The 72,089-nt window shown below is 39.6% G+C and overlaps 2 protein-coding genes across 2 annotated transcripts; one reads left to right on the forward strand and one right to left on the reverse strand.

The window, feature by feature from the left end:
- Positions 1 to 3,718: 3,718 nt before the first annotated feature.
- On the reverse strand, positions 3,719 to 6,565 carry LOC113902700 (beta-defensin 118-like). Its single transcript, XM_027558104.1, has 2 exons — positions 6,514 to 6,565; positions 3,719 to 3,972 (listed from the first exon to the last, which is right to left on the reverse strand). The coding sequence occupies exons 1-2, from the start codon at positions 6,563 to 6,565 to the stop codon at positions 3,740 to 3,742; spliced, it is 285 nt and encodes a 94-aa protein (XP_027413905.1). The 3' UTR covers positions 3,719 to 3,739.
- A 30,713-nt stretch (positions 6,566 to 37,278) lies between these two features.
- Positions 37,279 to 42,590, forward strand: DEFB116 (defensin beta 116). Its single transcript, XM_027558105.1, has 3 exons — positions 37,279 to 37,316; positions 37,415 to 37,515; positions 42,346 to 42,590. Exons 1-3 carry the CDS (start codon positions 37,279 to 37,281, stop codon positions 42,588 to 42,590), a joined length of 384 nt encoding a protein of 127 aa, XP_027413906.1.
- Positions 42,591 to 72,089: the final 29,499 nt, after the last annotated feature.

Below are 72,089 nucleotides of genomic sequence, written 5' to 3' on the forward strand. Positions count from 1 at the left end.
TTTTTAGTGCTGCTATGTTTGAGTAGTGATTTGTTCTTAGAACTCAAATTTAATTGTTGTTAAATTCAAAAGGGAAATAGAGCTCCTTTAACATCTGAAGTTTAGAGAGAATCACATCAGCTGGGAGTTTATAATGATTTAACAAGGACTGGTTCAACGAGGGCTACTGGGCTAGGAAATGTCTGCGAGACTGTGGCCAGCACACCCGGGCTTAACCTCACGTGGAGCAGCCATAAATAAGCTCGTTTTATTCAGGATAAGATTTTCCTACAATTTCCCATAATGTGAGATCATCACATATTCAGACCATGAAGGGGAACTCAAGGCTTCTCACTTTGTTGAGTCTCTAAGAAAACAGACATGTGCAGAGATCAAAACCAATCCAGAATCCTTGAGGCATGGACCTGGGGAATGAACTTCTTAACAGAGGTAACAAAAAGTACACAATAAAACTGATATTGAGCCTTCTCCTCCCTTTGGTGCTTACGCTGGGACATAAATTAGAGCTTCTTTTGGTTCTTTTCTGAGTCCTCTTCCCCTAACGCCTATGTCTTCATGAAAGCAAGTGTCATACAGGGTTAGCTACTTCCCGTGTAGGTTCTTGGATCCACAAATATGGCTAGAGCTTGGCTCAAGAAATAAGGCCCTGGAGCCTGTAAACCAACAAGGCTGTTTTTGTTCTCTGGTCCTTAAGCAAAGGAGACAGAAGGATCACATACCCCTGGCTCACCTCTTTCTAGGGCAGGACATCATACAGAAGTTACTTATTTATTTAGGGAGGTTTTAACTTTATCTTTTAACTGAAATGTATTTGACATGTAAAACTGTGCACATTTAAGGTGTACATCAAATTGATTTGATCCATTTATATACTGTAATATGATTGCCATTATAGTGATAGTTAGCACCTCTGTCATGTTACATAATTATCATTTTTTTTTTTTTTTTGGTAATGGGGACATTTAAGATCTAGTCTTTCACCAAGTTTGATAATTATAATACACTCAGTTCAGTTCAGTTCAGTCGCTCAGTCGTGTCTGACTCTTTGCAACCCCATGAATCGAAGCACGCCAGGCCTCCCTGTCCATTACCAACTCCTGGAGTTCACTCAAACTCATGTCCATCGAGTCGGTGATGCCATCCAGCCATCTCATCCTCTGTTGTCCCCTTTTCTTCCTGCCTCCAATCCCTCCCAGCATCAGAGTCTTTTCCAATGAGTCAACCCTTCGCATGAGGTGGCCAAAGTACTGGAGTTTCAGCTTTAGCATCATTCCCTCCAAAGAAATCCCAGGGCTGATCTCCTTCAGAATGGACTGATTGGATCTCCTTGCAGTCCAAGGGACTCTCAAGAGTCTTCTCCAAGATCACAGTTCAAAAGCATCAATTCTTTGGCACTCAGCTTTCTTCACAGTCCAACTCTCACATCCATACAAGACCACTGGAAAAACCATAGCCTTGACTAGACAGATCTTTGTTGGCAAAGTAATGTCTCTGCTTTTGAATATGCTATCTAGGTGGGTCATAACTTTCCTTCCAAGGAGTAAGCGTCACACTACTGTTATCTATATTAATTATACTATACATTAGGACTTATTTGTCTGCTACTGCTAAGTGCTAAGTTGCTTCAGTCGTGTCCAACTCTGTGCGACTCCAGAGATGGCAGCCTACCAGGCTCCCCCGTCCCTGGGATTCTCCAGGCAAGAACACTGGAGTGGGTTGCCATTTCTTTCTCCAACTTATTTGTCTACTAGTTGCAAATTTGCACCCTTAAACAACATCTCTCCTATTCTCCCAACCCCCAGCCCCTGGTAACCTCCAATTTATTCTCTGTTTTTATGAGTCTGACTTTTTTTAGTTTCCACACATAGGTGATATCCTCCTATCTCTATATGTCTTATTTGAGGGTTCCCCTGGTGGCTGAGATGGTAAAGAAGCTACCCGCAATGAGGGAGACCTGGGTTTGATCCCTGGGTCAGGAAGATTCCCTGGAGAAGGGAATGGCAACCCACTCCAGTATTCTTGTCTGGAGAATCCCATAGGCAGAGGAGCCTGGTGTGGTACAGTCTATGGGATCACAAAGAGTTGGATATGACTGAGTGACTAACACATTCTTTCTATATAACTTATCTACTTAGCATGATGTCCTTAAGGTCCATCCATGAGGTCATAAGTGACAGGACTTTTTTTCTTTTTCATTATATATGTATACCACATCTTCTTTATCCATTTATCCTTGAGGGACACTTAGGTTGTTTCTGTATCTTGGCTATTGTGACTAACGCTGGAATAAACTTGGGAGAGCAAATAGCTCTTAGATACCTTGTTTTCATTTCCTTTAGGTATATATCCATAGTGGTTGAACCAGTTTGCACTCCCACTCTGCTAAGTCACTTCAGTCGTGTCTGACTCTGTGTGACCCCATAGACAGTAGCCCACCAGGCTCCCCCGTCCCTGGGATTCTCCAGGCAAGAACACTGGAGTGGGTTGCCATTTCCTTCTCCAATGCATGAAAGTGAAATTTGAAAGTGAAGTTGCTCAGTCGTGTCCGACTCTGAGCGACCTCATGGACTGCAGCCTACCAGGCTCCTCCGTCCATGGGATTTTCCAGGCAAGAGTACTGGAGTGGGGTGCCATTGCCTTCTCCGAAAGTTTCATCTCTTACATTTAAATCTTCAATCAATTTTGAGTTAATTTTTGTGAGTGGTGTAAGAGAGGGGTCCAATTTCATTCTTTTGCATGTGGTTATCCAGTTTTCCCAATACCATTCTTTTATTGAAGAGACTTATCCTTTCCGCATATACTATTCTTGGCCCCATTGTGGAATTATTAGTTAATCATATGTGAGGGGTTTTAATTCTTGGCTCTGTATTCTTCTCTGTTAGCCTGTGTCAGAGAGAAGTTTACAACCAAAGTTGAGTGATAAACAGGATGCATTTATCTGAGGTGTCTTTTAACTTATGAAAAAAACTCTTAGTGTCCTGGTAGCTATTGGCAAAATAAAGTAAAACAAAGGAGGTATTAATGTTGAACCAGAAGGCAAGCATAAAACCAGGAATTTCCTTGAGGCTTCCCAAACTTGTTTTGGGAAGGCAAGGCCCAAATGGAGAGAACAGCGCCACTGACATGGGGCACTTTTGAAGCAGGTGCGAAAGAAATGGAATGTGTTTTTATTGGCTGAAGTAATTTGATGCTTGATCTTTTCAAAAGAATTCTTTGAAGAAATTTTCATGGGAAATATTGGAAGTTTTCTGAATTTCCTTCTAATTAATTTGTTTATCATTGTTTGGTTTAGAATTATTTATTAGTGGGAGTGGGACATCAGGGTATTTTCAGTGTTTTGGACACCTTCACATCTTTTTTTCTTTTGAATGATCAAAAACCTTTTATTAAATCCCAGGCATAGAATATAATTCATTTCAGACTTGAGCATAAACTGTTTGACATAAAACTGTATTGCTGCAGATGGATGGAAGTGACTGCTGAATGCTTCACCATCCTCATGCCGTTCTAGGAAAAGGTGATGACAATAACTATAAAGAAAAAGGTAAAAACCTCTCTACTCAATTTTACATATCATTTGCTGTACTTGCATTGATTCTTCCATTAAATTCAGCCGTGTGAGGACAGAGACGAATGATAGCAGGGAGTTTTTCATGTGCTTTAATGGACTCATGTAAAAGAGACTGAAGTTAACAATCCCTGGTCTGAGAAGTCCCCAGTTTATTCTACTTTCTGCTTTCTATTGGAAGATTACTGGTATTTGCTCCAAAAGAGCATTACTTTTCATCTTATCAGTAAAAGTTTGATACTTTCTGGCAGTTGCTTGAGTTGGTCTGTGTGGTTGAGAATCTGTTTTGCTTGGAACACAGCAATAGTCACCATTTCTACATGGCTTTTTAACCTGTTCACCAGATTTGCAGTCTTTTCTGCAGTGTCCTTTAATGATCCAACAAGATTTTCGGCCCCTGCAGACTAAAAAGAGTGAAAAAAGGGCAATTATCTCCAGATACTGAGGAAGATAGTCATAACAGTTAGAGCAACCATGTCTGTAAGCTTCATAATAACCCTATCTATTAAAGGAGATTCTGTAAGCAAAGCAAGGTACTGTACATGCTATATTTCTGGTTTTTTTCTTTTTAAAGACTTTTTATATTATATTGGAGTATAGTTGATTTACTATCTATTTTACACATGATAGTGTATATGTGTTGATGCTATTTTCTCAATTTGTCCACCCTCTCCTTCCCCCTCTTTGTCTACAAGACCATTCTCTACATCTGCGTCTCCATTTTGTCCCTGCAAATAGGTTTGTCAGTACTATTTTTCTGAATTCCACATGTACGTGTTAATATATGATATTTGCTTTAATCTTTCTGATTTACTTCACTCTGTATAAGAGGCTCTAGGTTCATCCACCTCACTACAACTGACTCAAATTTGTTACTTTTTATGGTTGAGTAATATTCCATTGTATAATATGTACCACATATTCTTTATCCATCCATCTGCTGATGGACATCGACATGTCCTAGCTACTGTAAATAGTGCTGCAATGAATATTGGGGGGTACATGTGTCTTTTTCAATTATGGTTTTCTCAGAGTATATGCCCAGTAGTGGGTTTACTGGATCATATGTTAGAGATTTATTCCTAGTTTTTTAAGGAATCTCCATACTGTTCTCAAAAAGACTGTATTTGTTTACATTCCCACCAACAGTGCAGGAGGGTTCCTTGTTCTCCACACCCTTTCCAGTATTTATTCTTTGTAGAGTTTTTGATGATGGTCATTTTGACTGATGTGAGGTGATATCTCATTGTAGTTTTGATTTACATTTATCTAATAATAAGCAATGTTGAGCATCTTTTCATGTGTTTATTGGCTCGAGCATCTTTTCTGACCACAACTGTGCAGGCATGCTCAGTCTCTCAGTCATGTCCAACTCTTTGAAACCCTATGGACTGTAGTATCCCAGGCTCCTCTGTCCATGAGATTTTCCAGGCAAGAATACTGGAGTCAGTTGCCATGCTCTCCTCCAGGGGATCTTCCCAACCCAGGGACTGAACCCACATCTCCTGTGCCTCCTGCATTGCAGGCAGATTCTTTACCACTGAGCCACCAGGGAAGTCTGACCACAATTGTATGAAACTAGAAATCAATCAGAGAAAGAAAAGCAGAAAAGAATGATCACATGGAGACTAACCAACATGCTATTAAAAAAACAATGGGTCAAAAATGAAATCAAAGAAGAAACCAGAAAATACGTGGAGACAAATGAAAATGAAAATAGAACCTTCCCTAAAAGGTTCCCTAAGAGGAAATTCCCTAAGAGGAAGTTCCTTCCTAATAGGGAAGTTCATAGTGGTGCAGGCTTAATAAGAATTAGGAAAAATCTCAAATAAACAACCTAAACTATTACCTAAAAAATTAGAAAAAGAAGAACAGACAAAAACATACCCCATCAAAGGAAGAACATAAAGATCAATGAGGAAGTAAAATGGAGATTAAAAGCAACAGACAAGATCAATTAAATTAAGAGCTTGTTTTTATTCTACCTAGCAAGTTAACCTCTAGGAACTTATTTAGAAACTTTTGTCTAAGTAAGTAAAAATATATGTGCAAGAAGTCAGTTGCAGTTTTGTTAGTCTTATCAAAGATTTGGGGGGAAAAAATCACATTTTACCCTTTGGAGGGGTTGGATGTACAAATTATGATTTCTTCATAAGATGGACTAAGAGACTTCTAGGAGCAATCAGGTCAATTTTTATGTGCTGACAAGAAAGACATTCACCTTATACTGTTGAAAAAAAATTTTTAGAGCAATATATAGCTACTTTTTTTGGCTAAGAAAGAACTATAGGTACATACATATTTATATAAATTTATAAATGTACAGAAAAAAGGTTACAAATATCAGACAGATGAAGTAAATGGTACCTTGCTTAAAAATTATTCAGACCTTCATAAACAGGAGTTTAAAGTTCTGGCCATGTGTTTGTGTAATCTCATTATAAATCATTAACAAAATTATAGACTTTAGTAGTTGGAAAGGAGCAGAAAGGACCTGTGCTCACTTCCACATGACTGCTCCATTATTATCATCCCAGGCTTTCACATGAAGGGATAATAGAACTTAATGTCTAAGATACGCTCCAGGACCCATGATCTGGCAGAGAATGTAAAGACAGCTGAAACCAGACAGCTGCTCAGTCGGGCCCTTGGGACATTGATTGGTGCAAAGTATCAAAGTCAATTTTGCCTGCGAAGGTTACACCTGAGTACCGAAGGACTATGTGGTACCACCCAACCCTTTTCCATGGCTCTGGGGATTCTGGCCAAACACATATTCTTAATATGGAACCTCAGGCTTGTCCTGGGAAAGGTAAATTCTGATAAGGTCAAGCAGATTTCAGAAGCCTCTGAAAACCCTGTCTGAATGGACAGAAAGATATTATCCTTTTCATGGGCAGTTCCCCACCCTAGTGCTCTTTTCCTTCTTTCCTGGTTCTGGTTACCTGGCAACATCTGGAACAGGATCAGAAAGACAGTAAGGAGCAAGAATTTCATGATCTTTGAAAAAGAAGTGTCAGATCCAAGAGTCCAGAACTTCTCGGATGGAGCTCTGGATTCAGATTTTTATTTGCCTCCATGGGGCGGGGCTCAGGGGGCTGGGGCACTGGCAGTGAAACAAGAGGCATAAAGGAACATGGATACTTTAGTCAGTAGCACTAACTGATTACTTACAACTCAGAACCTTATCCTAGGCACTCTGAGGGAAGGCAGAAGAACAGAAGAAAAAGCTAAAATATCATGGCAGTATATAACAAGAGGATTCACCCTTGCCCCCGTCTCACCCCGCTCATTGGAGTGTTATAGTCTCTGTTCCTAGACCCTCCTCCACTATCCAGGTCCTCATCACACTGCATTAAACCAACTGAAAAATGCATTGTGGGCAGAAACTGACTCTACTGCATTCCCAGGGCCAGGGTCTTAGATTAAGAGGGACACAGAAAACAATGGTTTAATGAAGTAAGTAAATACATTTTTAGTACAAATTATAACATCCTAAAGACTCTTACAATTAGGATCTTTGGAATCAAGTAGTCAGAATTATTTATTTTATCCATGGAACACTGAGGTCAAGACAGGAGTTGCAGAGAGGACTCTTCCAACTGTATATCGGGCCCCCTTCCAGAGGGCCCGATATGATCAGAAATTCACTGTTCTCAGGGTGGACGAGGGCTTCTCTGGTGGCTCAGATGGTAAAGAGTTTGCCTGCAATGCAGGAGACCCAGTTTGATCCCTGGGTCAGGAAGAAGGAAATGCCAACCCACTCCAGTATTCTTACCTGGAAAATCCCATGGACTGAGGAGCTTGGCAGGCTATACCTCATGGGGTTGCAAAGAGACAGACACGACTGAGGGACTAACACATACGGACACACAGAGTGGATGAAGTGTAATGACGACACTGCTTGTGACACGGGCATCCTGGGAAAGCACAGAAACTTCCCTGAATACTTTGACCTAAAGTTCTGGCTTTGGACCCAGCTGACATACTGGATCCAGCTCAATCGTGTCTTTCTTAGGCTTTATTTTTGCCCTGTGCCAGCCCTTGGAGAAACAGTCATATAACTTTATGACCACATGCCTGCTTGGCCACGGAAGTTCTAATAAATCTTCATAGGAAGTGTCTAATATTCTTGTTCTGAATGTTCCAGGTGGTTTATTTCTTTTGGTTATTATTATTATTATTTTTGTAGTTTATTGCTGGTCTCAATGGATCATGGTCAGAAACCAGAGCCTGCTATTCTTTAATTTGGGGACTGTTGTAAAGGTTTCCTTTTGCTAATGAACTGGGGGTTTAGGGGGTATAATCTAGGACCATGTTCCCTACTAAATTAAGTTTTTGCTCTCTTAATCAATTTCCAATATTCTTACTTATTTCTACTTACATGAACTGTGAAAGACTCAGATAATTGCAGTAAAATCCCCCAAGTATGATTAAGCATTTAATCAAATTCTTTTTATATTAAATTTAACACTAAAATTCATTTTGTTGCTTTATTTTATGGCATCAGTCATTACAGCTTCTCTGTAGAGTGTGACATTTCCCTTTCAGACTATTTTACTTCATCTTGCCCTTGAATTACACTTTAATTTTTGTGTTAACATAGAAATTGCACTCTGTCTGTGAATCTGATTCAAAGTTGAAGTTCCTTCAAAAGTTCATAAAAATTGTTGTACTCGCATGCTGCAGCTACTGAGCCTGTGGGCTGCAAATACTGAATCCTGCCTCCCTAGAGCCTAGGCTTCACAGCAAGAGAAGCCATAGCAATGAGAAGCCTGTGCACCATAATGCAGAGTAGCCCCGGCTCCCGCAACTAGAGAAAGCCATGTCAGAGCAACGAAGACTCAGCGCAGCAAAAGAAAAAAGTTATTGTATTGCATTCCCAGTTTCCAGAATTGCAGATATTAGTTTGATATTAAGATCAAATGTTAGTTTGAGAGTCTAATGTTAGCTTGATACTCTTTCGTTTGTTGGAACTTGTATCTTTTGCCTAGATCTCCTAATAATGCCTTTCTGTCCTGGGAATTTTTTGTTGTTCTACCATTTTGTATCTAGATAAATGTTTTCTCTCATGGATATGCCTGGGATTTGGTGAATCCATTCAATGTAAAAATTCATATTTCTCTTCAGTTTTGAGAAATTTCTAATTATAACAATTATAACTTGTACGTGTCCTCCTTCTAATTCTTGAGCTCATTATTTGGAGAGGTACTTTTCCCTTTTGGAGTGTGTAGCAGAAGTCTTTTCATGAAAGCGTGAGGAAAGTGCAGGAAGCATCCCCCAGCTAACAATGTTCATTTCAGCGTATTTTGTTTTGCACTGTGAAATATTTCTTCTATTTCATCATACAGATCACCAATTCAGTTCTTGTGACCATTCTTGACTTACTTTAATACAATTTTAAATCAATCATATTGCTTTGAGTTCTAGAGGGTTCTTTTTGTGTTCCATTTTTATTTCCTTGAAAGTCTTCATTATGTCAAAAAATCAAAATTTCACCTGATTCTTCTATTAGTTTCACTTCAAAGAGAATGTTGTAGAAGTAAACTGTTTTTTGTCTGTACAGCATGTCCCTCTGACGAACTGCCTCCCTTGGACTCGCTAACCACAAAACCATAACCCAATAACTGGTGAATTGATCTTCTGAGTGGAACTAGGATCTTAAGCAAAGAGAACACTGGCGCTAGAGATCACATGCCCTTACCCTAGCGGGACTACGAAACAAAACTGTGATCTTCCCAGCTGCAGAGAGAGAGAGGTATTTTCTCACCTTGTCTCATATGGTAGGAAATTACTCGAATATAAGTCAATGCAGATTTCAGGCATCTAAAACAGATGAATGACCATACTGCCCCTCATGTAATAAATGTCAGAGTCAGATTCAGACCCAGGTCTGTTTGGTTTCGGTCTTAATCCCTACAGTATTCTTGCTGTGAAACACTCGTTCTTTTAAAAAGAGAATATCCTCTGTGCTGTGCAGAAACCTTTTAGTTTAGTCCCATTTCCTTATTTTTGCTTTTGTTGCCTATATCTTTGGGGTCAATTCCAAAAAATCTTTCTCAACACCAATGTCAAGGAGTTTCCCCCACCCCATGTTCTTTTTTTAGGAGTTTTATGTTTTCAGATTATACGTTTGAGTCTTTAATCCATTTTGAGTTAATTTTTTGAGTGGTGTAAGATAGGGTGTAGTTGCATTCTTTTGCAAGTGAATATCCAAATTTCCCAGCACCATTTATTGAAGAGTCTGTATTTTCACCATTGGCTCTTCTTGCCTCCCTGTTCAATATTAGTTGACTGTATATGCAAAGGTTTATTTCTGGACTTTTGATTCTGTTCCGTTGGTTTATGCATCTGTTTTTATGCCAATGCAAGTAGATGTAAGAGACACAGATTCGATCTCTGGGTCAGGAAGGAGGGCATGGCAACGCACTCCACTCCAGTATTCTTCTCTGGAGAATCCCATGGACAGAGGAGCCTGGCAGGCTACAGTCCACAGGGTCGCACAGAGTCAGACATGACTGAAATGACAGCACGCACACATGCATGCACGTCACATTGATTGATTTGTGTATATTGAAGAATCCTTGTATCCCTGGAACAAACCCGAGTTGATCATGGTGTGTGATCTTTTTAATGTGTTGTTGAATTCAGCTTGCTAGAATTTTGTTGAGGATTTTTGTATCTATATTCATCCAAGATTGGAGAAGGGAATGGCTACCCACTTCAGTATTCCTTCCTGGAGAATTCCATGGACAGAGGAGCCTGGTTGGCCTCAGTCCTCGGGGTTGCAACGAGTCAGACATGACTGAGTGACTAAGCTTCACTTTCATAAGCTGTCTAAAGAGAGGTAAGATTTATTTCCACTTGGGTCTTACAAACACTGTAAAGAACCATTTCCCAAGAATCTATAAAGTCACTGGAAAGTTTTTTAAAATGTTGTAATTGTTGCTGATTGCGGGTTTATGACTTTTGCCCCACGTTTGTTTGTGGCATATCGGTAGAGTTTTACGTGAGAAGCCATCAACAATGGCCTTAGAGAAGGATTCCCTGTTTCTGTTCTCCTGCAGTGAATGTTTGTAAGTTTGAGCACGGATTAGTGTTGCATTTTATTTTCCTCCAAGCAAATAAGTTTTCTTACTTTGTGAGAATACCCCTCTACTGTTGGGAAACAAAGTTTGGAGTACGGACCATCCCAGCAATGAAGCCCTCAACCTGAAATGTCGCCTGTCCTCAGTATTAGGGAACTGCTGCCCCCTAGAGGCCACGTTTTAATTCACAGGAAGCTCAAAGCAGAAAGTGAAGAACTAAAGAGCCTCTTGATGAAAGTGAAAGAGGAGAGTAAAAAAGTTGGCTTAAAACTCAGCATTCAGAAAACTAAGATCATGCATCTGGTCCCATCACTTTATGGCAAATAGATGGGGAAACAATGGAAACAGTGACAGATTTAATTTTGGGGGGCTCCAAAATCACTGCAGATAGTGACTGCTGCTGCTTCTAAGTCACTTCAGTCGTGTCCGACTCTGTGCAACCCCATAGACGGCAGCCCACCGGGATTCTCCAGGCAAGAACACTGGAGTGGGTTGCCATTTCCTTCTCCAATGCATGAAAGGGAAAAGTGAAAGTGAAAGTGAAGTCGATCAGTTGTGTCCGACTCTTAGTGACCCCATGGACTGCAGCCTACCAGGCTCCTCCATCCACAGGATTCTCCAGGCAAGAGTACTGGAGTGGGGTGCCATTGACTACAGCCATGAAATTAAAAGATGCTTGCTCCTTGGAAGAAAAGTTATGACCAACCTAGACAGCATATTAAAAAGCAGAGACATTACTTTATCAACAAAGGTCCGTCTACTCAAGGCTATAATTTTTCCAGTAGTCATGTATGGATGTGAAAGTTGGACTGTAAAGAAAGCTGAGCACCGAAGAGTTGATGCTTTTGAACTGTGGTGTTGGAGAAGACTCTTGAGAGTCCCTTGGACTGCAAGGAGATCCAACCAGTCCATCCTAAAGGAGATCAGTCCTGAATGTTCATTGGAAGGACTGATGTTGAAGCTGAAACTCCAATACTCTGGCCACCTGATGCGAAGAACTGACTCATTTGAAAAGACCCTGATGCTGGGAAAGATTGAGGGCGGGAGGAGAAGGGGATGACAGAAGATGAGATGGTTGGATGACATCACCAACTCAATGGACATGAGTTTGAGTAAACTCCGGGAGTTGGTGATGGACAGGGAGGCCTGATGTGCTGCAGTCCATGGGGTCGCAAAGAGTTGGACATGACTGAGCGACTGAACTGAACTGAACTGAACTGAAGCTCAAAGCAGCTTTGTGTGTTTTTTCTTCTGAATAGATGTTCATTTTTTCCCCTTTTCCTTGAAAAATAGGAGTTGCTCTACAACATCCAGCTTGCCAATAATTTATATCTTCTTCTGTTGTTCGTGAGATTTTTTTTTCCCCCATATGTGAGATGATGTGAATTGAGAGACCAGGAGTGGAGAATCCAATAAGATTCTTTAATTTTAGAGTCTTTCTGATACTTTCTGACGCTACCTCAGTATGCACAGTTGTAGAAGCCACATATATTTAAATGCTGACGTAGATATGACATGACTGAGAAAAGAAGGAAGTTTCCTTTAAGATGTTAGACATTAGACAGGTGAGGTTGCCCAAGGAAGTTATTGGAAAGGGTATAAAGGTTTTTGTTAACACTGGGGAGGAAAAATCTATTGTGTTAAATCTGCTAGCACTTCAAGATAAAGCTCTCCAGCCTAGGAGAAAGTGGCAAGTGCTTGAGGAACTGAGACATCAGTTAAACCTGTAACATGTGGGTATACATTAAGTACATTAAATACTTACGAAATCTATCTTTGAGGACTGAATCTCATAATGGATTTCTTCTTGAAAATGTTCTTTGCAAGTGAAGAAATTAAATCATTGAGTTGTTTAAAATATTTTGGCCAAGAAGGATAATATACTGTTTCAGGAATAAATTAAAAAAAAAAAAAACAAATAAAAATGTATGAAGAAATGTGCAAAATCACAAAGTTCTTAAAAATGATTTAAATGGTTTTCTTGTGTTCTAATATAAATACTTTCACTTAACTATGTTTTTGGATGAGAAAAGGGGAAATCTAATTTTAGTTAAATGATCTAAGTGTTCCTGCTGAGTACAATATTCGGAACAAAAGATATGCAAATTGACTTTAGCCTAATAATGAGTAACCATAAAAAGGCATTATGAAACCTTCTGTAAAGTTTTTTTTTTTAGTTTAGCTAAAGAGTCTTTTTTCCAAGAGATTCTAATCTCATTCAAAGCAAAAAATTACGTCAATTCAAAATAACATTGGGAATACTTTGAATTATCCACAAAGTACAGTAGTATAATATCTTGCAATAAATCCAACACAGCGAAGGATATTTTGTAACGTGGAAGAGTTTGCTGTTTTCAGCTGAAATCAGTTGAAGTAGCTTGCCTATGTTTAGGAACTATGCTGTGAGAAAAATATCTATTATATTTGTATAAAGAAATCATAAACAATTTGCTTCCCTCCTCCCTCAGCATTACAAGATTCACCACCTGTAAAGTTTTTAACACTGCTTAGTTAAGAGAGAGATTTTTATAGTTACATCCAGTTCCCATCAATACTCCCAAGCCAGGAAAATATTTTTATTTTTTGATAAGTTTTGGTTTAAAAGAACTCAATACTTATTCTCTCTGAATTGTTTCAGTGGGAAATGAAAATACAAAAATGAAATTTTTAGTTTATCTAAGACTTTTTATTATTTTACTAAATACCTAAATTCCTTATACTTTGTAGATCAGTTTTTATTAATTATAATAACATTTAAAGATATGAAATGTAAACCTAGGTCTTCAATTAAATAAGTCATAGACAGTAAAGAATCTGCCCAAAATGTGGGAGACCTGGGTTTGATCCCTGGATGAAGAAGATCCCCTGGAGAAGGAAATGGCTACCCACTCCAGTATTCTCACCTTGAGAAGTCCCTGGACAGAGGAACCTGTGGGCTACAGTCCATTGGATCGCAAAGAGTCGGACATGACTGAGTGACTAATACTTACTTACTCATTTAAGCATATAGTGTTTATAAATTTGTCTTTTGTAAACTTAAGATAACATTCCATTTATGTGGATTGATAGTTTCACCACTTACAGCATCTGGGTATAGTTTATGATGTCCTTATTCCTTTGTCAAATTATGAACTATGATTTAAAGTTAACTTAAATATGTTTCCTGAAATCTGTTATTGAATTAGGATCTTTAGAATTATGGCAATTGGGTAGGTACCCTTGTTTATCTTGATACTTAAAAAAAAGTTAACATTTGGAGAGAGAGGAAATAGAGTCTATAGTTACCACACAGTTCTAATCTTTTAAAACTTATGTATTTTTACTGATATAAATAAATTTGTTCTTCAAACCATTCAAGTTGGGGTGGATATCATAATCAAAGTATTATATACATTGTTGTAAAATATACTTGATAAGATAGTTTGTTTTAACATTAGAGTACACATTGTCATGCAATGCATTGTTTGGTTAGGTATATACTGTATATCTACACATAAGTATATATTAACGTATATTAAAACTAATGAAAAAAGACATTTGAATTCAATAAAGGAGGAAGACTGGTAGACTTGAGAAGAGAAAGTTGAACTCCACATCCATAGTCTATTCTGAATATGAGTTAGCAAATTTTGCTACCTGGGTGTTTTGTATAGGTGACAGCCTTTCTCCCTTCATCAAATGTGTTTTCTCTGATTTCAAAAGAGCAATGACTCATTATGATTCAGAGCATCTTATGACTTAGACAATTGTAAAAATAATAAAGTGTCCCTCACTTCTGGTGAAGTTGAAATTTCCAAAGATCCTTCTCTTAAAAACCTATGCTTTTACGTTCAACTAACAAACCTCCTGTGACGGTGCTCACAGGTATTACCCTCGCCCAAATCAGGACTCAATTCAGACCTTCAGAAACTGACAGGCATCTTTTGTATGCACATCAGCTTTGGTATTTATAAGTAACTAACTGCTTGTTTGCACCAAAGATTTACTCTCTCACTTTGCTTATGTAATCTATAACATGATACACACAGAGAAAGAATATCTTAGCATTTAGTCTTGATTAGTATGTTTCAGATTTCTTTCAGAATTGCTCAACCGTATTGTATATTTATTTTATTTAAAACGTGGTTAATTTTATAGTTTTCAGGTAAAGAAAGCAGTTCATACTTACATTTGAAGTGAAAGTCTCTCAGTCATGTCTGACTCAGTGACCCCATGGACTGTAGTCTACCAGGCTCCTCTGTTCCATGGAATTCTCCAGGCCAGAATACTGGAGTGGGTAGCCGTTCCCTTCTCCAGGGGATCTTCCAAACCCGGGGATCAAACCTATGTCTTCTGCATTGCAGGTGGATTCTTTACCGTCTGCAGCACCAGGGGAGCCCCTACATTTGAAGGCCTATTGTTAATATTTAGACAGATTTTTAAAAATATATACATGAAGTATGGCCCAGATAAACATTTTTTTTTAATTGTACAAAAGCCTCTTTATTAGAATAGCTTTCTATTTTCCCTTTAATCAATCAATCAATCAATCAATTTTATTGAGGTATAATTGACATATAACCTTACCTTGTGTATGGCAGCTTCTTTCCATAGCGGATAAGGCCAGAGAGAGACTCAGCTGTTGGCAGCCAACACTCTTGGAAGCTAGGGGAATTATGGCTTCAGTCTTGATGGGGATTCTAGATGGTGCAACAGAGTATACACCAAGAGATGTATGCTTTGAGATCTTTCTGGACACCTCTGCATGTTGACCAGTTAAATCAAAAAAGCTGTGGGTAACCAGAGTTGCTAGACTTGTGCTGTCCAGGAGCCTGAAAGAAGACTAAGAGGAGAAATTGATTCTCAAAGATTAAACTCTATTTTCTTTTCAAAGGCAAACAGTAATTTATTAGGTAACAATTTATTGGCTGGACTGAGGTATCAGTCTTGCAGGTAAGAGTTAGCTTTGAAGCCTTAATTTATAAATTCTTACTCAAAATGGGTTTCTTGAAGGGGAATTGAGGCTTGCCATTCATTGATTTCTTGTACAAATTCATGTATAAATGATAGATAGCAATGACTCTTATCATTTGGTTAAGAGACAATTAAGACATTTTCAGAAACGTTTGAGTGTATAAAAGGGAAAGTGGAGGAGGAAAAGAAGTGTAAGGGAGCCTGAGTGAGGATATCTGGAAGTCTGGTAAAAGGAAAGTATATACAGAGGGTAATCCCTTAAAAAAACAAACAAAAAAAAGACCCAATACTTGAAGGATGGTAATGGTGCTGAAAGAAACACTTTCTATTAAGCAACGACATTTATGGAATGTTGCATTATTTGCAACCTTAACTAATAGGTAACAAATGTTTTCACATGGATTCCAATACATTCTAGAAAAAGAAGGCCTGTAAAAAGATGCTAAGGCATTTACTGCAAATTCAAGGCTAGGGTAAATTTTGTGGCAACAGAGAATGGAATTGTGAATGTAAAACATTATATGCTCCATATTTTACTTATTAAAAAACTTCTTTTGTCTCTGTCTGTAAGTTTTAAACTTGCTTTTCCCTCCCTTCCTCAGTAATCACTGAGGTTCCAGCACTTGTCCTGGCAACCGTAAATCCTACTCACTGTTGGTGAAATAAATTTCAACAAAATAAGAAGAAAATGTTCCTTCCTCCCTCACAGTCTACTAGGAAAGCAGATAATATCCAGTTTGATAAAGCTATTCTTATGAGGATTAATGCTAACAAAGAAGTTTTGTAAACCACCCGGACTTCTAAGTTTGTTGCTATGTCCTGTGAAATTAACCGTAACCTCCATGAGGTCTGTAGTTCCAATTGGTTACATTTATGATAGAATTCCAGTTGAGCTATTTCAAATCCTAAAAGATGATGCTGTGAAAGTGCTGCACTCAATATGCCAGAAAATTTGGAAAACTCAGCAGTGGCGACAGGACTGGAAAAGATCAGTTTTCATTCCAATCCCAAAGAAAGGCAATGCCAAAGAATGCTCAAATTACTGCACAATTGCACTCATCTCACACGCTAGTAAAGTAATACTCAAAATTCTCCAAGGCAGGCTTCAGCAATACATGAACTGTGAACTTCCAGATGTTCAAGCTGGCTTTAGAAAACGCAGAGGAACCAGAGATCAAATTGCCAACATCCGCTGGATCATGGAAAAAGCAAAAGAGTTCCAGAAAAGCATCTATTTCTGCTTTATTGACTATGCCAAAGCTTTTGAGTGTGTGGATCACAATAAACTGTGGAAAATTCTGAAAGAGATGGGAATCCCAGACCACCTGACCTGCCTCTTGAGAAATCTATATGTAGGTCAGGCAGCAACAGTTAGAACTGGACATGGAACAACAGACTGGTTCCAAATAGGAAAAGGAGTATGTCAAGGCTGTATATTGTCACCCTGCTTATTTAACTTATATGTAGATTACATCATGAGAAATGCTGGACTGGAAGAAGCACAAGCTGGAATCAAGATTTCCGAGAGAAATATCAATAACCTCAGATATGCAGATGACACCACCCTTATGGCAGAAAGTGAAGAGGAACTAAAAAACCTCTTGATGAAAGTGAAAGAGGAGAGTGAAAAAGTTGGCTTAAAGCTCAACATTCAGAAAACGAAGATCGTGGCATCCGGTCCCATCACTTCATGGGAAATAGATGGGGAAACAGTGTCAGACTTAATTTTGGGGGGCTCCAAAATCACTGCAGATGGTGATTGCAGCCATGAAATTAAAAGATGCTTACTCCTTGGAAGGAAAGTTATGACCAACCTAGATAGCATATTAAAAAGCAGAGACATTACTTTGCCAACAAAGGTCTGTCTAGTCAAGGCTATGGTTTTTCCTGTGGTCATGTATGGATGTGAGAGTTGGACTGTGAAGAAAGCTGAGCGCTGAAGAATTGATGCTTTTGAACTGTGGTGTTGGAGAAGACTTTTGCGAGTCCCTTGGACTGCAAGGAGATCCAACCAGTCCATTCTAAAGGAGATCAGTCCTGGGTGTTCATTGGAAGGACTGATGCTAAAGCTGAAACTCCAATACTTTGGCCACCTCATGCGAAGAGTTGACTCATTAGAAAAGACTCTGATGCTGGGAGGGATTGGTAACAGGAGGAGAAGGAGACGACAGAGGATGAGATGGCTGGATGGCATCACCAACTCGATGGACATGAGTTTGAGTGAACTCTGGGAGTTGGTGATGATCAGGGAGGCCTGGCGTGCTGCGATTCATGGGGTCTCAAAGAGTTGGACACAACTGAGCAACTGAACTGAACTGATGATACTTGTCATAGCTTCCCTGGTGGCTCAGTTGGTAAAGAATCCACCTGCAATGCAGGAGACCCTGGTTTGATATCTGGGTTGGGAAGATCCTCTGGAGAAGGGATAGGCTGCTCCAGTATTCTTGGGCTTCCCTGTGGCTCAGCTGGTAAAGAATCCACCTGCAATTTGGGAGACCTGGGTAGCTCAGTGGTATAGAATCCACCTGCAATGTAGGAAATGCAGGTTTGATCCCTGGGTTGGGGACTATCCCCTGGAAAAGGAAATGGCAACCCACTCTTGCCTGGGAAATCTCATGGACAGAAGAGCCTGGTGGGCTACAGTCCATGGGGTCACAAAAGAGTTCTATTTTATATTTTCTTAAAGATAAAAAGTCAGAAGGGGATCACTGGATCTTCCAACTCCTCTCATACAATGAAACAAAAAAAATAAAATGACCCCACTGGTTTCTTACTAAACCCAAAGTTGGATATATTTGGATTAATGATGGCTATTAATAAAAATTGGCTTAGACGGTAAAGAATCTGCCTGCAAGGTGGAATATCTGGGTTTGATCCTTGGGTCAGGAAGGTACCCTGGAGAGGGAAATGGGTACCTACTCCAGTATTCTTGCCTGGAGAATCCCATGGACAGAGGAGCCTGGTGGGCTATATAGTCTATGGGATCACAAAGGGTCAGACATGACTGAGCTACTAACACACACATTAATAATTGATTCAGCAGTATCATTTTATAAATATCTCTTTCACTCTATCTCTATGAAGAAAATATACTTTGTTTAAGACTTCAGAAATATCTGCATTCTCATTCTTATTCTCAGGAGCTGATGACCTTGGGAAAGTTAATACCCGTCTCTGAACATCCCCTCCCTTATCTGTATCTACTGCACATGTTGTTTAGAACAAAACCTGACAAAAAATAACTGCTTGATAAATATTAATTGACCTTCTCACTTTCCCCCTTTCCTTTTTTTCCTTTTTCCCACAGTTTTAATTCCCGCCTCTCTGTCTTCTTGGCTCCTACGTGCCTAGCACGAGCCTGAGTACATATGAAGTCCTTTATAGCTCTCTCCTTTCAGGTGGACAAAGACAATTTATTATTAATACTTAAAATTCTTTTCTTTAAAAAATACTTCCATTATTATTTGTGTCTCACATAAAGGACAGATGGTTTCCATTTCTCAGTTTGCTTTAATAAGAGGGAGAGCCTCCTTTTGTTAGGGATGTTGGCCAATGTCCAGCTCTTTCCAAATGGGATCTAGCAAGGACATATATTAAATGTTGTCTGTCTGCTAGTCAGCCTCAGATAAGTTTTCTCCCTCTCTGTACTTCACTGACACAAACCCAGCTTGCTTCAGCAGTTAATAATGCCAGAGTTCAGCTTTTCCACAGAAACAATTTTCCATCCTTCATGAATCAGCCAACTACTTCTGGGGTCCTGCAGTCATGGAATTTCATATCCTGATTTTTGTCATGGAAAAGTCATGGAAAGTCATTTTTGTCATGGAAAATTGCCCATGAAACTCAAATAATATGGGACTGTCTCAGTAGTGCTGTAGTCCTGATCTGTTTTAAGATACTAGTCTTATATTAGGATGGCAAGCAACTGAAGCCTGGTTTCAGGCATCTTGATGAATTTCCCCCCATATTCATTACATGTTAGCATCTCTTTCTGATTCTTTCCTGCCAAATTAGATTTATTGGTGCAGCTGCAGTGGTGGAATGGTTGAAGGTTTGAGCATGTGTCAGAGTCAAGGCTAGCACTGGTGTGTCTGCTCTGCATTGCGGAGGGTAGCACGCTGCAAAACATTTTTCTCCTTTGCTAGTCACTTCTTTAAGCTCTGCCAGGAGGGGTTGCTAGAGGGACACTACCAGGTGGGAGAAGGAAGAAGGACTTGCTCCATCCTCTTTGCTTCCTCAGGGCTTCCTATGTATTTCCTGTTGCCACTGGCATTACCCTAGCCTTGCTTCTTCACCCCAACACTGGCAGGGCATTCCCTCAGCAGCAGCTGGACTCAGTTTGTAATTTCCAACATTTACAAAGCCAGTCTTATTATGCCTCACAGAGATATCAGCTCTAGCTAAGCAGAGCTCTTGCCTTAGAGGTTTGAGTTTCAGCTCTGCTCCAAGTTTCAATTTCTCCTCCAAGTTTCAAAGCTTTAATGCTTCCAATCTCCTTTCTTGTTATCTCATCCCTGGGAGTGGTAACGGATTCCTGCAGTTGCCGTCTCTGCAAAATTTTATCTTTTTAATGTTTTTCAATTTTTAAATGCTTAGTTAGCAATTCTGTATATTACATTTAAAATTAAATTAGCTAATATTAATGTTCTATTTAAGTATTACATTTTCTCTGTCAAAATAACAGATAGGACTTTGACTGATTTAAAATTTAATTAGATTTATGGTTCAGTTCATTCGCTCAGTCGTGTCTGACTCTTAGTGACCCTATGAATCGCAGCATGCCAGTCCTCCCTGTCCATCACCAACTCCTGGAGTTCACTCAGACTCACATCCATCGAGTCAGTGATGCCATCCAGCCATTTCATCCTCCATCGTCCCCTTCTCCTCCTGCCCCCAATCCCTCCCAGCATCAGAGTCTTTTCCAATGAGTCAATTCTTCACATGAGGTGGCCAAAGTACTGGAGTTTAAGCCTCAGCATCATTCCTTCCAAAGAAATCCCAGGGCTGATCTCCTTCAGAATGGACTGGTTGGATCTCCTTGCAGTCCAAGGGACTCTCAAGAGTCTTCTCCAACACCACAGTTCAAAGGCATCAATTCTTCGGCACTCAGCTTTCTTCACAGTCCAACTCTCACGTCCATATATGACCACTGGAAAAACCATAGCCTTGACTAGATGGACCTTTGTTGGCAAAATAATGTCTCTGCTTTTCAGTATGCTATCTAGGTTGGTCATAACTTTTCTTCCAAGGAGTAAGCGTCGTTTAATTTCATGGCTGCAGTCACCATCTGCAGTGATTTTGGAGCCCCAAAAAATAAAGTCTGACACTGTTTCCACTGTTTCCCCATCTATTTCCCATGAAGTGATGGGACCAGATGCCATGATCTTCGTTTTCTGATTGTTGAGTTGAGATTTATGGTTAGGGGCAAGAAATTGAGTCCAGGTTTCAAAGGGGAGGGATCTCTGAGAGATGATATTGTATATTAAGGGATGAATTGAGGTGGACAGTGGGTGGAAGAGCTTACAGTTAAGGGAGATAGAGTCAGGATGATTCTTAGGTGGGGAGCTGTATTAGGGAAGATAGGATTGGGTGGGGTGGTCTGGAGAAAGGATGGAATTTTAGGACAAATGAATCTGGGTGTAGGTGTAACAGGAGGGAAAGGGGCGGGGCACAACTTTGGAAAGAATGACATAGCCCAAGGACACAACATAAAACCCATTAGAATCAAATGGGACCAAGATGGCAGACAAGACAAGACCTTGATCCTCAATCAGCAAGTGAAATGACACACCCAGAGGTGCCAGGACAGTTCCAAGGAGTGGGTGGTGGCCCAAATCCTGGAAATCTCCACCCCTTCTCCAAAATAGTTGGAATAATCCTCCCACTCATTAGCATATGAAATTACACAGCCTATTAAAACTAACCATGCCAAACTTCAGGGCCGCACTCACTCTCTGTGATGGCCCACACTCTGTCTGTGGAGTGTGCTTCTCTCTGTATCTGAATAAATCCACTCCTTACCTATCACTGTGTCTCTCACTGAATTCTTTCTGCGATGAGACATCAAGAACCTGAGCTTCATTAGGTCCTGAAACCAGGCACTGTGTGTTCAAGTCCCAATCTGTGGTAAACGGTTTCATAAGGATTAGGCAGGGTAGTGGGTTGAATTTGGGCTAGATTGAAGGCAGGAGAAGGGGGTGACAGAGGATGAGATGGTTGGATGGCATCACTGACTCAATGAACATGAGTTTGAGCAAACTCCGAAAGTTGGTGATGGACAGGGAAGCCTGGGGTCAGACACAATTTAGCGTCTGAATGACAAGGGGATCTTCCCAACTCAGGAATTGAATCTATCTCCTATATTGGCAGGCGGATTCTTTATCCACGAGCCACCAGGGAAGCCTGCATTATGTTGAACACCTTAAACTAATGCAATGTTGTATGTCAATTGAATCTAAACAAAAATGGCGGGGTGGGGGGGTGGGGAGAGAGAATGTGCAGCACTAGATTGCCAAACTAAGTTTATTTTTTCACTCTGAGACCAAAGTTTTTCCCACTGGTACATTTTCATAAGTTGAGAGTTATGTACATGAATGGAGAAATGATGTCTTTATTATCACTAATCTCTAATTACAATATGAGCATTTCCTTGATTTATAAATATGGTCAACAATTTTTTTAGTTATTATTTATTCTCTTGACTCTATCACCAAAAGAAAAATAATTTTATATCATATTAAAAATATTGCATATACCTTGAGATATCATTTATGTTCACCACTATTTTGAAATTGCACTACTTATTAGACTTACTGTTTGGACTTATTTAAGACACTAATAAATATTTATAATTTTATTTCAATAAAAAAGTAAAGGGATCATTTAAGAGGACATAGGAGCCAGCTGGAAGAAATTTTACTTGTTAAAATTATGACGATTTGAGCTTCAAAAATAAAGCCAAATATAATGGGTTGAAATACATTTAATCAATGAAGAGACATGAATGCCTAGTGATGCCCAAAGATAAACCAGGAAAGCTCATATTTTATGATTTGAAGCAACCACGAAGCAAACTTCTTTGGAAACTGGTAACTAATTTGAATGAATTATGTGTTTATCCTGCCTCTCTAATAGGAGCTGTATTTCTAGTAAACAAATAGCTCTAGTTCGTAAGGGAAAGTTCTATTTTACTGAGTTTTATCTTGCAAATTCTAAAGAAACTATTGACTCCGTCAAGGACTAAAATTAGCGTTAAAACCACAAAGTGAATGATTGAGATGGAACCAGACATTTGTAAATACAAAAGTAGCACCATATTGATTATGTTGAATATAAAGGGAGAAACCAGCACTGTTCAATAAAAAAATTCGTTATCAATTTAATTTCATTGTGAATCTGAATATTAGATGATGTTCAGATGTCAAATCCTGATGAAGAACATAGCTTCATCTCTGATGCATTTTTGCCAAACATATTAACTTGACTTAATAAAGCCCCTAGAACTAGCCTCCAATTTACCTGATATATTGGTGAACAAGCTAAAGAAAAATAAATAAAACAGAAGGTGAGTCACTGTTAGGACAACTGGCCCAATGTTTTCAACAAATTAGTGTGTGACAAAATGTGCTAGCTTGAAAGAGATTGGAGGAATATGAAACTTACATACAGTGCTTTGGGCATGCCAACTTTACAGAACATCTTGCTCTATGATAAGCGAACATGCATAATAAGTATTAAAAAATACTTCAAAGAAAAGCGATCCATCAAGAGTAGTACTGAAAGAAACGCAAACCTGCATAGATCAACCAAGCATGAAGACATTGACGTGGTACGAAGAGGCCTCTTCTCCCACGAACTCCCATACCCATAAAGTATTAACATTGAGTTCTAGTTTGTTTTGCTTAGACTAGTCTTTGTTCACGCTCTTTTGCCCTGGCATAATTATTAATAATGGTCTCCTTTATTCTTGAATGTGTCCTGTTCACATTAATTATGGATGAATTTTACGGCCACCTCAGATCTTGCAAACCTGAAGGAACAGTCAATTCCTCTCTTACACAAGTTGTTCCAGAAAATAGAGGAAACATAAGAGTTGCTTGGATGATTTTAGGAGCTTAGTGTTATCTTGATTTCAAACCAGATAAGAATAACAAAGGACAGAAAATAGACCATATCTCTCTGTATCTCTGTATGTGCCAAAATTCCAAATAGAATTGTAGATAACCAAATTTAATAATGTGTTAAAATATAAAATGAACAATTCAGTTCAGTTCAGTCACTCAGTCGTGTCTCACTCTTTGCAGCCCCATGGACTGCAGCACGCCAGGCTTCCCTGTCCATCACCAACTCCCAGAATTTACCCAAACTCATGTCCATTGAGTTGGTGATGCCATCCAACCATTTCATCCTCTGTCCTCCCTTTCTTCTCTCACCTTCAATCTTTCCCAGCATCAGGGTCTTTTCAAATGAGTCAGTTCTTCACATCAGGTGGTCAAAGTTTTGGAGTTTAAGCTTCAACATCAGTCCTTCCAATGAACACCCAGGACTGATCTCCTTTAGGATGGACTGGTTGGATCTCCTTGCAGTCCAAGGGACTCGCAAAAGTCTTCTCCAACATCACAGTTCAAAAGCATCAATGCTTCAGCACTCAGATTTCTTTTATAGTCCAAATCTCACATCCATAGCTGGAAAAACCATAGCTTTGACTAGTCAGACCTTTGTTGGCAAAGTAATGTCTCTGCTTTTGAATATGCTATCTAGGTTAGTTATAGCTTTTCTTCCAAGGAGCAAGTGTCTTTTAATTTCATAGTTGCAGTCACCATCTGCAGTGATTTTGGAGCCCCCCAAAATAAATTCAGCCTCTGTTTCCATTGTTTCCCCATCTATTTGCCATGAAGTGATGGGACCAGATGCCATGATCTTCGTTTTCTGAATGTTGAGCTTTAAGCCAACTTTTTCCACTCTCCTCTTTCACTTTCATCAAGAAGCTCTTTAGTTCTTCTTCATTTTCTGCCATAAGGGTAGTGTCATCTGCATATCTGAGGTTATTGATATTTATCCAGGCAATCTTGATTCCAGCTTGTGCTTCATCCACCCCAGCGTTTCTCATGATGTACTCTGCATATAAGTTAAATAAGCAGGGTGACAATATACAGCCTTGACGTACTCCTTTTCCTATTTGGAACCAATCTGTTGTTTCATGTCCAGTTCTAACTGTTGCTTCATGAACAATTAGGGTATATCTAAAAATGTGAGGATGATATGTTAATCAGAAAGTCTAGCAATGTAATTCTTTATGTTAATAGATAAAAGCAGAAGGACTATATGATCACATTCAATGATCCAGAATAAAGTGTTTTATAAATTTCTAAAACCGATTGTAGTAGAATATCTTAAGAAATTGGGAGGAGAAGGGGACTTACTAAATGCATTAAAGATTATATGCCAAATTCTTGGGACAAATTGTTGTTATTTACTCAGGGAACTTTTAGATACTTTCTCTTTAAAATTGGAAGGAAACAAGGATTCCTACTAACATTGAAAACATTGTAACAGTGGAAGGTCTGGCTCATGCTGTTGGGGAAAAAAACCATCACAATATTGTAAACTAATTATCCTCCTATTAATATAAATTAATTAGTTAAAAAATAAGAAACATGTGCAAGGACTGAAAAGGTGGAGATAAAAATTGTCATTACTTGTGGATGATACAATCATTTAACCTGGAAAAACCATAGAATCAAAAGACAAACTAATAGAACTCAAAAAAGAGATTAGTAGGCTTGCTAGACATAAAATCAACTTACAAAAATCAACAGCATTTCTCCATGTTACCAATGATCAAGTGGAAAATACAATGTAAAATAGACATAATTTTCAATAGCAGCAAAAGTGTAAAGTCTATCAACTTTATTTTGATTATACATATGTAAGACTTGCATGGGGAAAACTTTAAAATACTAATACAGGAAACAGACGATGAGACACCTGTGTTCCTGGATAAGATGACACAAAATGTCCATCTCTCCCAAATATTCTATGAATTCAATACATTTCTAGTAAAAATTCGAGTTAGTTTTTCTGGGCAAGCTCAAGAAGTTTTCTCTAAGATTTGTTTTGGAATAGTACAGATTCATGATTAGCTAAGTCAAGTTTGAGAAAGACGAGGGAAGACGGGGATTTTTCCTTACGAATATTGTCTCTTCAGCACACATGGTTTACACATGTAACATATTTATGAGCTATATGATACACATATATCTATATTCTCCTTCTTTGCATTGTATCATAGGTATTATCAATATCTATACCAAGGTGTGATACTATAAATATTTAACAATAAGTACAGCAATATAAGGGGTTCCCAGGTGGTGCTAGTGTTAAAGAACCTGCCTGCCAATGCAGGAGATGTAAGAGACACAGGTTTGATCCCTGGCACAGGAAGATCCCCTGGAGGAGGGCATGGCAACCCACTCGAGTATTCTTGTCTGGAGTATTCCATGGACAGAGGATCTGGCTGGCCACACTCCATAGGGTCACAAAGAGTCAGACGCATCTGAAGCAACTTAGCTCACTCACTTTAAATATCAGATTAAAGAATTTGGATTTTAGGCATAAACAATACAAAGTCCCAACACTGAGGGGAAAAGCGGTTCAGTGGAAAGAGCATGGACTTTTTGTCCACGTCTCTTGTGTCTCCTGGATTGGCAGGCAGGTCTTTACCATTAGTGCCACCTGGGTTTAAAGTCTTCCACAATTCATGCTTCCAACTGCTTACCAACCTATATTTAATAGCACTTAGGCTCTATCTCTGTCTGGCCTTACCTATCCTGCTAGGCACACAGAGATGCTCAATACCCAAACTAGTTAATGAATCAAATGCAAAGTGAGTATGTAGCATTCACATATTCCTCATAGTAGTTTCTGCAATTCTCCTAATTTAATAGAGAAAACGAGTTTGCTTAAGCCAAACAAAACAGGAAAGAGGAGGAATAATGTTTCTCTTTGATCTTACCCACAGATGGATAATGAGTGCTTTTGTACCAGAGATCCTCTACTTACAAGTTTGGATGGACAAATCTCTAGAGTAACCCTGAAATGCAGCTTGCTCAGCTGCTGGCCTCCTGGTGACCCCCAGAAATAACTCATGATCAAAAAATGTTGATCATGCCTCTCTGTTTTAGTGCCACAATCTCACTGTATCTTTCTCCAAATCTCACCCAGGGGGAGATTTGATAACTACAATCTGTTATCAGTGTCCTTCTTCCTCTTCACTCCTCTTACTAACATAGAGAAGAGAGAGAGATGTCTGGTGGTTTCTACAGAGTGAAGATTGCATCTACTCTTTTTTAAGTAAGACCATTTTTTTCTTTTTCTAGGAATTTCCTTTTGAAGTATGTGACCCACAACCTTATGTTATTTCCTGTGACACAACATAGTGATTTGGTATTTACATATGGTTCAAAATGACCACCAAGAGAAGTCTAGTTGCACTGTCATCATACCACAGAGTTATTGACTAGATTCCCCACACTGTTAAGTAAGACAATTTTAAAAACTATTTTTATTTCTGGCTCTTCCCTGGTGGCTTGGTTGGTAAAGTATCTGCCTGCAATGCAGGAGACCCAGGTTTGACCCCTGGGTTGGGAGAAGGGAATGGCTATCCACTCCAGTATTCGTGCCTGGAGAATTCCACAGACAGTAGAGCCTGGCAGGCTACTATCCATGAGGTCACAAAGAGTCAAGACACGACTGGGCAACTAACACTTTCACTTCACTTTCATTTTTATTTCTAAGATTAAGCATCCTTATTAACAACGCAGAAACAATTCTTGCAGACTCTTTGGACACATATGCAAAAAAATTAAAAATAATTCTCCAATTCTAAATCACAAGGGAAGAAAAAATAATGATTTTATGACCAGAGCTGAATTTCCTTCTCTTCTTTTTCAAAAAGTCTTTCAACCAAGCCACTCATCAAATCATAAGGAAAGATAGTTTTTCAAAATGCCAACAAAACCCAGCAAAAGAGATCTAGATATAAAGCCAAAGTTATACCTCAAAACCCTCTGTTGCAAAAAACAATAGGAAACCAACCCCCATAGCTCATTAGAGAAGACCTTTAGAAAGAACTGAGAAAGTTAGAACTAGAACTACAATGGTGGGAATAGGTTCAAAAAACAAATAATTAAAGAATGTTCAGCTTATTCAGCTTGAGAATATATTAAGCTTTCTCTTATTCTAGTAGAGGAATTAAAAATATGAGTTGATAGAGTTAATATTAGAATTATTGTTACAGGAAATTCCTTGATGGTTCAGTGGCTAGGACTCCGTGCTTCCAATGCAAGGAGCTGGGGTTCAATCCCTGGTCTGGGTACTAGATCCTGCATGCCACAGCTGAAAGATCCGGCATACTGCAACTAAGATTGGCACAGACCAAAAAAAAAAAAAAAAAAATATATATATATATGTGTGTGTAAAATTTATATATCATTATCAACCCTACCTTCTTGTTGGTAATGATATATAAATTTTACATATATATATTTCCTGCTCAGGAAAGTTGAATAGGGTAAAATTCTTCCGAGTCAGTATCATTATATCCTAGACTCAAAACCAGTGGACTATACACCATTAATAAATATCAAGTAACCCACAATTTTTGTGGTAATAAAAAATTTTTAATTATCTATAAAATTCTATTCTGAAAAGCAGCAGGTCAAAATGACACCAAGTTATCCAATCAGTTATAGAGGGAACCCTCCAAAGAGAACTACCTTAGCGGAAATTTAGATTGGAAGAACTATAACATGGAGTAGACGACATCAGGCTCTCAGTACCATTCTAGTAAGGCTTCTACCTACCTCAGCTTTGAGGAGTAGTACTAGTGGGGATCCCACAGAATATCTTAGAGGGATGTTCTCAGAGATAAAATAGTCTGTAAATTTAGCTCTGAATTCTCCCTTTAATCAAAGCTTTGGGGAAAATATATAATTTTTAACTACTCAGAGCTTCAGACATGTTTTAATATTTAAGTATAACATCTAGTTTTCATTTTCTGAAATTTTTTTGTCTTATAAATTTCTCAATTATGTTACATTGAAAAATGTATGAATGTGTCAATTAGTAGTGATGCATGAAAATATAAACCTACTTCTTTCATATAATCTACATCTGAAGAGTGAATAAATGCCACCTTAATATCCTGCAAAGTTGCTTTGTGTGCCTGACAAAAAATTAAGGCAAATCATTTTACTTGCACATATTTTTAAAATTGTTATATAAGTTTCAGGTATACAGAATTATAATTCAACATCTGTATGCACTACTCCATTTCCACATCTTAAGCAGTTGGAGTTAACTAGTCTTCAATCTCACCTTCCCAAATATCTCCATTAACATCCAGCTTGTGATTCATCCAGCCCGGCATTTCACAAATTCCGATCTTTTTAAAATTATTTTCTCATATAAACCAGGCCTCAGTGGCTATGAAAGATGAGCAGTGGGAGTCCTGGCTTATATTGATGACACTTTATCAGGGGGAATATAATTTGAGTATAATTATAATCAATTCCTCCTAGTTGGTATATTTAGTAATACGATAGGAGGTGATGCTTAACATTAAATTATTTATTATTTGAGTAATATTGATTTCAGTCTGTGGAAAATTTGAAATTTTCCATTTCCTTTACATTTCAACCACCCAGTTCGTAGGTCTGAAGTGTTACAGACAAATGATTTGTTGAGCTTTTACTTCATATTTGGGACAATTGTAGTTAGTACAAAGTTTCATGATGTTGAGCTGCTTATTTTTAAAAGAAGGAGGAATAAAACTATAAGCTTCAAGTTTAACTGGTACAAAATAAAATATTAAAATTATAAAAGATAACTAAAAAGAAAGTAACACTAACCTGTCTCTTTTACCATAAGTCCTTTAGAGACTTTTTTCCTTCATCTTGTATATTATGATAAATTACTGCTGGAGAATATAACCTTGGTATGTAATGAGAGTTACAAGCCATTCAGTCTTGGGTGCTGGTCTCACATAGGAAGCATGTATTCAACTGTGCTTCTTCTTCACTTTGACAGTGTGAGCTATCAGCAATACCTGGTGGGGTGTCATTATACTCCCCAGCATAAATGACAATCTAGCCTGCCACTAGAACACTTTATGCACGCGTTATCTCCTGGCTTATGTTGATGACACTTTCTCAGGGGGATCCTTCCATCATCTGGCCACATGATGGCAGAATGAGCCTAAGGAAGCAAGCAAACCCATTATGTCTCTGATCAGGGGTGTTTACCATTGTTATCAGATAAGGGCTTAAATACCATGCTAGCTAAAGGAAATTAATTTTCATTGAACCAAAATAAGTCTGATGGTCATCTTAAGCAAGTTGTGCAATTTAGCCAAAGAATTCTTTAGGGTAAAATTCATTTTACTTGTTCAGGAAACTGGGAATAATAAGGAGTATGATAAGCACTGGTATCTGTAAAGTGTTATAGAGTCCCCGATTTACCATTGAAACAAACCTTGTCTCAGATTCTAGATGTTCAGGAATTCCAAGGACTGGGATGGTATAATTCAGTAGGGCTTTGATCACCATTTGAGGATCTGCTTTAGCCAATGGGAACACTTCTCATCATCTAGATACCACGCATTCTATTACTGAATAGTATTTCTTACCCTCTGATGGCAAAAGCTCGACAATGTTCATTTGCTATCAGGTCTGAGGTGATGTGGGCCTCAGTATTCCCTGTAAAGAAAAAAATTTTTTTTTAATTTCTAACAATCAGCACATCTTTATATTATTTACTGAAACATTTGGTCCTTATATAGAAGTGGTATGATTCCAAGATTTTCATTATATTCATTTCACTTAAAAGATATTGCTGCTTAGGTTACATGAAAAGCCATGGATGCATACACTTGGGGCACAGGGAAATAATGCCAACGGGTAAATCCTACATTCCTATGCTCTTTTTAGTTCCCCTTGAATTCCAACTTTCCAATTTGGGAGGAGTTAATTATGTAATTCTTAAACTGTGAATATGAGTCCCTGGATAGAAGTAATGGAACTGCAGTTTCCTCAGTCCAAACCTTAGACATTTTGGTGCAAATTCATTTCCTTTAGATATTTTATCTAGTCCTATATGAGTCTGCAATGAACTATGTAAATCTGAATGGGAAATATCAATGACTAATAAATCAGCAGTCAATTCCTATGTGATACTATAGTTCTTATTGACGTTAGATAGTCTCCATTTTTCTAAATTTGGTCTTTAGTATTCAGGACCCTCACTCCTATTGGCAGTCAGGATAAATACTCACTTTAAGACTGGAGGCTAATTCAAAAGTTCACATAATAGCCATGAGTGCTGCTGCTTGGCTGATTTTATGTTGGTGAGAACATAAGCCTCTAAAACCTCATGAGGACTGACTATTGCATAAATGCTTTTATATTTCCCTGTGTTTCTCTCATACAAGATCCATTAATGAACTATATTAAGTCAGCCTTGGGAATACAAGTATCAGATTTAGCAGACTGAGGCTGAGTATCTTTTAGAACTGGAAGGCAGTCATGTTTACTGCTTGTTTAGGATCTGGCAATTGAACAGCTGGATTCAAAAAAGTTACCCCTAGTAATCAGAACAGCATAGTATTGGCACAAAAACAGACATATGGATCAATGAAACAGAACAGAGAGCCTAGAAATAAACCCACACACCTACAGTCAATTGATCTTTGACGAAGGAGTTAAGAATATACAAGGAAAAAAAAGAGTCTCTTCAGCAAGTGTAGTTGGGAAAGTTGGACAGCTGCATGTAAATCAATGAAGTTAGAACACTCTCTTACACCATACAAAAAATAAACTCAAAATGGCTTAAAGACTTAAACAAAAAGTTACTTGAACCAGCTTTTTGGCCAACCCAACATAAATCATGACTCCATAAAACTTTCAAAAGGAAACATAGGCAAAATATCCTCTGACATAAATCATAGCAATGTTTTCCTAGGTCAGTCTCACAAGGCAAAAGAAATACAAGCAAAACTAAACAAATGGGACCTAATCAAACTTAGAAAAAGCCTTTGCACAGCAAAGGAAAACATTTTTTTATTTTTTATTATTTTTTAAATTTTATTTTATTTTTAAACTTTACATAATTGTATTAGTTTTGCCAAATATCGAAATGAATCCACCACAGGTATACATGTGTTCCCCATCCCGAACCCTCCTCCCTCCTCCCTCCCCATACCATCCCTCTGGGTCATCCCAGTGCACTAGCCCCAAGCATCCAGTATCGTGCATCAAACCTGGACTGGCATCTTGTTTCATACATGATATTTTACATGTTTCAATGCCATTCTCCCAAATCTTCCCACCCTCTCCCTCTCCCACAGAGTCCATAAGACTGTTCTATACATCAGTGTCTCTTTTGCTGTCTTATACACAGGGTTATTGTTACCCTCTTTCTAAATTCCATATATATGCGTTAGTATACTGTATTGGTGTTTTTCCTTCTGGCTTACTTCACTCTGTATAATAGGCTCCAGTTTCATCCACCTCATTAGAACTGACTCAAATGTATTCTTTTTAATGGCTGAGTAATACTCCATTGTGTATATGTACCACAGCTTTCTTATCCATTCATCTGCTGATGGACATCTAGGTTGCTTCCATGTCCTGGCTATTATAAACAGTGCTGCGATGAACATTGGGGTACACGTGTCTCTTTCCCTTCTGGTTTCCTCAGTGTGAATGCCCAGCAGTGGGATTAGGAAAACATTTTTTTAAAAAAATGAAAAGACAACCTGTGGAATGGGGAAAAATATTTGCAAAGAATGTGACTGACAAGGGCTTAATTTCCAAAATATGCAAACAGCTCATACAGCTCAATATAAAAAAAACAAACAACTCAGTCAACAAACAGAAAGGACTTCCTTGGTGGTTGGTCCACTGGTAAAGTATCCACCTTTCAATGCAGGGAACGTGGGTTCCATCCCTTGTTGGAGAACTAAAATCCCACATGCTGCAGAGAAATTAAGCCCATTCACCAGAACTACTGAGCATACAGGCAACAACTAAAGTACCTGTGTGCCACATCAGGAGACCTGGCATGATGCAAGGGAGATCCCGTGTGTGGCAACCTAGACCCGATGCAGCTAAACTAAAAAAAGAAAAAAGAAACAGAAACCCTAGATAGATGTTTCTTCCAAAAAAGACATAGAGATGGCCCACAGGCCGGGGAAAAGATGCTCCAGCATTGCTAATTATTAAAGAAATGCACGTCAAAACCTCATGCTAGTCAGAATGGCTGTCTTGAAAAAGTCTAGCAACAATAAATGCTGGAGAGGGTGTGGACAAAAAGGAAGGGAAACCTCCTACACTGTTGGTGGGAGTGTAAGTTGGTGTAGCCACTATGAATAACAGCATGGAGTTTCCTTAAAAAATGAAAAATAGAGTTACTATATGATCCAGCAATCCCACTCGTAAGTATGTGCATGCTCAAGTCGCTCAGTCATGTCCAACTCTTCGCAACTCTATAGACTGTAGCCCGCCAGGCTTGTCTGTCCATGAAATTCTCCAAGCAAGAATATTGGAGTGGGTTGCCATTTCCTCCCCCTGGGGATCTTCCTGACCCAGGGATCGTTGGCAGGCAGGTTCTTTACCACTAGCGCCACCTGGGAAGCCCTCCCAAAGTCTGCAGTTGCCCTTAAAACCCAGTCTCAGGCTAGCTGCAGGGATTTAACCACTGCACCTGCAACTCAGGAGTGATTTCCCCTTCTCTCCTTTGGTCACACATCCCCTGGTGCTCTACGTTGGTTCTGGCTGTGCCTCTGCTTCTAGGCCGCCCTCCAGTGTCACTTGCTTAGTTGGGGTGAGGAGAGGGAGGGGTACAGCAGACACAGTTGGGGTGTGTGGGGAGAGTGCCTGCTGTGGCTGAGACCTGTGGGAGGGAGGTCGCCACAGTCTGAGGCGGGTGGCCAGCTTCCCCAGGGGAGTTGACCCTGGGTTGTGAGTCCCTTGGCAGAACCAGGCTGCTCAGGCTCCCAGGAAGATGTGAGCAGTGACACGTGCCTGCTCACAGCTTGGTGACAACTGTGGCCCCTGGGGTTGAGGCTGTAGCAGCCTCGTGTCCTCACCTCTGGCACTTCCATGGCTTTTCTACCTCTGGAGCTGCAGACCACAGCTGACTCATCCCCCTAAGGCCGTCAGCCAAGGCAGGGTCCCAGGTTCTGCAAGCACTCAGAGTTAGAGCATTCCTATGGCAAGGATCTATTGCTTCTAAGGGAGGCCCAGGCTTCCCTGTACTCCCTCAGCTGTGTCCTACTAGCCGCCTCAGAGCATCTTCAGGGCAGTCAACCAGGTCCTTTCCCTGGGGTCCGATCCCTGAAGCCTGAGCCTTAGCACACTGTCCCCACTCTCTGCGGTGGTGTGGCCATGTAAGCTGCTTCTAGACTGAAGTGCTATTTGGTAGTGACTCTATGGTGAATTCTCTCCATTTTGCCTTCTGAGCAGCTTCCCTTTTGGCTCAGCTGGTATAGAATCCGCCTGTAAAGCGGGAGACCTCGGTTCGATCCTTGGATTGGGAAGATCCCCTGGAGAAGGGAAAGGCTACCCACTCCAGTATTCTGGCCTGAAGAATTCCATGGACTGTATAGTCCATAGGATCGCAAAGAGTCGGACACGACTAAGTGACTTTCACTTTCTGCCTTCTGAACACTTGTTGCTGTGCTCCCCTCTGAGGTTCCGATGCTCTCCCCTGTCCCCTCCCCTGAGGGGGTTTCTGAGTGTACCAAAACTTTTCCTCCCTCTCAAATCCCGCTCTGGGTGCAGGTTGAGTTCAGTTCAGTCGCTCAGTCACGTCCAACTCTTTGCGACCCCATTGACTGCAGCCTGCCAGGCATCACCAACTCCCAGAGTTTACTCAAACTCATGTCCATTGAGTTGGTGATGCCATCCAACCATTTCATATTCTGTCGTCCCCTTCTCCTCCCGCCTTCAATCTTTCCCAGCATCAGGGTCTTTTTTCCAGTGAGTGAGTTCTTCGCATCAGGTGGCCAAAGTATTGGAGTTTCAGCTTCAGCATCAGTCTTTTCAATGAATATTGAGGACTGATTTCCTTTAAGATTGACTAGTTGGATCTCGTTGCAGTCCAAGAGACTCTCAAGAGTCTTCTCCAACACCACAGTTCAAAAGCATCAATTCTTCAGCACTCAGCCTTCTTTATGGCCCAACTCTCACATCCATACACGACTATTGGAAAAACCATAGCTTTGACTAGATGGGCCTTTGTCAGCAAAATAATGTCTCTGCTTTTCAATATGCTGTCTAGGTTGGTCAGAGCTTTTCTTCCAAGGAGCAAGCGCCTTTTAATTTCATGGTTGCAGTCACCATCTGCAGTGATTTTGGAGCCCCCCAAAATAAAGTCTGTCACTGTTTCAATTGTTTCCCCATCTATTTCCCATGAAGTGATGGGACTGGATGCTATGATCTTTGTTTTATGAATGCTGAGTTTTAAGCCAGCTTTTCCACTCTCTTTTCACTTTCATCAAGAGGCTCTTTAGTTCTTTGCTTTCTGCCATAGGGTGTTGTCATCTGCATGTCTGAGGTTATTGATATTTCTCCCAGCAATTATGATTCCAGCTTGTGCTTCATTCAGCCCAGCATTTCACATGATGTACTCTGTATAGAAGTTAAATAAGCAGGGTGACAATATACAGCCTTGATATACTCCTTTCCTGATTGGGAACCAGTTTGTTGTGCCGTGTCCAGTTCTAACTGTTGCTTCTTGACCTGCATACAGATTTCTCAGGAGGCAGGTAAGGCAGTCTGGTATTCCTATCTCTTCAAGAATTTTCCACGGTTTGTTGTGATCTACACAGTCAAAGGCTTTGGTATAATCTATAAAGCAGAAGTAGATGTTTTTTTGGTATTCTCTTGCTTTTTTGATGATCCAGCGGATGCTGGCAAGTTGATCTCTGGTTCCTCTGCCTTTTCTAAATCCAGCTTGAACACCTGGAACTTCATGGGTCACGTATCCTCTGTCTCTTTTTTTATCATTATCTTTTGCCCTTCCTCATTCTGAAGAGATTGGCTTGTCTTTTTGGAAGTCTGGGGTCTTCTGTCAGCATTCAGAAGGTGTCCTGTAGAATTTGTTCCACATGCAAGATGAATTTTGATGTAGGGGAAGGTCCTCTCTGTCTCTTGTTCCTTTGCCATTGAAAGTCCACTATTTTTAATTTTTTAAAGGAATTTCCATATTGTTTTTCACAGTGTCTAAAGCAATTTATATTCCCACTAGCAGTGAACAAGGGTTCCCTTTACTTCACATCCTAGACAGCACTTGTTTTATCTTTTTAATAATAGCCATTCTCACAGGTGTGAGGTGATATCTTATTGGAGTTTTGATTTGCATTTCCTGATCATTAGTAACTCTGAGCACCTTTTCACGTACCTGTTGGCCATTTGAAAATTTTCTTTGGGAAAATGTCTATTCAGGTCCTTTGTCCATCTAAAAAATTGGATTATTTTATTGCTATTGAATTCCTTATATGTTTTGCATATTAAATTTTATTAGATACATGGTTGGAAAATATTTCCTCACATTTCGTAGGTTGCTTTTTCATTTCTGCTCTGTCTTTAATTCAATGAAGCACAGTTATTCTTTCTATATTTTTTCCTGTGTAATAATTGCTTACAGTGGGAAGAGTACTACAATTCCATTTGCTTTTGGGAGGGTTAGTCCAGTTTCATTTGCCTTTTCATGTCAAGCTGTGGAAATCCTATCCTAGGCTTTTCAAAGAACATTTTCCCTTATTTCTAAGCTTTTGTTCAAAACACTAGACTTTATCCATTCATCTTCCACATGACATATTGGAGTAAAAAGTCAACGTGACCTCCTCTAGAAAATCCTTTCGTTCCCATTTCTCAAGGGAAGAGCGTTGAATTCCTCAAACTAAATTTGTATTGTCTAAAACAGCGATTAGTCTGTTTTTAGCAACTTGCATGTGCTTTTGCTTTATTTCTCATTTTCTGCCCTTCCACTCACAGATTCAGAATTTCAAAAGCAGATATTGTTTCTAGACTCTATGCTGTTTTAGATATGCGGTCTTGGGATCTTACAACATCTTTTCAAATTTTCTTGTCCTCATCTGTGAAGTGGAAAATGCTATCTAACTTCATAGTGTTGTAGTAAGTGTTCATGTCTATACCATGGTATTTTGTATAGAAACTGGCACATGGTAGATTCATGGTAAATATGCCTCATTATTTTTGCCTGATTTCTCTTCCTTTCTTCATCCATGTATACTTCCCGTTCAATTTTTCCTCTCTATCTTTTCTTTCTTCATTTTCCTTCCTTCTTCCATGATGCCTAGTATAGGATTGGGTATACAGTAAGTATAACTGATAGAGGGGGACATACTACTATTAATAAAATAAAGACATATGTTTAAAAAAGGAATCTTTATTTCTTAGAGTGATGTGTCAATTTTCTCATTGATTGCTTGTTTAATTGACTCATTCATTCATTTTAATTTATCTCACACAAAATGCCAGCTGGTTCTCATTTGCCTTTATTTTTTCTGACTGGAAAGGAAATCCCAATTTGACATGGGTGCTGCTGGCAAATCTTCCACATTTACACAGAGTGCTCCGCCTAGACATGGGATATGTGTTATCCTTCTGCCTGGCTAACCCCAGGTATGTCTCATCTCTTTTACTTCACTGAACACAAACCTGGCTCATTTCCAAAACTAATAAAGGGAGGGCCTTGTCCTACTGCAATGATATCTATTCAGTCCCCTGCAACACAACCCTCCATTCTCTCTGGATATATCAGTCATGAAGCCTTGTTTAATGACCATTTCCATCCTTCTGATCTTGGTTCATAAGACTCCAGGTAACTCAGACCTCTCTCAAAGGTTCTGGGGTCTTGCTTGTGCTGTTGGTTTCTTGGTAACTTCTGAGATGACTCCTACTCACATATAATAGGCACTACCTAAAGCCTTTTCTGGTCTCAGGTTTAGAATGTTACTCCCAAGATTCATCTCATGTCAAGATCACCCTGGTTTTGTTCTGCCAAAACAAATTTAAGATTGTTGTTCTTGTTGTTCCTGGGATAGTGAAGTGTCAAACAAAGCATTTCAGATAATGCTGTAATTGGGATGGAAGTTTGATTCATGGATTTAGTGTGAGAGATTAGATCCAAGTTGGGGAGCTATAGGAGGAATCAATGATAATTTGGAGTTTGGAGAGTGCATTGTAGTGGGGATAGTATGTGACCTTAGAGATAGAGGAATGTTGAAAAAATAAGTGGGGATCAGCAGGGGGTGAGCAATTCTATAAATTCTATAAGTGAATTGGGCTGGACTAATATTTTGCTGTAGGCTGGAGAAGGAATGGTGGTTTTTTGTGGTTTTATTATTATTATTAAATTTTTTTTTTTTTTTGAGCTGGGATGAAGTTGGGTAGAACTGGGAGCTAGGGTAGAGTGAAGTTCATAGTTGAGCTATATTTTGGATTGACACTGTGAATTGGGGTTGAATGGCTTGGCCAGTGTTATGTTTGTGTTAAGTTTTTTTTGTGTGTGTGTGTGTGTGTTAAGTTTTATAACTGAACCTTAGATCAGTATTCAGAAGAGACAGGGCTGGGAGTTTTAGGTAAGTGTTTGGTTCATGTAGGTGTGTTATTCAAGCAGAGTGTATGCAGGCTTTATCTAGGAAGAGGTTGGCTTAGCCTGAATTTGGCAATGAATAAAGTTGAGTAAGACAGTCAAATTTATCACAGCAGAGCTGCATCTGTTTAAATGGGGAGGACAGATGCTGGATGGAAAATAGGCAGTAATATTTTCAAACTCTTTTTTAAAAAGTTTCTTGCTTATGATTTTTCAGGGGCACTGAAGAACAGTAGATATAACTGTAGGCAGTGAGGGGATAAATGAAATCAGGAGGCTGGAATGTCTTCAAGGCTCTCCCGTAAAACTTTGGACGGTACAGAGAGACAAAGCAGTAGTCTCAACCCAACCCTATAGAATACCAAGGCTGTCTCTCCTTTCTTGGGATTGAATTCAGAGTCAATGTGCTTAGTGTTTTCTCCTCTTCCTCTTTTCCTCCCTCTCCTTTTTCTTTCCCCCTTCTCCTTCCCTTCCCCCTATTTTTCCTGTTTCTCACTTACCTACCCCTTGTTCCCGTCCTGTTTCATCCTACCTACTTGAAATACACTTCTTCTCATGTTTGTTAAAGCTCAGTTTCCATGTTGTAATAGCAGAAACCACAGGTGGGTTTGCCCCCAAAAAAGCAACAAAAAAGGAAGGAAGGAAGACAGCCTGGAAGACAGGACTCTATGCTTCAAAAGTTGTACATAGCGTTGTTTCTTTAACTGTTTAAAACTTTCACCTGGCAGAATTAATGGGCAGGAACAGTTCTGTACAAACTTTTCTGGAATAATCAAAGTCATGTTTTCCTTTCATCACCCCCAAACATATGCATCTGAAACTGAACTTTGTGAAAGCTAGGACTCTGTTTTAAAATTCTGTATTATTGGTATTTATCTGAGTGCTTTGTACAGAGTAGATCCTGATGAATGTTTACTTAGTGAATGGACATATAAATGACTTATGTCTAAAAAATATGTATTAGTAGGAAGAACATTAGAAGATGGATGGAAGAGGGATGTTTAGGGAGCACACACGGCAGAGAAATCGTTTATCATATTGATTTTAACTCCGGATGGAGTTCTTCAGAAGAGTTAGGAACATAAGTGGTGTTTTTTAAATTTATAATATTTAACTTGCTCTTAAAATAAGTCCAGTGTAGGAAAATGAGCTGGGCAACATCTATGGGTGAATGTGAGGTCAGCAGGGTTGTGTCCCTCACTTAAGGAAGAGCCCTGAAGAGTGTTTTCTGGGAAACTCTAGGTTATTACAAAGTATGACACATCTAATTAACCTCCTTCTGCACAAACGCAGTTGAAATTTCTTGATCAGGTGCAAACTCTTCTGTTCCCATTTCTTTCATGGGGAGACTCAGGCTAGAGATCCAGAGATCAGGGACAATGCTGGCATTTAAGACCAAGTCTCTTCTGACTTCAATTTGAAGATGGAAGGATCATCAACAGTGACATTAACTTGACGTGAGTGTTATTATGCTTCAGGGCAATACAGAGTCAGAACAGCTGAAGGAGTGAGAAGCTATAATGGACTTGAGTTTGTGCAAGCTCCAGGAGAAAGTGAAGAACAGAGAAGCCTGGTGTGCTGCAGTCCATGGGGTCACAAAGAGTCAGACACAACTGAGTGACTGAACAACAAGTAGAATTCTCCTGGGGCTGCCTTGACCTGATTTTCATAGGAAACATCGGCTTGCCTGATCCTCTTGATATCTATGTCCCTATCCACTCTGGTGACTAGAAAGAGAAGATCTTGAGTGTCTTGCCTTCTATCCAATGGATTTGGGAGAAGCAGGAAGTCCTCCAGTTCAGATGTTGGACAAAAGAGGGTAGATGTAACTGGAAAGAACCCCCAAAGCACCTTTCCTCCTATAAGTAGGATGTGCCAAAAGAGAGATTTCATGATGAGTGTGAGGGCCACTGTAGGAAATACATTGGTACCATAATGCTGGAGCATGGATGAAGGGGGGCCATTTTTTATCTCCTTCCTTTGGTTAACCAGCAAGCTGGCTGACGTAGCAGCAACTGAGTGCCTTCTCTGGGTTAAAGTGCCCATTTCTGGTGCAGTTTATACATATGCCAGCACCCCAGTGCTATGGGAAATCTGCCACTGAGGCATTTTTCTTCATTCCTTCCCCTTCCATTCTCTTACATCACCTATACCTGGAAAATTTTACTTTTTCTTGTCAAAAAATTAATAAGAAACTTTTCTTTGCAGGAAATAACATCAAACTTGCTTTTCCTGATTTTTATTAATGTGGGTGGGCATTGGACCTCTGCATACATAGCACTGAATGAGTGCCTTGGTGCACAGTGAGTGCTGATAAGCTGATGTAGAAGAGGATAGGTGAATGGTTGCAAAAGTCCTTGAATGCTAAGCTATGGATTTTGAACTATCTGTTGAAAGCTGTGGAAGGCCTTCTGCCTGCAGATGTCATGCAGGAAGATGCTACCCTGTCCTAGAAATCCTATTATAAAAGAGGCAATGTAATACAGAGAAGGAAGAGCATGGTCTATCATGTAGACCAGAAATTGGAGGCTTCCCTGATGGCTCAGTGGTGAAGAATCTGCCTGCAATTCAGGAGACCCAGGTTTGATCCCTGAGTTGGGACGATCCCCTGGAGAAGGGAATGGCTACTCACTCTAGTATTCTTGCCTGGAGAATTCCATGGATAGAGGAGCCTGGCAAGCTATAGTCCATGGGGTTGTAAAGAGTTGGACATGACTGAGCGACTAACACCATGAATGTGATACAGAGAAGAAAGAGCATAGTCTATTGTGTAGACCCGAAATTGAAGTACAAGCTATGGAAATGTGGACAGAACAATGGTCTCTTTGAGCCTCAATGTCTTCATATAAATGATGGCGATAACAGAAGATTTGATGAGGGTTCAGTGAAATGTGATTTGCAAAATGCTTGATATATTGTAGATGCTGAACATATATGGTCATGATCGTTAGTATTCTTTCTAGCAGTTCCTTTGTCCTTGGGAGATCCAACAGGTAACTAATTCTGAAAGTCACTCAGCTGGGTCTGACTCTTTGTGACCCCATGCTATACAGTCCATGGGATTCTCCAGGCAAGAACACTGAAGTGTGTAGCCATTCCCTTCTCCAGGGGCTCTTCCCAAGCCAGGGATGGAACCCAGGTCTCCCACATTGCGGGCGGATTCTTTACTGTGTGAGCCACCAGGGAAGCCCTAATACCACTTCATGACTTATATTTACAGAATGCTGACAAAGTGTCAAGAACTTTCTCAGCTGAAGAGCCTATATACACGTGCACATATCTCAATGACTAATACATAGCTATCACTATTCACAAATGGGCTTTAGCCATATGTGCAAAGTGTGTGATAGATGCTCACGTGTATCCACACGTGTACATATACATGTGTACATATATGCTCAATTTATGTGTGAATGTGGATGTGTGAGTAAAATGAATTGTGCAAGTGTGCCTCTGTGTGTGCTGCCCATGTACATACAGTATCTATTTCTGTGGGGCCAAAGTACAAAGAGAGACATGTATATATTTGCTCAAATGTTTCAGACTACAAAGGTGTGCAGCTGCTCAAATAAGTGTTCTTTGCCTCAAAGTAGGTGCTGGTTAACTCTGATGAGACCTGTATGTGAGGAATATACATCCAAATGAGCATTTGAAAACATGTCCAATACATGCTCCCAGTGGCAGTCTTGAAATCCTGGACCCTCAAGAAAAGACTTTCATATCAACCACACTACCTAATGTTTAATTCCTTCTTATTATGTGCCTGATACTTTTCTGAGCATATGATGTATGTTAATTTATTCATCATAAAATTATTAAGAAGTTGGCTCTGTTACTATGCCCATTGTGAAGATGATGCAAGCGTGAGCCAAAAAATGGAGGTAACCTTGCTCGAGGATGAAAAGCCACGATGAAAGAGTCCAGATTTGAACTGAGATGGTTTTGACTCCATATCCTATGCTCTTAATATTTGCAGGTCTTGTCTTTAAATTACGCCTCTCTACTCCTATTATTACCACTGCTGCATAGAAATTAATATGGCTGTGTTTTTCCCAGGTGGCCTGTTCAGACCCTATTATGGCAAGAGCCAAGAAGAGTCTTGGAATCCATGCCAGCTTCACCAAGGCACATGCCGAAATGCCTGCAGAAAAAATGAACTTCAATACTTAACCTGTCTAAATCACGAAAAGTGCTGCCTAAAATTTTTTGTGAAAGTGCAAAGTGCAAACAATGTGAAGCAGGAGTCTAACTCCAACCCCAGTTTGTCAGTTACAACGCTTTCAAACTATTCTCAGATTTGAATGTCACCAACTTTACCCCCTCCTGGGGTAGTTCTTCTCCCGTCTGGAACATGCTTCCCATAAAAATGCATTCCTTCTCATGCGTGTGTCTTTCATCTGTGAGCAGTCATTATTGGACAGGGGAAGGTTAGGCTGGGGGCTGGGGAGACATGTAGTGTAGGAAAGCGCACTGACCCAAGAAGCAAATAGGATGCTAGGGTAGCTCGGTAGATATTGAAGAAGGGAGGGGACCACATTTCTGGTCTTCTTTGGTACTACGAGGAAGGTTATGATTTGTTCTAGAGATTGCAAGAGGGACGATAAAAACTGGATTGAGTCTGGATGATCCAGTGAGCATGTAAGGGAGATCACTGAGTCCCCTGAGTAAACACTTTAGGAATATCCTGTTATGTCTGGTATTACATGATGTCTTCAGGAAAACCAGAATCAGGCAAATGGATGGTTAGAATTGAGTGTAGGAATCCTTTGAACAAATTAGGACAAAATTCTGTAAGTGGTATAGCAGTTGGAAAGTGGAATAAGCAAGCTTGTCCCTGGGCACTTTTCCAATTTTGAGGCTGGAGGAAAATTTCTGGTTGTGGGGCAGAGATGAAGGTAGTTGTAGCATTAGAGAGGGATTTGGGATGAACATTTTATTTGATGACTTTTAAGATCTTTCATTCTTGAGAACTGAGGAATATTGTTTTCCCACTCTAAACTTAGTCACAAATATTTGACATGCTGTGGCATTTTCCTTGTGTTTGGTATACTAATCTTCTTTGGGTGTCTCATCTCGTTTCTTTTTTCTTTTTTTTAATTGGAGCATAATTACTTCACAATATTGTGATGGTTTCTGCCAAACGTCAACATGAATGGCCATAGGTATACATGTGTCCTCCCATCCTGAACCCCCTCCCACATCCCTCCCCACCCTATCCCTTTAGGTTATCCCTGAGCACGCTTTGTTTCTTTTTTGAATCTAAACTTCTAGAACAAGTGTTCTCAACTAAATTCTCTAAGCTCCAGATTCCTAGCTTCACCTCAGCTGAGAGTAATTAGGCTTTTGTGCTTACCACATCACTGGAATGGCACTGGTTTTTCTCACCAATGCCGTTCTTGTTGAAAAACTTTAATATTTTTAAGGTTTTACTGTTTACTTTGCCTCTAGACATGCTTTCACTGCATTGCCCTTAATCCTTCCTTGAAACCCTTGTTAGCCTTAGCTTCTGATTTCTGGGTGTTCTTTTGGCCATTGTTGGAGGTTTCTTCTTCCACTCTCTGCCCCATAATATGTTGCCGTCTTGCCTACTCTCTCTCTTTTTTACCATAAACACTTTACCTGTATTTCTCATTATTAGACAAATGACAATCCCAGCCCAAACCAATGGATCAAAGTCCATATACTCACTAAATGACCATTTTATACAGCTGAATTTTTAACTTTTATGGGACCTAGAAGTCGATAGAAAAATTTAAAAATGTTTCTATTTTTGAGATTCAATGACATTTAGACATGTTTGTAAGAAGGGATAGAGGCTCAGCAGAACCAGATTTCAAGAAGGGATGCAGAAAATTTTTGGTATAAGTAGAGTGATTAAAAACAAGTTTCATTATTTGGAAGAGAGTGTTGGTCTTGGGTTTAGCATGTACTTGAAATACAATATATTTAGACTTTCTACTTTCTACAATATTTGTAGAGGGAAAATTGTTGTGGAATTCTAGGTTTAAAGCCCAGATTCCCATTTCTCTGGTTTCTACATATATTAATGAAAGAAACATGAATTTAAAGTCAGAAGGGTTTGTCCCTTGTTCCCCATCACTGCTCAGAAGCTGTGGGATCTTGGACAAGTTCTGCATTTATATGTTCAACTCAGACAACTCTGAAGTCTAGACTTATGTATTAAATTACATATTTATTTTGTTCGCTTAGATTTCTCAATCATTTCAGACTCAAAACGTCCTAAGCTGAATTCTGAATCTGTTTGCCTGGCTTTTCTTTTGTCTTTCATCTTCAGTAATTGGCATCTACAATCCCTTCTGTTGTTCAGTTCAGAAACTTGAGAGTCACTTTTGATCCCCCACAATTCATCTCAAGTCACCATGTACAAACCATTAAAATGTGTGTGAAGTAATTTTCTGTCCCTGGCTAATGGGCATGTTTCTCCTTCCTTCCTGAAAAACATTTCTAATAAATGGCAAATACATATTTTGACTTTTTGAGTCTGGTCATTCTTGTGCAACCATTTGGCATAGTTTTAAGACCCTAAGGAAAGTGGAGGAGGAGTACAGAATGTGGACTGAATTCCCACATGGCCTTCCTTGCTTTTAGATCCTCCTCCGTATCTCCCTTCTGGATCCAGAGATTCCATGGTTCCACACCTGAGCTCAGAGAGCATTTGTATTTCAGGTAGGAATTGAGTTTGACCATTTTTTTTTACCTGTCTGTTAACCCTTATTGCCTATACCTGAGAAAAATCATGTCTACTGTTTTCCAGGATTGACTCCACTCTGTGTGGTCCTTACTCAAATGATCAAGCAGAAAGTTCCATCACTGTTTTAGCTTATTTTAAACCACTGTGATATCACTTAGTATAATTCAGAATTGGTGATTAGATTACTACCTCTAATCACTGTAAGGCAAGTGCAGAGAAAAAGAGAGGGAGCTGGGCAGTCAAGCAAGAAAAGGAAATTTATTAGTGGGAAAAGAGAGGGTGACTGGCTCTTAAGAGAATCAGCGTTTTCCCTTTCTGACAGTCCTTCTTATACCCCACCAATGAAAAATTATCTGAAGGGACGGTCACGTAGCTGGAGGTCTGGAATCTGGTGGTCTTGCAGCTTTGAAAGATAGGCGCCAGTGAGATAACAGGATGCCATTTGGGCAATTTGGTCAGTTTCACAGATCACTGTGATTTATTCTTTGTTTGCAAGATCGACATAATGAGCCATATTATCAATGAGACCCCATGTGGGCCCTATCAATCATCAATTTTCCTGCTTTATTCTAGGGGAAAGATGTTCCAAAATATGTAAGACAAAAATGTGGAAACTTTCCATTTTGGCCAGAAAGTAGTCACGATATTATGGGAAGAAGAGACTTACAAAAGGAAATAAAAATTTGAAACTCTCTCCTTTACAGATATGTCTATGAGAGATTGAAAAATATAATTTATGAATTCTAAAGGGAAAAAAAAAACCTTTTCAGATACACATTGCTCAAACTCCCCTCACCAAAAAACCCCCCATTTGTATTGTTGACTTAAAAATAAGTCCATCACCAAAGTTTCTATATTCCTCCAGATTTTCTACAAAGATTTCAGAAACTATGAAGTTGCTTCAATATAAGATTAAGCCCTCAAAGCATTCTTACTATAATTTCTTAGTGTTTATAAGAATACACGCTAGAAATAATAGGAAATAGATGTTATTCCACTTAGATTAAATACATCAGAGACTTTTCACCAGATTCACTCTGTTTTAGGGAAACTGACTCTTTTGCTATTCAAAGCATAATAGATCAAAAGACAGAACTCTTTACAAAGTATGTCTAGGATTACCAATTATTAGGAATTGACTGTATTTTAAACAAGACTGAATCTAAAAGAAGGCATTGAGTGGATGCAACAAGCCTGTATGTTAACATGTAAAGTAATCTCTAATTCATAGATAAAAGGATTTGTTCCTTTCAAAGATGAAAAAAAGCAAAAACATTTTGGAGCATTACACATGCATTTTAAGCTTTTTTTAAATTTATTTTTTAATTAGAGAAAATTTGCTTTACAATGTTGTGTTGGTTTCTGCCCTACAGCAATGTGAATCAGTCATAATTATACATATACCCTCTCCCTCTTGAGCCTTCCTCCCCTTACCCTATCCTACCCCTCTAGGTCATCACAGAGCCCCAGGCTGGGCTCCCTGTGTTACATAACAACTTCTCACCAGCTACTTTTACACAAGATAATGTCTGTATGTCGATGCTCCTTCCCCCACTGTCTACAAGTCCATTCTCTACATCTGTGTCTCCATTTAAAATTATATTATAATTTATAAATGAATAAAATTATATTCATAAAGGCACCATTATATCAAATAATTGTTAAGAAAAGTCCAAAGTTTGGAAATAAGTAGGGCTTCCCTGGTAGCTCAGCTGGTAAAGAATCCACCTGCTATGCAGGAGACCTTGGTTTGATTCCTGGGTCAGGAAAATCCCCTGGAGAAGGGAAAGGCTACCCACTCCAGTAATCTGGCCTGGAGAATTCCATGGACATTATGGATGTAAAGGACATTATGGCTGAATAAGACATTATGGGTGTCCTTTCAATCGTGAGCTGGACATGATTTTGTAGATTCTCCTGGGACTATAATTTTATAAGGGTGTGTATCTTTGAACCATTTCCCAATGACTAGGTTGTATCAAAACTTGGGTAAAGGTTAAGTTGAAAAAAAAAACTAGTATCACTGCAAAAATTCTTCTTTCAGAGTCATGCAAACCATTCCCATGCATAACAATGCAAAGAGACAAGATGCAATTAGATGCCCTTGATTTTTGTTTGACGGGAGAGTTAATACTGAATGTTATACTTTATTACCCTTTAGGATATTAAACAGATGAAATCACTGCAGATGGTGACTGCAGCCATGAAAATAAAAGACGTTTACTCCTTGGAAGAAAAGTTATGACCAACCTAGATAGCATATTGAAAAGAAGAGACATTACTTTGCCAACAAAGGTCCGTCTAGTCAAGACTATGGTTTTTCCTGTGGTCATGTATGGATGTGAGAGTTGGACTGTGAAGAAGGCTGAGTGCCAAAGAATTGATGCTTTTGAACTGTGGTGTTGGAGAAGACCCTTGAGAGTCCCTTGGATTGCAAGCAGATCCAACCAGTCCATTCTGAACTGTCCATTCTGAAGGAGATCAGCCCTGGGATTTCTTTGGAAGGAATGATGTTAAAGCTGAAACTCCAGTACTTTGGCAACCTCATGCCAAGAGTTGACTCACTGGAAAAGACTCTGATGCTGGGAGGGATTGGGGGCAGGAGGAGAAGGGGATGATGGAGGATGAGATGGCTGGATGGCATCACTGACTCGATGGACGTGAGTCTGAGTGAACTCCGGGAGTTGGTGATGAACAGGGAGGCCTGGTGTGCTGCGATTCATGGGGTTGCAAAGAGTCGGACATGACTGAGCGATTGAACTGAACTGAACTGAGACCAATTTGCAAATTTATTTTTAAATTTCTTTCATCACTGATCCTCTAAACCAATCTTAATATCTTAGTGGTTTGTTCATTATTTATGAGTTGAATGAAATAATTTACATTTGTTCATTTTATTCTTACATGTATCAGGTTTTTAACTTTGCAAGTTTTCTATATAGTTTATTCTTTATCACAATAAATATATATATATGATGAAAGTATGAAATATATAAAATTTGTATTTGTGGTTTGGTGATATTTTGTAAGAGTAATACTGAATGTCTTAGTATGAAAAATTATGCAAATTAAGCTGATTTTAGATTAATAATATTTTTTTCTGTAGAGTTATGAAATTATAAAGAAAAGTTTAATTTTGCCCTGAATCTATCAAGCTACAGGTCAATAACTGACAAGGTATTAGATCTTAAATCAAGGTGCACCCAATAGTTAAATTTATCAACCTTTTTTTCCCATAATGAGGTCAAAAGACATTAACCAATATTTTCTGAATATTTAAATTTGTATTATTTGTAGCTCCAGCTTTCCCAAGTTCAGTTCAGTTCAGTTGCTCAGTCGTGTCTGACTCTTTGTGATCCCATGGACTGCAGCACGCCAGGCCTCCCTGTCCATCACCAACTCCTGGAGTTTACTCAAAATCATGTCCATTGAGTCCGTGATACCATCCAACCATCTCATCCTCTGTCTTCTCCTTCTCCTCCCACCTTCAACCTTTCCCAGCATCAGGGTCTTTTCCAGTGAATTGGTTCTTTGCATCAGGTGGACAAAGTATTGGAGTTTCAGCTTCAGCACCAGTCCTTCCAATGAATAGTCAGGACTGATTTCCTTTAGGATGGACTGGTTGGATCTCCTTGCAGTCCAAGGGACTCTCAAGAGTCTTCTCCAACACCACAGTTCAAAAGCATCAATTCTTTGGCTCTCAGTTTCTTTATAGTCCAACTCTCGCATCCATAAATGACTACTAGAAAAACCATAGCTTTGACCAGATGGACCTTTGTTGGTAAAGTAATATCTCTGCTTTTTAATATGCTGTCTAGGTTGGTCATAGTTTTTCTTTCAAGAAGCAAGTGTCTTTGAATTTCATGGCTGCAGTCACCATCTGCAGTGATTTTGGAGCCCCCCAAAATAAAGTCTGACACTCTTTCCATTGTTTCCCCACCTATTTGCCATGAAGTGATGGGACCAGATGCCATGATCTTCATTTTCTGAATGTTGAGTTTTAAGCCAAACTTTTATCTTCTCTTTCACTTTCATCAAGAGGCGCTTTAGTTCTTCTTCACTTTCTGCCACAAGGGTGGTGTCATCTGTATATCTGAGGTTAATGATATTTCTCCCGGCAATCTTGATTCCAGCTTGTGCTTCATCCAGCCCAGCATTTCGCATGATGTACTCTGCATATAAGTTAAATAAGCAGGGTGACAACATACAGCCTTGAAGTACTCGTTTCCCAATTTGGAACCAGTCTGTTGTTCCATGTCCAGTTCTAACTGTTGTTTCTTGACCTGCATACAGATTTATCAAGAGGCAGGTCAGGTGGTCTGGTATTCCTGTCTCTTTAAGAATTTTACACAGTTTGTTGTGATCCAAACAGTCAAAGGCTTTGGTGTAGTCAATAAAGCAGAAGTAGATGTTTCTCTGGAACTCTTGCACTTTTTATGATCCAATGGATGTTAGCAATTTGATCTCTGGTTCCTCTACCTTTTCTAAATCCAGCTTTAACATCTGGATGTTCACGGTTCATGAACTCTGAAGCCTGTCTTGGAGAATTTTAAACATTACTTTGCTAGCGTGTGAAATAAGTGCAATTGTGTGGTAGTTTGAACATTTTTTGGCATTGCCTTTCTTTGGGATTTGAATGAAAACTGACCTTTTCCAGTCCTGTGGCCTCTGCTGAGTTTTCCAGATTTGCTGGCATATTGACTGCAGCACTTTCACAGCATCATCTTTTAGGATTTGAAATAGCTCAACTGGAATTCCATCACCTTCACTAGCTTTGTTTGTAGTGGTGTTTCCTAAGGCCCATTTGACTTCGCATTCCAGGATGTCTGGCTCTAGGTGAGTGATCACACAATCGTGGTTATCTGGGTCATGAAGATATTTTTTGTATAGTTCTTCTGTGTATTTTTGCCACCTCTTCTTTATATCTTCTATTTCTGTTAGGTCCATACCATTTCTGTCCTTATTGTGCTCATCTTTGCACGAAATATTCCCTTGGTATCTCTAATTTTCTTGTAGAGATCTCTAGTCTTTCCCATTCTGTTGTTTTCCTCTATTTCTTTGCAATGATCTCTGAGGAAGACTTTCTTTTTTTAAAATTTTATTTTATTTAACTTTACAATATTGTATTGGTTTTGCCATATATCAAAATGAATCTGCCACAGGTATACATGTGTTCCCCATCCTGAAGACTTTCTTATCTGTCCTTGCTATTCTTTGGAACTCTGCATTCAAATGGGTATTTGTTTCCTTTTCTCTTTTGCCTTTAGCTTCTCTTCTTTTCTCAGCTATTTGTAAGGCCTCCTCAGACAACCAGCTTTCCTTTTTGCATTTCTTTTTTTGGGGGATGGTCCCAAAAGGTCTGGAAACAGTTGGTATTCAGTAAATATTTGAAAATAACTAGGAAATTTCAGCTTTACTTTCATCACTTGCAAGTTTAAATTTTTTATTTTTTGTACTAAATTTTTAAACTAGGGGCATATTTTTCTTTGTGTGTGTGTACGGCGAGTGGGGGGTGGTGGTAGGAATATAATTGCATCTTCCTAAGTATGACCAAATTTTACAGCTCCAATCATTGGCTAGTCTCTTTTTCCTCTACCAATTTTCCACCTATGTCAATCATATATAAAAATTCCTTGTATAAACAGTTTATTTCTGGGCTTCCTATTTTGTTCTATTGGTTATCTCTGTATCAACATTGGTTATATATCCATTGGTTATGTTTATCTCTGTATTAACATTTCTCTGTCTTGATGACTGTAGTGATATAAATAGCTCTAACATCAAGAACCTCAGATATGCAGATGACACCACCCTTATGGCAGAAAGTGAAGAACTAAAGAGCCTCTTGATGAAAGTGAAAGAAGAGAGTGAAAAAGTAGGCTTAAAGCTAAACATTCAGAAAACTAAGATCATGGCATTTGGTCCCATCACTTCATGGCAAATAGATGGGGAAACAGTGGAAACAGTGACACGCTTTGTTTTGGGGGGGCTCCAAAATCACTGCAGATGGTGATTGCAGCCATGAAATTCAAAGATGCTTACTCCCTGGAAGGAAAGTTATGACCAACCTAGACAGCATATTAAAAAGCAGAGAGATTACTTTGTCAACAAAAAATCCATCTAGTCAAGGCTATGGTTTTTCCAGTGATCATGTATGGATGTGAAAGTTGGATTATAAAGAAAGCTGAGCATGGAAGAATTGATGCTTTTGAACTGTGGTGTTGGAGAAGACTCTTGAGAGTCCCTTGGACTGCAAGGAGATCCAATCAGTCCATCCTAAAGGAAATCAGTCCTGGGTGTTCATTGGAAGGAGTGGTGTTGAAGCTGGAACTCCAATACTTTGGCCACCTGATGCAAAGAGCTGGCTCATTTGAAAAGCCCCTGATGCTAGGAAAGATTGAGGGCAGGAGGATAATGGGACAACAGAGGATGAGATGGCTGGATGGCATCACCGACTCAATGAACATGGGTTTGAGTAGACTCTGGCAGTTGGTGATGGACAGGGAGGCCTGGTGTGCTGCGGTTCATGGGGTTGCAAAGAGTCAGACACGACTGAGCAACTGAACTGAACCGAACTGAACGTATGGTAGGTTAAGTCACCATCCTGATTATTTTTCTTCAGAAGTTTCTTAGCAATTTTTGACCTTTTAGCCTCTGTATAGTTTTTTATTCTTTTTTCTCTCGATTTTGTGAAAATTTGTTGAAATTTTGATTGACATTATGTAAAATGCATAGACGAATTTGGGAAACAATAATACCTTTCAAAGTTATGTCAACATTTATAACCATGGACTATTTCTCCTATTCGGAGAAGGCAGTGGCACCCCACTCCAGTACTCTTGCCTGGAAAATCCCATGGATGGAGGAGCCTGGTAGGCTGCAGTCCATGGGGTCTCTGAGAGTTGGACACGACTCAGTGACTTCACTTTCACTTTTCACTTTCATGCATTGGAGAAGAAAATGGCAACCCACTCCAGTGTTCTTGTCTGGAGAATCTCAGGGACGGGGGAGCCTGGAGGGCTGCCATCTACGGGGTTGCACAGAGTCGGACACGACTGAAGTGACTTAGCAGCAGTAGCAGCAGCATTTCTCCTATTATTTATGGTCTTTCAGTGACTCTCAGTGGAAACCCAACTTAAGACTTAGCTTCCAAGTTTGATCCTGCAATTCTGTTCCCAGATGTATATCTGAGAAAACCAAAAAATCCATGCACCCCCAATGTTCATAGCAGCATTATTTACAATAGCCAAGATATGGGAGGAACCTAAATATCCATCAATAGATGAATGGATAAAGAAGATGTAGTATATATCATGGAACATTAGCCATAAAAAGAATGAAATAATGCCATTTGCAGTAACATAGATGGGCCTAGAAATTATCAGATTAAGTGAAATAAGGTAGAGAAAGAAAAATATATGATACAACTCATATGTGAAATTTATTTTATGTGAACTTATCTGTTGTATGTGAACTTATTTACAAAACAGAAACACAGACAGACATAGAAAACAAACTTACGGTTACCAAAGGGGGTAGCAGGTGTGGGGTGGGGAGGAGGACTAAATTAAGAGTTTGGGATTAACATACACACACTACTATATATAAAATAAGTAAACAAGGACCTACGGTATAGCACAGGGAATTACACTTAATATCTTGCAATAATCTACAATAGAAAAAATTTGAAAAAGAATGTATATGGCTGAATATGTGTATGCGTAATTGAATCACTTTGCTGTACACTTAAAACTGACACAAAATTGAATAGTCATTGGAAGGACTGATGCTGAAGCTGAAACTCTAATACTTGGGCCACCTGATGCGAAGAACTCACTCATCGGAAAAGACCGTGATGCTGGGAAAGATTGAAGGCAGGAGGAGAAGGGGATGACAGAGGATGAGATGGTTGGATGGCATCACCAGCTCAATGGACATGAGTTAGAGCAAACTCCGGGAGTTGGTGATGGACAGGGAAGCCTGGCGTGCTGCAGCCCATGAGGTCGCAAAAAGTTGCACACAACTGAGGGACTGAACTGAACTGAACCAGAAAAAAAAAAAAATAAGCTTACCAAGCTTAACACAAGGGTTTGCAGTAACTAACATCTGTGGCATCAATATGTCTCCAGTCAATAATGTGTTAATAAAGAGAAAAATGGTAGGACCTTTCATGGTCAAACCTGGAAGTGTTGATACCACTGATTATATTTGCATTGCCGAGAAACTAAAGTTTTACTGAAAATTTTTTGACTTTCTGAGAATTAGAACAACCAATGGTCCCCCTCTTTGAGCAGGAGGCAGGGTTTTACAGGCTGTACCTTTAAAGTTAGACAGAGTCTAGCTCCCTAACTTCAGATTTGGCCAGGAAGAATACTGGACAAGGTAAAGACTCCTAAAGTGTGGATCCAGGGGCCATACAGAACAATGATGAAAAGCTCTCTCCTCTGAGAATTTGTGCTTCATAAGAAAAACATCCCCACATTCACAGTAGAGGCCTTGACCATGCCTGAGCTATTTGGATTCAGAATTTGCATTGCCATGGACCAGTGACTGCTGTGTGTCTTCTAAGCTTCCTTTTCTTGAATTGGAGTTTTTGCTGCAGTTGTCTTGTCTCTGCTTTATCATTTTAAATTGAGTGTGTGGATCAGGGTAAGGAGCAGAGAACTTGTCTTTGGTTTATAGGTTACAGGACTAAGAGGAAGTAATTGCACAGAAGTGGACTAAGAAGTAATTGTGAAGGCTGATTACCTAGAAATCCTGTTTTTTTTCAGCTGGAGACAGTGAGTGGTGAAGACCCTGGCTTGTCCTCTCTGGGGAGGGAGAGGACATGTTTAATTCATGGCAGGAAAGACTTAAAGATGGCACTGCCACAAAATGGGAAGAATGAAGATACCCGAGTCATCACTTGGTATCACCATCCTAAGTTTTCCAGGGCTCTCAGATGACCAGCAAGGGAGTGTGATGTGAGAAAGAAACTAGCTTTTGTTTTCTTGAACCAACAAGATTTGTGGGGATTATTTATCACAGTAACTAGTATTAATCATCCTAATCCATGTAAATTAAATAGCCAGTGGAGGAGATTCTAAGCATCCCAATCAAAGGCAGAGACACTGTCCCTCATCATCTGGTCCATTCCAGATGGCTGGTGTTCCATTTCCATTTAGAGGTGTATTCTGGTGAATGTGGTGAAGGTGAAAGTGTTAGTCACTCAGTTGTGTCCGATTCTTTGTGATCCCATGAACTGTAGCCTGCCAGGCTCCCTTGTCCATGGGATTCTCTATGCAAGAATACTGGAGCGGGTTGCCAATTCCTTCTCCAGGGGATCTTCCTGACCCACGGATCGAACCTGGGTCTCCCACATTGCAGGCAGATTCTTTACCAGCTAAGCCACCAGGGAAACCCCAATGAATGTGGTAGATCACTTTTAATTTACATTTTCTTGTAGGAGTTGCCTATTTGATGGGAGGATGCACAGGGGCAGGCTAGTGGATTTTACTGGGAAATAATGGGGTTATTGGGGAGCAACCCATGGTTTCTCTTGCTAGAAAAATTTCCCCTTTTCACGCCATTTTTCCTTTCTTCACCAAATTTTCAACATTTTCTACAGTCTTCATATTTGTTCAGCTAGTTTTCAGTCTCTAATGCCTTGAAATAGAGGGAAAACCATGTTGACTCAAACTTATCAATGAGAGTATAAAGAGTAACTGTGGGCAATAAATATAATATGTATGTAAGATATCTAACCCCAAGTCTGGTATATATATAACTATTTCTTTGTATCTCCTACACATACTTCCTTGCACATTTTAACACTTGCGAAATTTGGATGCTTTGTGCAATCAATGTTAAAGATGCATTGTACCATCAATTTAAGAGGACCCTGTTAATCACTACACATTGAAATAAGTTGTAAGTTTCATGCTTAATCAAATTGATAGGTACCACCAGCACTGTGGTATTTTAATATGCATTGAAATTGTATTGTCAACCTCAAATTTGTTAAAGAGGTCAAAGTCACTCATAAAAGTTCTAAACAGAAGGTTGGGGACATGATCTTATGCATGATGCCAAGGGCTAGAAGCTTCTTAGTATTTTAATGAACTATTATATACTTTCAAAATGACATGAGGAAATTTAGGAATGAGATTGTTCTGAAAGATTTAATTTTCTTTATAGACACACAGAAAATAAGATGCACTGGAACTAAGCCAATGGATAACTGAGTAAAAATATGCAGTGTATTAAATTTCGTTGCATTATTTTTGGCATTTAACTGAACCAAGGGAAACGGACCCACTTTTATATGCCTCCTGTGGTTTTCCTGACCCCATCTACTTCTTAGGACTTTGGTCGCTTGCTCATAGGACAGCCCTGCCATCACTTCAGCGCCTACATCTGCCACCTGGAATGAGGCTTGGCTGCCGCATGATGCCGGTATCATGCCAATGTGATGGGAACACAGCAGCGTCAGCACATGAGCCTGACGTGAGCAAGTTTGTGGAGTCTCTGACTGCTTTCACTGTTTCTGGAGAAGTGATACATCTTGGGCAATCAGAACTGGTTTCTAGGGGCTGCTAGGGGGGCAGGTGCTATCTGATGCAGCTTGGAAAAGCAGAGGAGTAACTGTCCATGAGGACAACTTTTAGCAATAAAGGCCTTGCTACAGGAAGAGACCAGCAGATATGCTCCTCTCTTCTCGTCCCCTCTCCCACCCCAACTACCAATATACTGTCCTGATGACCAAACAATTGATTAGTTTTTTTCTTGAAGCTGTGGACAGCTTGGTAATGTACCTCCTTGAATCCATTTCTGTTCTGGGTTAACATCCCAAATGAAGTGTTAGAGTGCTTTCCAGGGCAGTGGTTCTCCAACCTGTTAAAACACAGTCTGCTGGGCCCACCTTGAGAGTTCCTGATTAGTAAATCTGGGATAGAGCCCAGGAATTTGTGTTTATAACAAGTTCCTAGGTAATGCTGATACTACTGGTTCATCAACCACACTTTGAGAACCAGTGTTCTTTGGAGTCCAAAGTAAGACAGCTGATATCAGGAGTAGTCCTAGAAAGCAGAGGTTTGGATGTTATTTAGAGTTGGATTTTCCACCTTTTAGAAAGGAATGGGGATCTTATTATTAATGATAAGCAGAGTGGTACTACCCTGGCACATAATGGTACCACTATTACTAAAACTTCCACCTGTTTACATGGAATGAAATACAAATGAACAATAAAACATTGCAAGATCAAGTGGCTGCCATACTAGATTAGCATGGGGACAGTAACTAGAAGGATTAGAAAGATAATTAGAAGGATTATGGTGCAGGGTTGCTGACTGAAATAATAGTTTTGAAAAAAAATGCCATAGGCTTAAGGCAACTAATGGTCAAACTAAGCCATGTTCTAAAAACCAGATTTAAAGGACACTCCCTTCTGTTGTCACAGACACTGCACTGACATTCAGGCTTAGGATCTGACTATAAAGGTAGCAGAGTTGCAAAGGAGACTAAATGCATGAACTCCGTGGGACTCATGTCAAAGCCAGGGCTCTGATAGGGAAAGCATTGAATTCTCTGATCTGGCATGAAACACTTGGAGGGGTGAGCTGAGAATCCTAAAGCCCCAAGTTCTTCTAAAACTATTCCAGTCAGCAGAAGCAGATGATGGTGGGGTCTTGCTCCCAAATCTTAAAGGCCTGTATGAAATCATCTATTTTAAAGGCTCCAAACAGCCTCCCCACCTGCCACTGACACTTATGACACACTGAATCTCCTGGACCACAGAGGGCAAGTGACAGGCAGCTTGCCCAGGAGCTGGGACTTGCTGTGGAGCCTTCTCCTGTTTGGGACCCAACTCAAAGCTAGCAACTTTTTAGGTCACTTGGTAAGTAGGCCACAGAAACACACCAAAATAAGGAACATTTGCCTCCAACTTCTACAGAGATCCGCTAAAGCATGTACCTCTTTTGTGGTTATAGGAGGGGCCAGATGCAACAACTTATCCTTCACCTTAGAAGGGATATTTTGACATGCCCCCATATCCCTAGTCTCCTAGAAATTACTCTTTTTCATTTTTAGAGAATTTTGCTGAGGACAGTATTCCTGTAGCAGTATGAGCTCTGGGCAGTTCTGTTGGCTAGGTTTATCATTGGCAGAGACTGCAGGAGTCCTCAGTAGTAAAACATTTAGGTGTGGGTGGTTTTTGTTTTTATTTTTTTGGTGGTGAGGGCTGCTTTCTTCCTTGATGACAAAGGCTTCTGGGGTCCTTCTTCTCTCCTTTTCCTCTGGAGACAGGTTGCTACTAAAAGACTTTTTTTCTGCTAAACTTTGCTAGGCTGGGGGATATGGTGGTGCAAGAAACTACCTGCACTTTTCTATGATGATATCCTTTGTTTTTAGTCTCCACTGAGTTGTAGCTGCTTCATTGTACTCTGGAGCTCTCCCAGAGCTGTTTTTGTTAGGGGATGAATACTATTACTATGATCGCTTAGTCTGCCATCTTACTGTATTACTCTCTGACTTTTATTTTTTTATCTTTCATATTTCCCTCCCTTTTCTTTTCTCTCTCCTTCAACTTCCCCCCATCTTTTTTCTTTTCTTTTATCTTGATGGTTTGTATAGTGCTGTATATGAAGTAAGTGCTGTTGATTAATGTGATAAACTCTTTACAGGAATATAAAGAAATACGTATTTTTAGAGTCTTTTTTAAACCCTTATAATTATTTACTTTATTGTTTTGTTGTTTGATTTATTTTCTCATTCATTCCAGTTTGCCTTACACAAAACACAAATTGGCTCTAATTTTACTTTGTCTCTTACTGGGAAGGAAGTCTCGCCTTATCATGGGTGCTGGCAAAGTTTCTAGGCTCACACAGAGTGTCCAGATAAAATGTCATACACATTATCTTTCTGCCTCAGTGACTTCAGGCATGTCCCATCCTCCTCAGTTAACTGCCCACAGCCTTGGCCTACTTTTGAAACTAATAAAGCAGGACACTTCCCTGCTACAAAAATCTCTATTCTATCCACTGTGTGTACCTTTTATTCTCTGAGAACTTGTCAGTTATGAAGACTTATTTAATGACCATTGTCATCCTTCTGATCCTGGTTCATAAGACTTCAGGTAACACGAGCTACTCTCAAAGGTTCTGGGGTCTTGTATATGGTTTGTAATTTTGGTGACCTAGTGTCAGACAGCTTAGGGTGTTAAGTCCAAGTTCATGTAATACCAGAGACAATACCAGTCTTACTGGCTTTGTACTGCTATGTTTAACTCAAGGATTTTGTGCTCCTGGGTGGTATAATGGTGGAGAAAATTGGGCATGGAGTATATTAAGATAGCATTGTCATTGAGATGAGCGTTTGGGATGTGGGTTAGGTGTGAGGAATTGAGTCCAAGGTGAGAAATTATAAGATCAATCAAGAGGTTACTTTGGAGATTGGAAAGTAGATTGTGTTGCACAGAGGATAGGACCTTTTGGTTGGAGTGATGGTAGAAAAATAAATAATGATTAATTGGAAGTGAGGGATTGTATCTGATGCAATGCACATGAACTTGGGCAAACTCCAGGAGATGGTGAGGGACAGGGAGGCCTGGTGTGCTGCAGTCCATGGGATCACAAAGAGTTGGACATGACTGGGTGACTGAACAACAACAATTAAGCTGGGCTGATGGTTTGAGATAGGTTGGGTTGGAAATTATATTTGTGATTTAATGGATCTTTCAGTGAAGTTGGGTGAAGCTGGGAGTAGACGGTGTTTCTATGTGGGCTGATTGTTGAGTTGAAGCTAGATATTGGTGTTGGTAGACGTATTAAGTGTTGCGTTTGTTGAGTTGGTCAATGTTGTGTTTGTCTTCAGAATGGGGTTAAGGATAAATATAGAGCTGGGGTTTGGAGTTAGTTTTTTTTTTTTTTTTTACCAGTGTTTGTTTCAAGGAGGATAAATGTAAGGTTGATATGGATAGAGTTTGCATTAGTCTGGGGTATGGGCTGGGTGGATTTGATGGAGACTCCATGAGTTGATTACAGCTGGGCTGTTACTAAAATATCAGTCATTGAGCTCTGGATTAAATGTATTCAATGTTACTTTGCTGCTGCTGCTGCTAAGTCGCTTCAGTCGTGTCCAACTCTGTGCGACTCCATAGACGGCAGCCCACCAGTCTCCCCCGTCCCTGGGATTCTCCAGGCAAGAACACTGGAGTGGGTTGCCATTTCCTTCTCCAATGCATGAAAGTAAAAAGTGAAAGTGAAGTTTCTCAATCGTGTCCAACTCTTAGCAACCCCATGGACTGCAGCCTACCAGGCTCCTCCGTCCATGGGATTTTCCAGGCAAGAGTACTGGAGTGGCGTGCCATTGCCTTCTCCACAATGTTACTTTACCATTCAAAATCTTCCCTGACTGTGAGTCTCATTAACCATAAATAGACGTCTAGGTAGGAGAAGGCAGTGCAAGTAAATAAAACCAGGAATCTCTGATGTTTCCAGATTCCTTCAAGCCTCAACATGTCAAGTAGCCCCTCCCTTCACACACACACACACACACACACACACACCAGTTTACAACAAAAACATAGGAGAAGCTTTAACTATTCTAAGACTGTTGGAATAGTTAGACAACCAAGATTGTTACCTATTTCTTGGGCTTGAGCTCAGAATGACTATGTTTAGACTTTTCCTTCCCCTCTTGCTACATCTCCTACTCCAACATTTCTTCTTTACCACCCCTTTCTTTTTCTCTCCATCCTCCAACTCCCTATTCCTTGATATATTTTACCTTTTTCCTTGAGGTATACTTGTTCCTGTGCTTAGTACATTGAAATAGTAATGGCCATTGCACGTGGGTTTACAAATAAAAGGAAGGCAGAGCTTTATTCATCAAGAATTATAAAGAATTATTTCCTTAATGGTTAATATGAAATTGAAAGTCATCCAGTCATGTCAGACTCTTTGCAACCCCACGGACCCATGGAATTCTCTAGGCCAGAATACTGGAGTGGATAGCCTTTCCCTTCTCCAGGGGATCTTCCCAACCCAGGGATCGAACCCAGTCTCCTGCATTCCAGGCAGATTCTTTACCAGCTGAGCCACAATGGAAGCCCAAGAACACTGGAGTGGGTAGCCTATTTCTCCAGGGGATCTTCGCAACCCAGGAATTGAACCTGGGCCTCCTGCATTGCAGGCAGATTCTTTACCAACTGTGCTATCAGGGAAGCCCAATGATTAATATATCCATCTGGAATAATTCATCCCTAGGAACTATTTTAAACAATCTACTTCAATAAGAAAATTGAAACCTACTTGATCTACTTGGAACCCAAGTGAATGAATGAGTGAGTGAAAGTTGCTCAGTGATGCCCAACTCTTTGCGACCGAGGGACCAGGCTCCTCTGTCCATGGAATTTTTCAGACAAGAATACTGGAGTAGGTTGTCATTTCTCCAGGGGATCTTCCCGATCTAGGGATCGAACCCGCACCACTTGTGTCTCCTGCATTGGCAGGCAGGTTCTTTACTATTAATGCTGATGCCCTGTAAATGTCAATTAGGTCCAACTGGTCCAATGTATTGTTTAATGCTTGTGTTTCCATATTAATTTCCTATCTTAATGATCTGTCCATTGTTGTGAGTGGGGTGAAAACAACACTCAAACACCCAGACTCACATACTTACTATGAGAAAAAAAAAAAAAAAGAAAAAATTATAAAAACAGGAATCAAAAAAAAAAAAAGAGCTCCATTCTAAACACAGCCTGTCCCCAACTCCTTAACTAGCCCTTCCTCATAAGTCCATTGTCTGTCTGTGAGTCTTGTTCTGTTTTGTAAGTTCATTTGTATTTATTTTTTTAAATTCCATGTATAAATAAACAAGGACCTTGACTAGTTTTATTCACATATGAAATAAATTAGGGTGTGACTAAACAGTCAGATTGTTTATTACTCAGAACAAGTCTTAAAGGTGCTATTATTATCTAAATAGTGGATAATTGTGGTTTGATTTCAATAAGGAAACCCCCTTGTTTCTTGGTTACATTATTTGTATGTAATAAGTTGGGAGATGACTCGAGGTAATTATTGATATTATAAGGATTACAAAGCACATATACATGAATATATGTGTATCGATCCATTATTGACCTAGTTTTGTGATATATATATATATATATATCCATAATTAACAAATATAAATACAACTGAAAAAAAGACCTATTATATAACACATGGTTCTCCATTCAATGTTAAGTGGCAGCTTGGATGGTTGTGAGGTTTGAAGGAGAATGGATACACATATATATATGGCCAAGTCCCTTCACTGTTCACATGAAACTATTACAACATTGTTAATTGGCTATACCCTAGTATAAAATAAAAAGTTCAAAAAAGAAAAAAGAATGGAGCAATCAAGCCAAAACAAAGCCCTAAGTGTAAATGAATACTAAAAACTAGACTTGCAAAAATACAAAATCCAAAAACATGGGAAAAAATGCAATATGACTAAAGAGTACTGTAAAAAAATAATTTTATTTAAAAATAAAATGCTTTTTAAAGAAAGGAATAATAAAGGGAGAACTACATTAGAACAATATGAGAAAGAAAAATATATATATATATATTTATATATAGAGAGAGTGGTAGTGAGAATATCTTCCTAAGTCCTCCCTTGAAGTCTCCACGCAGTGAGCACCAGCCAGTCTGCCTAGTCAGGAAGCCTTCCAATATTTCTAGGAAGGTCTCTGGGCCTGCTGTGAACACTGTGGAGTCAGCTCCTACTCAGATCTGGCCTTACTCCAGCTTGTTCTTACTTCCAGTGCCCACAATTGCCCTTAAAGTCCACGATCTTAAGCTAATGAAGTGTTAGTTGCTCATTCGTGTCCAACCCTTTGCAATCCCATGGACTGTAGCCCGCCAAGCTCCTCTGTCTATGGGATTCTCCAGGCAAGAATACTAGAGTGGGTTGCCATGCCCTTCTCCAGGGTACCTTCCTGACCCAGGGATCGAACCCAGGTCTCCTGCATGGCAGGCAGATTCTTTACCATCTGACCCCACTGGGAAGCCCTTTTTTTTTAAAGCTAATGGTGGATGGGGGATTTAATCCACTGCACCTGCTGCTGCAGGAGTGAATTCCCTTCCTCTTCTTCGGTCACACAGCCCCTGGTGCTCTGCTTTGGTTCTGGTCCTGTCTCTGCTTTTAGGCCGCCATCTGATGTCTGTTCCCTGCCCAGACAAGAGGGTTCACTCATTTGGGCTGGAGAGAGGGAGGGATACGACTGTCACATGGGGATGTATAGGGGAGTGCCCGCAGAGGCAGAGTCCTGCAAAATGTTGCTACAGTCTGAGGCAGGCCACGCACTCTCCCAGAGGTATTGGCTTTGGGTCGTGGGTCCCTAGGAAGAACCAAGCTGCATAGGCTCCTGGAAAGGTGTGGGCAGTAACATGTGCCTTCTCATGGCTTGGTGGCAGCTGCTACCTCCGGGTCAGGGCCACAGTGGCAGCCTTTCGTTTGCTGCCTCAGGCACTCTACCTGGCTTTGGCAGTGGCCTGTCTGCTTGCATTCTCTGGGAATAGAAACTGTAGTTGCATCTATTTACACTTCTGGCACTCCTGCTACTTTGGCACTGGCTTTGAACAGGAGTGTCTACTTCTGGTGTTGGCAGTCCATAGCCATTGCTCATCCCACCTCTGGGATTCACAAAGGCAGCTTCCTGCAATTTGTGAGTGCAGGGAGCTAGAGGGTCCCCGTGGCAATCATCTCTTGCCTCTCTGGGAGGCCCATACTTTTGCTTGGACTCCTTCCACTGTGTCATACTAGCCCCCTCAGAGTATCTTCATGACAGTCAACCTTGGTCCTCTCCCTGGGATCTGACCCCTGAAGCACAAGCCTCAGCACCCAGCCCCCACTCACCATGGTGAACACGCAAGCTGCTTCCTGGCTGGGAAGTGCTGTTTGGCAGCTATCTCTGTGGTGAATTCTCTCTGTTTTGCCTTCCAGGCACCTGTTGCGGTATTCTCCTTTGAGGTTTTGAAGGGTTCTCCCCCATCCCCACTGATGAGGGAGTTTCTGAGTGTGTGGATACTTTTCCTCCTTCATGACTACCTCCTGGGGGCACAAGTCCCCATTCTGAAATCCTTTGTCTCTTTTTTCCATCTCTATCTTTTGCCCTACTTCATTCTGAGGAATTGGCTTGCCTTTTTGGAAGTCTAGGGAAATTATGAACAATGTGAAAAGGCAGAAAGATACAAAATAATAGCAAAAGAAAAACCAACAAAGATGAAGCAGGTCATACAGGTCAATAGCAGAAAAACAAGCAACCCAATCAAAAAGCAGACAGAAAAGGACACTACATAATGATCAAAGGATCACTCCAAGAAGATATACCAGTTATACACCCAACATAGGAGCACCACAATATGTAAGGCAAATGCTAACAAGTATGAAAGGGGAAATTAACAATAAAAGAATAATAGTGGGAGATTTTAATACCCCACTCACACCTATGGATAGATCAACTAAACAGAAAATTGGCAAGGAAACACAAACTTTAAATGATAAAATGGACCGGTTAGACCTAATTGATATCTATAGGACATTTCACCCCAAAACAATGAATTTCACCTTTTTCTCAAGTGCACACAGAAGTGCACACATCTTCTCTAGGATAGATCACATCCTGGGCCATAAATCTAGCCTTGGTAAATTAAAAAAAAAAAATTGAAATCATTCCAAGCATCTTTTCTGATCACAGTGCAGTAAGGTTAGATGTCAATTACAGGAAAAAAGCTATTAAAAATTCCAACATATGGAGGCTAAACAACACGCTTCTCAATAACCAACAAATCACAGAAGAAATCAAAAAAGAAACCAAAATACGCATAGAAATGAATGAAAATGAAAACACAACAACCCAAAACCTATGGGACACTGTAAAAGCAGTGCTAAGGGGTAGGTTCATAGCAATACAGGCTTACATCAAGAAACAAGAAAAAAGTCAAATAAATAACCTAACTCTACATCTAAAGCAAAATGACTTCCCTGGTGGCTCAGACGGTAAAACGTCTGTCTACAATGTGGGAGACCCGGGTCTGATCCCTGGGTCGGGAAGATCCACTGGAGAAGGAAATGGCAATCCACACCAGTACTATTGCCTGGAAAATCCCACGGACAGAGGAGCCTGGTAGGTTACAGTCCATGGGGTCGCAAAAAGTCGGACACGACTGAGTGACTTCACTTACTTACTTACACCTAAAGCAACTAGAAAAGGAAGAAATGAAGAACTCCATAGCTAGTAAAGGAAAGAAATTATAAAAATTAGGGCAGAAATAAATGCAAAAGAAACAAAAGAGACCATAGCAAAAATAAACAAAGCTAAAAGCTGGTTCTTTGAGAAGGTAAATAAACTTGACAAACCATTAGCCAGACTCATCAAGAAAGAAAGGGAGAAGAATCAAATCAACAAAATTAGAAATGAAAATGGAGAAATCACAACAGACAACACAGAAATACAAAGGCTCATAAGAGACTACTATCAGCAACTATATGCCAATAAAATGGACAATTTGGAAGAAATGGACAAATTCTTAGAAAAGTATAACTTTCCAAAACTGAACCACGAAGAAATAGAAAATCTTAACAGACTCATCACAAGCAGGGAACTCTAAACTGTAATCAGAAGTCTTTCACCAAACAAAAGCCTGGAACCAGATGGCTTCATAGCTGAATTCTACCAAAATTTAGAGAAGAGCTAACAGCTATCCTACTCAAACTCTTCCAGAAAATTGCAGAGGAAGGTAAACTTCCAAACTCATTCTGTGAGGCCACCATCACCCTAATACCAAAACCAGACAAAGATGCCACAAAAAAGAAAACTATAGGCCAATATCACTGATGAACACAGATGCAAAAATCCTTAACAAAATCCTAGCAAACAGAATCTAACAACATATTAAAAAGATCATACATCATGCCCAAGTGGGCTTTATCCCAGGGATGCAAGGATTCTTTAATATCCAGAAATCAGTCAATGTAATACACCACATTAATAAATTGGAAGATAAAAACCATATGATATCTCAATCGATGCAGAGAAAGCCTTTGACAAAATTCAACATCCATTTATGATAAAAACCCTCCAGAAAGCAGGAATAGAAGGAACATACCTTAACATAATGAAAGCTATATATGACAAACCCACAGCAAACATTATCCTCAATGGTGAAAAATTGAAAGACAGGATGCTCACTCTCACCACTACTATTCAACATAGTTTTGGAAGTTTTCACCACAGCAATCAGAGAAGAAAAAGAGATAAAATGAATACAGATTGGAAAAGAAGAAGTAAAACTCTCACTGTTTGCAGATGACATGATCCTCTACATAGAAACCCTAAAGACTCCACCAGAAAATTAATCAATGAATTAATAGAGCTAATCAATGAATATAGTAAAGTTGCAGGATATGAAATTAACACTCAGAAATCACTTGCATTCCTATACACTGACAATGAGAAAACAGAAAGAGAAATTAAGGAAACAATTCCATTCACCATTGCCAGGAAAAGAATAAAATACATAGGAATAAATCTACCTAAAGAAACAAAAGACCTATATATAGAAAACTATAAAACACTGATGAAAGAAATCAAAGAGGACACAAATAGATGGAGGAATATACCATGTTCATGGATTGGAAGAATCAATATAGTGAAAATGAGTATACTACCTAAAGCAATCTATAGATTCAATGCAATCCCTATCAAGCTACCAACAGTATTTTTTACAGAACTAGAACAAATAATTTCACAATTTGTATGGAAATACAAAAAATCTCAAATAGCCAAAGATTTTGAGAAAGAAGAATGGACCTGGCGGAATCAACCTGCCTGACTTCAGGCTACACTACAAAACTACAGTCATCAAGACAGTATGGTACTGGCACAAAGACAGAAATATAGATCAATGGAACAAAATAGAAAGCCCAGAGATAAATCCATGCACCTATGGACACCTTATCTTTGACAAAGGAGGCAAGAATATACAATGGAAAAAAGGCAATATCTTTAACAAGTGGTGCTGGGAAAACTGGTCAACCACTTGTAAAAGAATGAAACTAGAACACTTCTACCACCATACACAAAAGTAAATTCAAAATGGATTAAAGATCTAAATGTAAGACCAGAAACTATAAAACTCCTAGAGGAAAACATAGGCAAAACACTCTCTGACATAAATCACAGCAGGATCCTCTATGACCCACCTCCCAGAATAATGGAAATAAAAGCAAAAATAAACAAATGGGACCTAATTAAACTTAAAAGCTTTTGCACAACAAAGGAAACTCTAAGCAAGGTGAAAAGACAGCCTTCAGAATGGGAGAAAATAATAGCAAACGAAGCAACTGACGAAGAATTAATTTCAAAAATATACAAGCAGCTCATGAAACTCAATACCAGAAAAATAAACGACCCAATCAAAAGATGGGCCAAGAACTAAACAAACATTTCTTCAAAGAAGACATACAGATGGCTAACACACATGAAAAGATGCTCAACATCACTCATTATCAGAGAAATGCAAATCAAAACCACAATGAGGTACCATCTCATGCCGGTCAGAATGGCTGCTATCCAAAAGTCTACAAACAATAAATGTTGGAGAGGGTGTGGAGAAAAGGGAACCTTCTTACACTGTTGGTGGGAATGCAAACTAGTACAGCCACTATGGAGAACAGTATGGAGATTCCTTAAAAAACTGGAAATAGAACTGCCATATGACCCAGCAATCCCACTGCTGGGCATACACCCTGAGGAAACCAGAATTGAAAGAGACATGTGTACCCGCAATGTTCGTTGCAGCACTGTTTACAATAGCCAGGACACGGAAGCAACCTAGATGTCCATTGGCAGATGAATGGATAAGAAAGCTGTGGTACATATACACAACAGAATATTGCTCAGCCATTAAAAAGAATACATTTGAATCCGTTCTAATGAGGTGGATGAAATTGGAGCCTATTATGCAGAGTAAAGTAAGTCAGAATGAAAAACATCAATACAGCATACTAATGCATATATATGGAATTTAGAAAGATGGTAATGATGACCCTATATGCGAGACAGCAGAAGAGACACAAATGTATAGAACAGTCTTTCGGACTCTGTGGGAGAAAGTGAGGATGGGATGATTTGAGAGAACAGCATTGAAACATGTATATTATCATATGTGGAACAGATCACCAGTCAGGTTCAATGCATGAAACAGGGTGCTCAGGGCTGGTGCACTGGGATGACCCTGAGGGATGGGGTGGGGAGGGAGGTGGGAGGAGGGTTCAGGATGGGAACACATGTATACCCATGATTGATTCATGTCAATGTATGGCAAAACGCACTACAATATTGTAAAGTAATTAGCCTCCAATTAAAATAAATAAATTAAAAAAAAGAAAGTAAGAAAAAGCAGAGAGAAGACCTAAACAGACATTTATCCAAAAAAGACATACAGATGGCTAGCTAACAGACATGTGAAAAGATGCTCAATATCCCTACTTATTATAGAAATGGAAATCAAAACTACAATGAGATATCACCTCACGCCCGTCAGAATGGCTGTTATCAAAAACCTACAAACAATAAATGCTGGAGAGGGTGTGGACAAGAGGGAACTCTCTTGCTGTGTTGGTGGGAATGTAAACTGATACAGCCACTATGGAGAACTGTATGGAGATTCCTTTAAAAATTAAGAATAAAAATATCGTATGACTGAACAACCCACTACTGGGCATATAACCTGAGGTAAACATAATCAAAAAAGACACATGGACTCCAATGTACATTGTACCACTATTTACAACAGCCAGGACACGGAAGCAACCTAGATGTCCACTGACAGATGAATGGATAAGAAAGCTATGGTGCATATATACAATGGAATATTACTCAGACATAAAAAGGGACGCCTTGAGTCAGTTCTAATGAGGTGGATGAAACTAGAGCCTATTATACAGAGTGAAGTAAGTGAGAAAGAGAAAAATTAATATCATACATGAATGCATATACACAGAATCTAGGAAAATGGTACTGGTAACATATTTGCAGGCCAGCAAAGGAGATGCAGACATAAAAACAGACTTGGGGGCACAGTGGGAGGAGAAGGTGGGATGAATTTAGAGAGTATCATTGAAGCATATACATTACCAGATGTGAAATAGATAGCCATTGGGAATTTGCTGTATGATACTCGGAACTCAAATCTGATGTTCTGTGACAACCTAGAGAGATGGAATGGGGTAGGAGGTGGGAGGGAGGTTCAAGAGGGAGGGGACTCATGTATACCTAAGGCTGATTCATGTTGATGTATAGCAGACACTGAAACAATATTGTAAAGCAATTATCCTCCAATTAAAAAAATAAAGTAATAAAATTGCAAGAAAAAAATAACAATAGAAACAACAACAAAACCTAAAGTTTGTTTCCCTTTTAGTAAGTGCCAGACAGCATTCTAAGCATTTTAAAATATTAACTCATTCAATAATCACAAAACTTCAAGAAGTAGCTTACTATTATTGACATTATAGAGCTGAAAGCAATAGATAGACAGAGAGACAAAGTTACTTATTCAAAAACCAAGGTGTAGCAAATAACAGAGCCTGGAATTGAATCCAGATGATGTCTATTATAGCTCCTATGTCCTTAACATTTTATGTCTTGTTATCATGGTTGTATAGCGATTAACCATAGTCATATCTTTCTCAGGAAGCATGAAGAATTTACCAAGAAGACAGACGATGGAGAAAGAAAAGAAATGTGAGAATAACGAAGGATTCTGCAGAAAGAAATGCAAAGCCGAAGAAGTTGAACTGCGCTACTGTTTAAGTGGCAAAATGTGCTGTATAAGTACATATTCAACCCTAATTACTTATCTAGAAAAGGAAACTGTTCACATGAAACATTTCCATACCACCTCAAGTCAACATGTTTACTGAAGATTATCAACTTTGCCCCTTTTGAAAACCTTCCTGTCAAAATGTCAAATTTTTTTCATTATAAAATTTCATCCCAGCCTCCTCTGTCTGTCTTTTATCCTATGAAGATTCATGATTCGAGGAGGAAAGCTGGGTTGGAACCATAGAATTTACTAAAATGCTCCAGTCAAAAAAGCAAAGAAAATGATGTGATAGTTCAGTAGATGTAGAGTACAGAGGATGGGAATTTATATCTTGCTTGCTTACCACAGAGTGTGAAAAAGGCATGAGCAAGCACGTCATGAAATCGGGTATCTAGATGGCCACTAAAAAGGGTGTCAATACTCATTAACTATCAAGTCAATTAAACCGTCAGTGACATGTTACTTCAGTTCAGTTCAGTCGCTCGTCGTGTCCAACTCTTTGCGACCCCATGAATCACAGCACGCCAGGCCCCTCTGTCCATCACCAACTCCCGGAGTTCACCCAAACTCATGTGCATTGAGTCGGTGATGCCATCCAGCCATCTCATCCTCTGTCATCCCCTTCTTCTCCTGCCCCCAATCCCTCCCAGCATCAGGGTCTTTTCCAATGAGTCAACTCTTTGCATGAGGTGGCCAAAGTATTGGAGTTTCAGCCTCAGCATCAGTCCTTCCAATGAACACCCAGGACTGGTCTCCTTTAGAATGGACTGTTTGGATCTCTTTACAGTCCAAGGGACTCATAAGAGTCTTCGCCAGCACCACAGTTCAAAAGCATCAATTCCTCAGTGCTCAGCTTTCTTCACAGTCCAACTCTCACATCCATACATGACCACTGGAAAAACAATAGCCTTGACTAGACAGACCTTTGTTGGCAAAGTAATATCTCTGCTTTTTAATATGCTGTCTAGGTTGGGCATAACTTTCCTTCCAAGGAGCAAGCGTCTTTTAATTTCATGGCTGCAATCACCATCTGCAGTGATTTTGGAACCCAGAAAAATAAAGTCTGACACTGTTTCCACTCTTTCCCCATCTATTTGCCATGAAGTGATGGCACCAGATGCCATGATCTTCATTTCTGAATGTTGAGCTTTAAGCCAACTTTTTCACTCTCCTCTTTCACTTTCATCAAGAGGCTTTTTTAGTTCCTCTTCACTTTCTGCCATAAGGGTGGTGTCATCTGCATATCTGAGGTTATTGATATTTCTCCCAGCAATCTTGATTCCAGCTTGTGCTTCTTCCAGCCCAGCGTTTCTCATGATGTACTTTGCATACAAGTTAAATAGGCAGGGTGACAATATACAGCCTTGATGTACTCCTTTTCCTATTTGGAACCAGTCTGTTGTTCCATGTCCTGTCTAACTGTTGCTTCCTGACCTGCATACAGGTTTCTCAAGAGGCAGGTCAGATGGTCTGGTATTCCCATCTCTTTCAGAATTTTCCACAGTTTATTGCGACCCACACAGTCAAAGGCTTGGCATAGTCAATAAAGCAGAAATAGATGTTTTTCTGGAACTCTCTTGCTTTTTCAATGATCCAGCGGATATTGGCAATTTGGTCTCTGGTTCCTCTGCCTTTTCTAAATTCAGCTTGAACACCTGGAAGTTCATGGTTCACATACTGCTGAAGCCTGGCTTGGAGAATTTTGAGCAATTACTTTGCTAGCATGTGAGATGAGTGCAATTGTGCAGTAGTTTGAACATTCTTTGGCATTGCCTTTCTTTGGAATTGGAATGAAAACTGACCTTTTCCAGTCCTGTGGCCACTACTGAGTTTTCCAAATTTGCTGGCATATTGAGTGCAGCACTTTCACAGCATCATCTTTCAGGATTTGGAATAGCTCAACTGGAGCTATTCCATCACCTCCACTAGCTTTGTTCTTAGTGATGCTTTCTAAGGCCCACTTGACTTCACATTCCAGGATGTCTGGCTCTAAGTGAGTGATCACACCATTGTGATTATCTGGGTCGTGAAGATCTTTTTTTGTACAGTTCTGCATATTCTTCCCACCTCTTCTTAATATCTTCTGCTTCTGTTAGGTCCATACCATTTCTGTCCTTTATCGAGCCATCTTTGCATGAAATATTCCCTTGGTATCTCTGATTTTCTTGAAGAGATTTCTAGTCTTTCCCATTCTGTTGTTTTCCTCTATTTCATTGCACTGATCTCTGAGGAAGGCTTTCTTATCTCTCCTTGCTATTCTTTGGAACTCTGCATTCAAATGGGAATATATTTCATTTTCTCCTTTGCTTTTCGCTTCTCTTCTTTTCACAGCTATTTGTAAGGCCTTCTCAGACTGCCATTTTGCTTTTTTGCATTTCTTTTCCATGGGGATGGTCTTGATCCCTGTCTCCTGTACAAGGTCATGAACCTCCATCCATAGTTCATCCTGTACTCTGTCTATCAGGTCTAGTCCCTTAAATCTATTTCTCACTTCGACTGTATAGTCACAAGGGATTTGATTTAGGTCATACCTGAATGGTCTAGTAGTTTTCCCTACTTTTTTAAACTTAAGTCTGAATTTGGCAATAAGGAGTTCATGATCTGAGCCACAGTCAGCTCCTAGTCTTGTTTTTGCTGACTATATAGAGCTTCTCCATCTTTGGCTGCAAAGAATATAATCAGTCTGATTTTGGTGTTGACCATCTGGTTATGTCCATGTGTAGAGTCTTCTCCTGTGTTTTTGGAAGAGGATGTTTGCTATGATCAGTGCATTCTCTTGGCAAAACTCTATTAGCCTTTGCCCTGCTTCATTCCGTATTCCAAGGCCAAATTTGCCTGTTAGAAGTTGAACAGTTCTATGAAGACCTACAAGACCTTTTAGAACTAACACCCAAAAAAGATGTCCTTTTCATTATAGGGGACTGGAATGCAAAAGTAGGAAGTCAAGAAACACCTGGAGTAACAGACATGTTACTTAGCATACACCAAATGGTTGAACATGATAGTTTCACATGTTGCTAAGGATGTGGAAGAACTGGAACATTTATATGCTGCTGGTAGGTAAGTTGCTCAATCATGTCTGACCCTTTGCAACCCCATGGACTGTAGCCTGCCAGGCTTCTCTGTCCATGGTGATTTTCCAGGAAAGGTTACCAGAGTGGGTTTCCATGCCCTCCTTCAGGGGATCTTCCCAATCCAAGGATCAAACCTGGGTCTCCCTC

The sequence above is a fragment of the Bos indicus x Bos taurus genome, chromosome 13 (genome assembly GCF_003369695.1).
Source record: "Bos indicus x Bos taurus breed Angus x Brahman F1 hybrid chromosome 13, Bos_hybrid_MaternalHap_v2.0, whole genome shotgun sequence".
Lineage (NCBI taxonomy): Eukaryota > Metazoa > Chordata > Mammalia > Artiodactyla > Bovidae > Bos > Bos indicus x Bos taurus.

Excerpts from the sequence above, each read along its gene's own strand:
- LOC113902700 (XM_027558104.1), bottom strand. The coding sequence starts at position 6,565 with ATGAAATTCTTGCTCCTTACTGTCTTTCTGATCCTGTTCCAGATGTTG. Across the intron at positions 3,973-6,513 it reads CCTGTTCCAGATGTTGCCAG|TCTGCAGGGGCCGAAAATCT; the intron begins GTAACCAGAACC and ends CACTCTTTTTAG.
- DEFB116 (XM_027558105.1), top strand. The coding sequence starts at position 37,279 with ATGGGATATGTGTTATCCTTCTGCCTGGCTAACCCCAG. Across the intron at positions 37,317-37,414 it reads TTCTGCCTGGCTAACCCCAG|TCCCCTGCAACACAACCCTC; the intron begins GTATGTCTCATC and ends ATATCTATTCAG. Across the intron at positions 37,516-42,345 it reads CTTGGTTCATAAGACTCCAG|GTGGCCTGTTCAGACCCTAT; the intron begins GTAACTCAGACC and ends TGTTTTTCCCAG.